The 72,089-nt window shown below is 35.5% G+C and overlaps 3 protein-coding genes and 1 pseudogene across 8 annotated transcripts; 2 read left to right on the plus strand and 2 right to left on the minus strand.

The window, feature by feature from the left end:
- The first annotated feature begins 2,857 nt into the window (after nt 1-2,857).
- Nucleotides 2,858-8,503, plus strand: LOC148195141 (sodium/calcium exchanger NCL-like). Its single transcript, XM_088094403.1, has 7 exons — nt 2,858-3,269; nt 4,812-4,997; nt 5,807-5,988; nt 6,220-6,365; nt 6,483-6,759; nt 6,831-7,139; nt 8,017-8,503. The coding sequence occupies exons 1-7, from the start codon at nt 2,882-2,884 to the stop codon at nt 8,263-8,265; spliced, it is 1,737 nt and encodes a 578-aa protein (XP_087950529.1). The 5' UTR covers nt 2,858-2,881; the 3' UTR covers nt 8,266-8,503.
- Nucleotides 8,504-26,458: 17,955 nt separating this feature from the next.
- LOC124829808 (uncharacterized) lies at nt 26,459-29,618 on the minus strand. The gene is made up of 5 exons (XM_088094136.1): nt 28,470-29,618; nt 28,140-28,253; nt 27,465-27,625; nt 27,218-27,386; nt 26,459-27,143 (listed from the first exon to the last, which is right to left on the minus strand). Exons 1-5 carry the CDS (start codon nt 29,094-29,096, stop codon nt 26,964-26,966), a joined length of 1,251 nt encoding a protein of 416 aa, XP_087950262.1. The 5' UTR covers nt 29,097-29,618; the 3' UTR covers nt 26,459-26,963.
- Nucleotides 29,619-44,790: 15,172 nt separating this feature from the next.
- Nucleotides 44,791-48,509, plus strand: LOC148195142 (protein IQ-DOMAIN 10-like). 6 transcript variants are annotated; one of them, XM_088094250.1, is made up of 6 exons: nt 44,791-44,950; nt 45,625-45,739; nt 46,310-46,480; nt 47,451-47,678; nt 47,796-47,909; nt 47,995-48,509. In XM_088094250.1, exons 2-6 carry the CDS (start codon nt 45,671-45,673, stop codon nt 48,292-48,294), a joined length of 882 nt encoding a protein of 293 aa, XP_087950376.1. In that variant the 5' UTR covers nt 44,791-44,950; nt 45,625-45,670; the 3' UTR covers nt 48,295-48,509. The 6 variants fall into 6 exon arrangements, with proteins under 6 accessions (XP_087950376.1, XP_087950379.1, XP_087950377.1 ...); XM_088094253.1 differs by having other exon boundaries at nt 46,316-46,480; XM_088094251.1 differs by lacking the exon at nt 44,791-44,950 and adding an exon at nt 44,964-45,058.
- A 1,463-nt stretch (nt 48,510-49,972) lies between these two features.
- Nucleotides 49,973-52,212, minus strand: LOC124829805 (transcription factor TCP4 pseudogene; annotated as a pseudogene).
- Nucleotides 52,213-72,089: the final 19,877 nt, after the last annotated feature.

Raw genomic sequence — 72,089 nt, forward strand, 5'->3', positions numbered from 1 at the left:
AAATCAACTTAAAAGGGTTTTTAATATTTGAAAATATGGTTTACCTAAATTAATTTAATTTAAATAAATTAACAGTAAATTTAACTATTACAAAATCATTATATGGTGGGGATACTGATTTTATTTCTAACTCATTACGTGTCACCTTAAAATGATAGCAATTTTGAAGGTGATTTCTTTCGTGTCTCTGTCTCTACCGACCAAAAGAAAGAAAACTCTGCTTGAAATTGAAATAAAACATTCTTAATTATTTCGAGCACTTTTACAAAAGTTGTACTTCCATATTTTTGTTTGTTTATATGAGTTTATTAGATATAAACCAAAGATATAAAATATTTTAAAATATTAATGAACAAAAGAAAATCTTAAATTAACTTTAAAGTGATTATCAGAAAAATTAACTAACATTCGTGTATGTTTAACCAAAAATACTAATTTGAAGTAATTAAAAAATTATTAAAATCTCATTGTCACTTTTTGGTAAGCATTAAATAAAGGTTTAATACCTCTTTTGGTTCCTCTCGAAAGGAAGCAAATGTTCAATTGGGTCCTACCTTTTTTTAGAAGTTCAATGTGATCCTAATTTTTGTAAAAAGTGTGCAATCAAGTCCTTTTTGGAAACGGCGTTGATTTTTTAACGGAGCAACTGACAGGGTGGACTGAAGTTAGCTACGTGGGTGTGTGAGGGTAATACGTGGCTATGTAAGGGTGATACGTGGCTGTGTGAGGGTACTTTTCTCTTCATCTTCATGTTCATGGCAATCTTAAGGTACTTTTCTTCTTCTTCTTTATCTTCCCTTTCATCATCTCTCACCCCTGTCTCTTCCCTCCCATGCTGTTTCTTCCTCTTCAGTGTTCCCACAGACCAAACCTTTACCGCTGTCCCTCTTTCTTGACTCATCTGGGATCACTGTCACCATTTATACTCAGGGTATGCTATAAAGTTTCAGTCTTTCTATTGGGACCCCTTTTCTTCTTTCAATTGGAATATTCTTTCGACCTTTGATTGATTGTCACCTCTGGAGCAGCCAAAGGCCCAGTTTTTCTCTTCCTGTTGGATTTTTGGGCTCCTGGATCAGATTTCCTGAAGGGTTTCTCTCTGATCTGTTCGGAGGCACATATGTTTGTTTGAGGTTTTTGTGGCTTTGGTAAACTTTGGAGCATTTCCAGTTTCTGGAGACGAGGATCGTGCCTCTTTGGAGGCTTGCTAGATTGGAAAAAAGGATCGATTAGTGAACATTACAAGATGTTTTTATCTGATTTTAAACCCTTTTATAATTTCTATGGGGTTTTTGTCTTCTTTTGTTTGATGTAATTTGGAGGGTACTTGGTTTTTGAGAGTAGGGTTTCTGACTTTTTCCCCACATGAAAAAGTACTTGGTTTTTGAGGATTCTGGTTAGTTTTATGTAGTACTCATATTATTGTTAAGCAGAGTAGGGTTCTTCCTAGTAGTGGGGAGACTGATGTTGTTCAAAAGGTTGTTTGTATTAGGATGATGGTATGCTGAAAGCTTCTTCCTCTATGTTATGGATTTGGTTGATTGTCTTTTTGGACTGGTGAATCCAATGGGTCTGCACCCTTTGCCATTGTTTTGAAAACAAGTGCAGATATGGTGTTCTGTTAACTCCTGCGGGTTTTCTCTTTAAGATGGCCGTGAACAATCACTGTTTTGTGGAATGGAAAGAGCAGTTTGTTTCACAAGAGCGTGGTAATCGTGTGGTTCACTATTAAGGATGCTGTTGGAGAATCTATCACAGCCACGTATCACCCTCACACAGCCACGTATTACCCTCACACAACCACGTAGCTAACTTCAGTCCACCCTGTCAGCTGCTCCGTTAAAAAATCAACGCCGTTTCCAAGAAGGACTTAATTGCACACTTTTTACAAAAGTTAGGATCACATTGAATTTCTAAAAAAAAGTAAGACCCAATTGAACATTTGCCCCCTTTCGAAAGACCAAAAGAGGTATTAAACCTTAAATAAACTACTTAATGATCTTTTGCCATTTCAGCTTCAACAATTAAATTACGGTCACGAGAAACTGTGGGTTCATTTGATTCCTCCGTGGACAAAACAACAACTGTAGCACTGTTTTCCTCTCTCTTTCTCTTTCTCTGACTTCTATGTATATCTTTTCTATAAGGTTTAATAGCCAATTTAGTCCCCACTTTGGTTGAAAAATCTCAATTTAGTCCCTCGTTATAAAAGTGTTTTACATTAGTCCTAACTTTTAAAATAATGGGTCAGATTGGTCCCTTTCGTTAAATATAAGTTAACGAAATTAATGGATGATGATGTGACACAGCTTAAAGCTGATGTGTTAGATTGGTCCCTCGTTAGCTTTAAGTTGTGTCACATCATCATCCATTAATTTTGTTAACTTATATCTAACAGAAAGGACCAATCTGACCCACTATTTTAAAAGTTAGGACTAATTCAAAACACTTTTATAATGAGGGACTAAATTGAGATTTTTCAACCAAAGTGAGGACTAAATTGGCTATTAAATCTTTCTATAACTGCGCGTACCCAACGTGTCTGCAACCGGAAACACGGGATTAAATGCACCTTCCTGAAATGTACTCAATCGTCAAATATCTTTTTGCATATTCTTACAAAATTAGATAGAATTTGAATGAATATACTCCAGTTTGATTAGTAAAATTTGATTTAATTTGAAATAAAGGCTTAACAGAGAGCAGATAGATGGATAAATAATTGGAAATTCTACTAGTAATTATAGATTAAAGTGTTGATTTTTTCTTATTTAAAATAAAATTAGTGTAATATTTAAATTTTGACTTTATGGCAGCACAACTGACACATATATATATTTAGTGATTTGGTAGTTAGTGACGCTACATACCACCACTACCAATGACCATGGCTGCCTCTCTCAGTTCCCACCGGTCCATCTTCCTCATCCTGTGGATCGTAATCCTGTGCGGTCACGCTCATGCCCGCTTCTTCTCCCGTGATCCGCTTTCTGATGGCGTCTCCGCTAACACCTGGGAAGGCCTCCTCCGCCTCCCGTCGGCGATCACGGCCGAGTCCTCCTGCGAGCAGACCTACGGCTTCCTACCGTGCACCACCACCGTCATCGGTAACCTGTTCCTCATCATCGTCTATGGCTTCCTCATGTTCAAGGCTGCCACGTTCCTATCCGGCGGAAGCGAGCTCCTGCTCGAGATCTTGGGCCCCGGCATTGTTGGCGGCCTCTTTCTCCCTATCCTCGGTGCACTTCCTGATGCCATGCTCATCCTCGGTAAGTAACTCTTACTCTCTGTTTTGCTTTTAACGGCGACAGAACTTGGATTCAATACTTACTTTACGGCTTGCTCTCCGATTAGAATTTGAGTTATGTATTGGAATCTGTGAAATAGACCTTACATTAAACAGTTATGTAGAATATGTAGATGAGATTTGGATTTTGTTTAAATAACTTTTCCAAATAAGTTTTCGCTTTTTAGTGATTCGTGGAAGGTCAGTGGTGTGAGCTTTTTTCATTTTATCTTTACTTTATGATGCTGGAAAGGAATGTTTGTCTTAGCTTAGCTTGTAGTGCCGGAATGAGATTTTGTTGAAGTAATGAGAGATGTATGGAATGGACTAGGGTGTGTTTGGATAGGCCTTGCCTGGAGGATGGTTTGGGTTGTTCTGATTCTCTTTGTTTAATTGGATTTTTGTTTGTTCAAGTGGTTCACGTCGCTATCGTGTGCCTGTTTAAGGTTGTCCGCTGCCACACAGAAGGATCGAAAATCCTGGACCTTATTCTCAGCCCCCAAATATCTTCTTCATCTTTTTTTTTTTTTTTTTTTTTTTTTTTTTTTTTTTTTACTTTTTCTCTTTTGAGTTTTTTTTTAATCGGCGTAGAGAATATGGCTTGAATTTGATTGATTATTCAGTTGGATTCTTTGTTGTAATTTTTTTTTCCGGATTCTCCCTCCCAAGTTCTTCAGCCTTTGCTCTTTGTGATGTCTTTTTGATTTTAGATTCTTTTTGGTTGTGTTGACTTTTCAACCGCTTTTCTTTGCTTTTGGTGCTTAATTTTCGTGGTGTGAACCCCCACAGGTATGGAATGCATCTTTTGCAGCGCTTATATGTCTTTGTTGCTGCCTTTTTTTCCCACTTCAATGTAGTTTCAATTTCTTTTTATGGTGTTTGGTGGACGAATAAATGTATTTTTGAGCCTGGGTGGCCCATCAAAGAGCAGATGCATAAGAGTGTTAAAAAACCGTCAGTGCTTGAGAATCTGATTTCTTTTTATGGTGTTTGGTGGACGAATAAATGTATTTTTGAGCCTGGGTGGCCCATCAAAGAGCAGATGCATAAGAGTGTAAAAAAACCGTCAGTGCTTGAGAATCTGGTAGAAGTTAATCTTGACCATATACACATATATAGTATAGATGGTCAATGGTAAATATGTTTTATTTAAATATAACTTTGACTATTCTCTTTTATTGTTTGGTTAAGACTAACCGCTCTCACCTCTCAGTACCAGCGATTGCTGATATGGGACGGATTTTGTAGAATTTCTAGATTTACTGTTCAATTCTTAACAGCCAAATGGAGGCCAAAATTGGATAATTTAGCTGACTAGTAGTAATGTAGTGTTTAGGATCATCTCTTATGCTTCCTTAATAATCAAAATTTCACTGCTATGTATGTAATCTTTTGTAACATCATATTTGCTTTGGATCTTTTTCACTTCCATTGGAATTTCTTTGTCTCACTTATGCTTATGTAGTGCTGTTATTTGTCCATTTCCACCCCCCCCTAATATATATTTCTTGTTTTCTTTTTCTAGTGTCTGGGCTTTCAGGTAGTAAAGAAACTGCTCAAAGTCAGGTATCTGTTGGAATGGGACTGCTAGCTGGTTCCACTGTGCTGCTTCTTACTATAATATGGGGGACCTGTGTTATTGTTGGCAAGTGTGACATCGAGAATTCAATTGCTATTGATTCACGAGACACAAGAGGATTTAATTTAACTGGTATGCCATTTGAAACTGTTCTTTATTTAAATTTAAAAATTAAGTTAGGTCAACCAACTTCCTCTTTACCCAAGCATGAAGATTATGGTGTTTCCTCTCCTTTCTTGTCATCAAGCAATCAACCTTCTGGAGTTTCCCTGTAAAACATTCCCTATATTTTGTGTCAATGTAAGCGGAATATTGATTTCTTAACTAATGACTTTTAAAAGTGTCATGAGCTAACTATCACAGAAGCTTTGGCTTTAGCATTTCTAACATCTTTTTGCATGCCCTCGCTTACAATATATCTTTAGGCTTGAACAGTGAACAGCCCATATGGCCTACTACTTTTTGCTTAATTTCAACATTATTTTGTTTAGAAGAATGATTGTTGCAAGGATCAAAATGTAGACCTCTTGGTCTTAGAAAATCTTATACAGTATCATAAACTAACTATCTGAGAGCTTAAGTTTAAATGAAACTGATGAATGATTTTTTACTGTTATAACATCACGTACAAGAAGAAATAATTGGAAGATGGTTCACTTGGTAATTCACGCGAGTATCTTTCTTCAACCCTTATTGTGGATTAAGGATTATATAATGCATTCAAACCACTGAATGTGTGCATTGATTATTATTGTTGTAACATGAGTTTGGGACTTTGAGAAGAGGGCTGGTTAAAGATATATTGTGAATTTATGATTCTTGATTTTCTTATTTGTTTCCAAACCATGATGATTGTATATATGCAGTTGAGCTGTGCTGTTTAAATGTCTGGCATGTTTGATTCATTTGGATCTTTAACCTACTAAAATCTCCCGGTGCAGGTTCTGGTGTTAGTACTGATATCTGGACAAGTTATGCAGCACGGATTATGGTTATATCTGTCCTTCCATTTCTGATCGTTCAATTACCACAAATTCTTAATTCAACATCCGGAAGGCACTTGGCTGTTTTGATAGCCCTCATTGTGTCACTCTGTTTATTGGCTGCTTATTGTCTTTACCAGGTAATTTTCTTTTACAGTGCACTAGTGTTTACTGTAATATATTTTTTCTTTTCTTCGTCAGCCAGCACAGTTTTTATATACCTCTGGATGATACACAATATTTTTTTTTGTTGGATGTGATCCTACAGTTAGCACTTTCAGTGATATACTGGATGAATATTTGACCTGTTTTGAACCTGGCCATTGTTTTTGCATCTTATAGAAAATTAAGAAAAAGAAAAAATGGTGCAGATTTTCCAGCCCTGGATACAAAAGAGGAAACTTGAATATATTAAACACAAGCATGTTATACTAGGATTTTTGAGACATTTGAAGAAACGTGCGTTGGGAAGGCTGCTGAAAGATAATGGAGAACCTGATAAAGAAGTCATTGAAAAGTAAGGCTTTCTCTCCTTTTTGCTTGGACTTAAAAGTATGTTACTTTGAAAGAAGTTTGTTGCATTTCTCATAATCTGATGCTTTTGGTTGTCAATGACTTAATGGAATATATATAGATTGTTTAGAACCATTGATGAAGATCAAGATGGCAGTCTTACTCATAGTGAATTGAAAGCACTGGTTGTTGGAATTCAGTTTGAGGAGATTGACCTGGATCATGATGATGCTGTAAAAAGGATCATGAATGATTTTGATACTTCTGGCAACGAACTAGTTGATGAAGTAGAATTTGTTAATGGTGTCAGTAGATGGCTTCAAAGGGCCCAGCGTGCTCGAGTTGCATCTGGTGATGCTGGTCCACACACAATGAAGTTTTTAAGTGATTTTCACACAGTAAGTTATGCAATCCTCAACTTCACAAATTTTGTTTTGGCACTTAAGACTGACAGGTGTTTCGTGCACAGGAAACGAAAAGGGAACATGATTTGCTGGACGTGGGAGATCAGAGTAATGAAGAAGCAGAGGGCATTGAGAATGCTAAATGGACATCCATCAAAGCAGTTCTGCTTCTGCTACTGGGTACTATTATTGCTGCTGCATTTGCTGATCCTCTTGTTGATGTCGTGGATAACTTTTCTGAGGCTACAAGTATTCCTGCTTTCTTCATTTCCTTCATTGCTCTGCCTTTAGCAACCAATTCAAGTGAAGCAGTGTCGGCAATAATTTTTGCCAGTCGTGATAAGAGGCAAACTGCTTCATTAACTTTTTCTGAGGTTTGTTTTCTTGTTTCATACTCTTTCTCTTTCAGGCATTAGTATGCAAACGTTGAATATGACCTATAAACTATAAAGCATTTGAATATCTTTTCACTCAATTATGTCATTTGCCACATGATCTGTTCATTCAGGACTTAGCTAAACAAAAGGGGAGAATAACTGACCGTGACTTATTCAAGATTATATTTTATGGTTAATGTAATCAATTCTCTCTGTAATTGATTTATTTTGTGGTTATTCAAATAACAGAAGTCCTTTCGTGGTTGGAGTTTTGGATAAATATGATGCTGAATGGGGTCCCTTTGATGTTCTCGTTTCCAAAACATTAATATATCTTTTAATTGAAAAATTATTTTGGAGGGGACAAGGTGGAGAGGATAATAGAAAGATGAGTTTATGTTCAGAATGTATCTAAAGTTGCCCCTTCCTGTGGATACATTGATTCCTTCTTAGCAAAGAGCTATGGTCTTGAAATTCTAGGGTTGGAGAAATAAGAATATCGCAAGTCTTGAATCATTGTTTTAGCTCTTTGAATGACGAATGAGAGGTGATCATAATGGTGACTCTAATTGTTGGCAGCATCATCATTATTGTATATTTTTATGGCTGCTATATATTTTCTTAGTAATTAATTTAATGATTGCTGCTTGCCTTGACTTTTAAAGTGACTTGTATCACTTTGGGATTAAAGTATTTAAGGGTTTGGTTCTGAACTTGACGTTGTGTTTGGATTTCTTTGGTAGTGGTGTTCATCCATGCATACTTTTCTTTCAACGATGTACGCGACTAAGGCTGGCTGATTTATAAGCTTTACCAATTATTGTAATTAATTTCCTTGAGGTGATTTAAAACATGATTTCTATTGTTTTTGCAGCTATATGGTGCAGTGACAATGAATAATGTGCTTTGCCTATCAGTATTCTTGGCCTTGGTTTATGTGAGGGGATTGACGTGGGACTTCTCTTCGGAGGTGTTAGTCATTTTGGTGGTCTGCCTTGTGGTGGGTGTCTTTGCCAGCTTCCGCACTGTCTTCCCTCTATGGACATCTATACTGGCTATCCTTCTTTACCCGTTCTCCCTGGCATTGGTGTATGTTCTTGATTATGTATTTGGTTGGTCGTAGACCAAATACTGTTTCATATGTTAGTGCCTTTTGGGTGTGTATGATTTTTATAGCTTGTTTATGAATACGTTGTTGGTGACTTCCATCAATGGTGTGGATTTGACATCGAATTTGTGGCTACAATTTTGACTAATTCGTCCAATTAGACAAAATATAGCACAAATAAACATTATAGATTGAAATCACCGTATCCAACTGTTTTGAGTTCTCATCATTCAGAAAAATGCGTTTTCCATGCTATCAGTCCCATTTAAATGATTTTATGGGCCACATTTAAGTTCTGAGGGGAATAAAATAGGTTAAGGTGAGTTCCATGATCTATTGGTCTTAGTTATATAATGGATAAGGTGGGCCGGATATGGAAAGTGATAGTTAAAGGGGGGAGTTCGAGCTTTTAGTAAGAGGTAGTTTCTTTCTGCATCCTACCAAATCTCTCTCTGCACCCCGTTATTCTGATTTTTTCAGACGAACTCACTAACGCTATGTTCTCTTGCGTTGAATTTACTGTTGACGCAGATTGGTGAGCGATGATTTTAAAATTTTACGTGTTCATTTGAAGTGAATTGCGCGGATCGAATTGAAGGAAATTACGGGATTTCTCTACTGTTCAGCTACTCGCAAATGTGAAGCGATTTGGAGGGATGAAATACATTTTGTTTGAAATGCCCCCTGTGGTTAAAACTAATTCCAGATGAATATACGCTTAAAATAACTATCCAACTGCATATTTTTAAAATACACAACTTTCATTGTGCATTCACGAGTTGAAGAAAGCTCGCGTTGGAAGAGGAGAAAGAAGAGAAAAGAAGATGAGGTTGCTGGAAGATGAAGAAAGAAGTCATTGATGAAGATTTTTGGATTGTTTGAAGCTGGAGAAGATGATGAAGAAGAAGAAAGCGGAGCTGTATTCGGTTACATTAAACTTGTATCCGATTCCAGGCGTCGTGGCTCTGCACCACCAAGTCCTCTCTCGCTCTCCCGTATTGATAGGGTACCAAAGGCTCTATTCTCATAATCTCGTAAACTACCGATTTCACCAGACTCATCTTCTCCAATGCCCCCACAGTGACCCCACCCTCCTCCTTCACCATCCGCCTTATCTCGCTCCTGAGATCTGTGTGAAGCTTCTCGTCGCACAATCCCACCCACTTCACCAGCATCGGGAACTGGTTCTTCAAGCCACCGTAGGAGTTGAAGCACGCCATGAAAACCACGTTGTGGCATGCTTCGTCTCGCCCGAGCCCAACTTTCTCTGCTCGTCTAACAGTGTCGTCGCGGAGGTTCTGAAGGACGGAGGGAGGGGAAACGTGGGAATGATAAAGTCTTCTACATAGTTGAAGATTTTCGGAAGGCCAAGAGTTCCAAGTTAATAGCCATCAAATGTAATTGAAATATATCCATGCGCCTCAACCTAATCATTAAAATAAATTCACATCTAACATTGCATAATAATAATGAAATAAATGGATTCTTATAAACATCTTAATTAATAAAGTATAATTCAAATTCAAATTATCTCATAATTATCAAAATTTATAAATAAATAAAATTACATCCATTAAATATATATATATAACTTTATAATGTGATTATTACAAACAAATAATACGTTTAAAAATAAATTCATTTTACTAAATTATAATTTTTTTACTTTTTAAAAATTAATTTTAATAATTATTTTTAATCTTTTACTCTTTATAAATATTTTTACAATTAAATATAACATTAATAATTATCATTTTATATTACTTTAATAACTAGGGGCATTTTGGTAATCTTTAATTTCTACCAATTAAACTAATTTTTTAAATCTGGCACATCAATCAAATCCTACACTAATTCTCACAAACTTTACTTTCTAATCTACTCTCAATTACCCACAAATCCACTCAAAAAAATAACAAAAAAATTACCCTCAAATATACTCAAATCCATTCAAATCATCTCCTCCAAATCATCTCCCCCAAATCACTACAAAAGAACAAAGCCTAAATCAACTCCGGAAATACTTTTTGGAAAACACTCACCAAACGCTCACCTACTCCTATTTAAGATGAAATTATTCAGAATAGAGTGCAGAAAGAAACTGTTATTATTTTGAATATAATATTGCAAAATGTATTTTAACGTTGATACATTCCGCAAGTCTCGTGTGATGCGATGCCAACGTTAAATTTTTTAATGTGCAACGTTCAAAGTGTTGCTGCATGGTCAAAACCACTTCCGCAAGGCACAGGATTTTTCCCATTGGCATTGGGCCTTAAGCCAATCTTCGTTGATTTCCTACTCTATAAATAGTGGCTTTGTTCATTCCAAACACAAACTTTCACACCCTTCTCTTTTTCTCATTCTCTTATTATCCTTTTGTTTTCTCTCCTTTCTTTTATTTCTTAAAAATATTCAGGGTTTACTTTTATTCTCTTTTTAAGAGATCCTTGCTAGTTCTGAGATCTTCAGAATTTTTGAAAAGTTCTTGTTGTATCCTTGGAGCTTGCACAATACACCGCAGATAAGTCCTTAAGGATAATGATCTACACGTCTCAAGAAGTCTTTTGTTCGTGATCTTTATTTTATTATTGTCAGCTTCTACAACAATCTTAAGGACTTATGGCTGACGACAACAACTCAATCTCGGAGAATCAGAATATTGTTTTCGGAACTCATACGGTCTTCGCGAAACCTTTCCCGGATGTATCAAAAATTCAAGTCTTCTTCGGTCAGAATTTCTGGCGCTGGCAAGAACGCGTGTCAACCCTCTTAGACATGTATGGAGTCGCTTTTGCTCCTTCATCTTCAAAACCCGACTCCAGTCTCCCTCCAAATTCAAAACAAGTTAAAGATTGGGTTCATGCAAACAAGGTATGCCGTCATACTTTACTTAGTGCACTCTCTAACGATTTGTTCGATGTGCACTATTCCTACAAGGAAGCGAAAAACATTTGGGATTCGTTGATTCTCAAATACACTACTGAAGATATAGTCAGACAAAGATTCATCATTGGGAATTACTATCGCTGGGAAATGGTTGAAGACAAGGACATCAAGTCGCAAATTAATGAGTACCACAAGCTACTCGAAGATATCAAAGCGGATAGCCTTCTTCTACCAGATGAATTTGTTTCAGAGCTTCTGATCGAGAAATTGCCGCCTTCTTGGACTGATTACAAGCAACAACTAAAACACAGGCACAAGCAAATGTCACTTTCAGAGCTGATCACTCACATAATTATTGGAGATACCAACAGGAAAGAATGTGCTACTGTGAGGGCCAAAGCATTGCCTGCAAAAGCAAACATGGTAGAAGACAAACCTGCTCCAAAAAGGTACAAACACAAACCTGATCACAATAAGAAAAATAATTTTCGAAAATATCGCCCCAACGCATCTAACCCCACCTTTAAGAAGAAAGGAAATTGCTTCAGATGTGAGAAGCCGGGCCATCATGCACCATAGTGCAGGCGCAGAGTAAGAAACGAAAATCCTCCTAAGGCCAATATAGTCGAAGGAGATGACATTATTGCTGCGGTTGTTTCTCAAGTAAATCTGATGACAAATGTGAGCAAATGGGTGGTAGACTCTGGTGCTACCAGGCATATCTGTGCAAACAGAAGTGCCTTTACCTCTTACACTAGTGTAGGGGATGGAGAAGAACACGTCTACCTCGGTGATTCCAAGACCACTCCTGTTCTGGGAAAAGGGAAGGTTCTTCTCAAACTCACATCTGGAAAGACTCTGGCCTTGAGTGATGTGCTACATGTGCTATCAATCAAAGTTAATTTAATCTCTGTAGCACTACTGGGAAAAGTGGGGGTTAAAGTGTCATTCGAGTCTGACAAGATTGTAATGACAAAAAAAATAATGTTTTTGTGGGGAAGGGATATTGTGATCAAGGTCTCTTTGTACTTAACATTTCTGAAAATATTAATGAATAATCTTCTTCTGCTTATATTATTGATTCATATGATATATAGCATGCTAGATTAGGACATCTGAATTCTTCCTATGTTATGAAATTAAAACAATTAGGATTAATTAATATGCATGATAAACATAGTAGTAAATGTGATATATGTGTAGAATCTAAAATAACAAAGAAAATCTGTTTTTTTGTAGAACGTCAAATTCAACTGTTAGGTTAATTCATACTGATCTAGCTTATTTAAAACAAATCATGTCTAGAGGAGGTAAAAATTATTTTGTGACCTTTATAGACGATTATTCTAGATACACTAAAGTGTACTTAATCAAACATAAAGATGAAGCCTTTATGTGTTTTTAACCTATAAAGCAGAAGTAGAAAATCAATTAAATAAGAAAATTAAAAGGATTAGATCAGATAGAGGTGGTGAATATGTTTTGTTTAATGACTTTTGTGTTAAAGAGGGTATCATCCATGAAGTAACCCCACCATATTCACCTGAGTCTAATGGAGTAGCTGAGAGAAAGAATAGAACTCTTAAGGAGATGATGAATGCTATGCTTATTAGTTCTAGTGCACCTGATAACCTTTGGGCAGAAGCCTTGCTTACTGCGTGTTTTTTACAAAATAGAATACCTCATAAGAAAACTGGTAAAACTCCCTATGAGCTGTGGAGATGTTATCAACCTAACCTTAAATATCTAAGAGTGTGGGGGTGTCTAGCTAAGGTGATGTTACCCGATCCTAAGAAAAGGAAAATAGGCTCTAAAACCTCTGACTGTATGTTCTTCAGCTATGCTGAACATAGTGCTGCCTATAGGTTTCTAGTTCTTAAAAGTGATATACTTGAAAGAAATTCTATAATGGAGACGAACAATGCTGATTTTTTTGAACATTTTTTTCCTTTAAAGGTTAGTAAGATGTCTCAACCTATAGATAATAATAGTGATGCCTTATTTGAGGAATTAAGAAGTAAAAGACAAAGGAAGGAAACTTCTTTTGGTAATGATTTCTATACCTATCTAGTTGATAATGATCCAAGTAACTTTGTAGAAGTCATTAGTGCTCCTGATGCAAAACAGTGGGATAAAGCCATTAAAACTGAAATTGAATCAATTCAGAAAAATAATACTTGGACCTTGGTAGATTTGCCTAAAGGAGAAAAACCCATTGGTTGTAAGTGGATCTTTAAGAAAAAGTATTATCCTGATGGATCAATAGAGAAGTATAAGGCAAGATTAGTAGCAAAAGGTTTTACTCAAAAACCCAACATAGATTATTTTGATACCTTTGTCCCTGTGACTAGGATTTTCTCCATTCGAGTGTTGTTAGCTCTAACAGCTATCCATAAACTAGTGATACATCATATGGATGTTAAAACTGCCTTTTTTGAATGGTGATTTAAAGGAAGAAATTTATATCACTCAACCGGAAGGGTGTGTTGTACTTGGTCAAGAGAATAAAGTTTATAAACTTTTAAAATGTTTGTATGGGTTGAAACAAGCACCAAAACAGTGGCATGAAAAACTAGATGATGTATTGCTATGTGAAGGTTTTTCACCTAATGATGCTGATAAATGTGTGTACTCTAACTCTGAAAAATTGTGATTGTGTCATTATATGTTTATATGTGGATGACATGTTAATTTTTAGTACATGCAATGAGATTGTCATTAGAACTAAATTGTTTTTAGGATCAAATTTTGAAATGAAAGACATGGGTGAAAACTTCTTAAGAAGTTTGGGTATATTGATTTCAAACCCGTGAGTACCCCTTATGATGCTAACTCTAAATTAATGAAAAATAGAGGAGAATAATTATCTCAGCCTCAGTACGAGATAATTGGGAGCTTACTACACTTGATGAGCTTTTCTAGACCTGATATTGCTTATGTAATAGGTAGACTGAGTAGGTACACTCAATGTCCTAATCAAGAACATTAAGATGCACTTTCCAAGCTTATGAGATACTTAAGAGGTTCAATGGATTATGTCATTGAATATAGTGGATTTCCCGCTGTACTAAAAGGGTACAATGATGCTAACTGGATCTTTGATTCAGATGAGACAAAATCCACTAGTGGTTATGTATTGCAAGATCAACAATGGAATCTGAGTTTGTCGCTCTTGAGATGGCTGGTAGTGAGGCTGAGTGGTTGAAAAACTTCTTAGCAAACTGATAACAGTTGAAAAACTGTTATTTTCATGCTTAAAATTGACACAAAAAGCAACCTTTACACTTAGAAACTAGCTTGAAATCATGCTTTTATCCATATTTTCAGAAATAAGAGAGCTGGACAGGTTTATGCTTGATTTCAGTGTTTTTGTGCAGATTTTAAGGTGAATTTAGTGAAAGAAGTGAAGAAGGAGAGAGATGGAATCAGAAAAGTCAACCAGAAACCAGAAAAGTCAACCAGTCAACTAGAAAAGTCAACCAGTCAACCAAAAAGTCAACCAGTCAACCAGAATACGAAAAAAGTCAACCATTCGAGTTTTGGGCCAGTTTTCTGCAATTTTATGATTTGTTTGGGCTTGGACCCGTTTTCTATTATTTTTATGTCCTATTTAAAGACCTATATGTCTTAGGGTTTGGTATCTTTGGCAGAAACGAAGCAAACACTCTCTCTTCCACCCCTTGGGGTAGATTGGGAGATGGTGACAGCTCTCCTCTTCTCTTTCTCGGGTTTTTCTATCTCTTTCATTCTTTCATTATTGTTCATCTAGGTTCACAATGAATATGGTGAACTAAACCTTGTATGTTTGTTGGGAAATCAATGTAATCTTTTGAAGCTCTCATATATGGAATTTGTGCTTGCATCTTAATCTAAGACTTATGCTTTCTTTCATCATTAGTTAGGGTTTTTCCTCTTTGCTCAATGCTTGCTTTGTTTAACTCATTCAATGCATGATTATTTGTTTTGTCGATACGGGAACGTACGGGGAAGTCTAGATCCGGGGAATTTCTCCCAATAGTATATTGGTTGCCTTAAGCTCCTGTGCTAAAAAAACTAATTATTAGGAATGCTAGGAATCGTATGAACTCGTAATTAGGGAGAAGCCTTCTTGAAAGGTAATTTAGAGAGTGGCATTAACAATGATGACTTGAATGTTGAATTCCTAAAATATATGAGAGTGGATAAGATGAAATTGACCCCCAACAACATATTCATCAATATATTTCATTGAAAGTGTCTGTCTTTTGTTTTAGCCATTGATCAACCTCATGCATACATGTTTATTTTCGTCTTTTGCATAGTAAAATCCAATTATTTTGTTCTTAAGTCTTAGCTAATCAACAAATCACATAACTAAACTAGGCTGTGAGTCCTTTGGGAGAACGATACTTGGTCTTATCGAGTTTATTACTTGAAACGATTCGGTCATACTTGCCGATTGTTAAACAAGTTTGTGACATCATATTTTGGTGATCATAAATTTGTCCATCACAAACATTCCGCTAGGAATGAAACCAACCCCATCGGTGTCAATACATTGTGATTGCCAATCGACAATAACTATAGCTAAAAACAAGAATTACAATGGAAAGAATAGACATATCCAATTGAGACACAATTTGGTGAAGCAACTGCTAAAGAGTGAATCTAGCAGATCCTCTAACAAAACCCTTGGGAAGAAATATGATTTTAGAAACATCGAGGGGAATGAGACTTAAGCCACTAGCAAACAAACAAGTGATGGTAACCCAACCTTTGTGATTGGAGATCCCATGAATAAGGTTCATATGGGTAAAAACAAGTCACTTGTTAGTTCTGATAGCACTAATTTGATTTTAAATCAAATATGTCCATTCCTATGGTGTGTGTGAAAGTGCTAGAGACTACATTATTAAGAGGTTAAATTTTGTAATTAAACAAAGTTTTTATTGATCTTCATATCCCTTATGGGTGGTGTATGATTTGCAGCATACACTTGATGAAATCACGTATATGAGTGTCAAGTAGGGTCGCTTGCATGAGATCTTGGCATGATCTCTAGAGCACTTATGAATACCAGGCACGCGCATGGCCTAGTAAGCGCATCACAGCGATAACAGCAAGGATTGTGGGGGTGTGATTCATCAAAATAGACCACACTTAGTCTTTTGCACTCCTGGGCAAAATCAAGACACAAATCAGGGAATAGTTCAAAGGACTTTTAGGGAGGTGACACAAACTCAGCATACAGAAAACAAAGACTTAAGAAGGACAGAAACAAAATTACACAGTTCTCCAGGAATCTGGACCAAGAAAAGAAGTAGACAATATCCAACACAGAATCAATCAGAGAAAGCAGATACTCATGAAATCATCCAAGCAATTCAGTACAAGGAAAACAGTCAATCAGTTCAAGAGATGAATCAAAAGCAACAGAGCCTCACAGATGCACACAATTAGTGTTTCTTTCAAGTGTTTAAGGTAAATCAATGTCACTCAATGCACTCAAGAAAGCAAACAACAACAGACTTGGCAAGCCTCTAATATCAACACTCAAAAACATATGCATGTTCAAATCAAAAGGTCTTTTCATGGTTGTAATGGGGCCAAGGACAAGGCAGGATATATCTGGATAAGAAGCTACAAACCATAAGGAACAGAGGAGCAATGGGGAACAAGTGTAAACACATTCAAACACACCCACAACCTCTAATTCCATCCTCTTCTTGACTCCATTATTCACAATTATTCACAATTTTTTTTTCACTATTTTTTCTCTGTCTCTTTTCTTTTCTCTCTGTTTAGGACACAACTGAAAGAGACAAGATACACAACATATTTACGAAACAAAACAAGAAGAGGAACTAACTAGCCAATTCATCAGAATCCCCAAGAAGACCACACTTGTTCCCAAAACACTTCCAAAGCTCCAAAATTCCCTAAGGTTAAGTTAAACATGGTTTTTCACTTAGGGCTAGTGTATGAGCTTCAAAACAAAGAAATGGGGAAAGTACAGGCTCAAAAGGGGTTATCAAAGGATTAGAACAAGGTAAGCTTATTTGGCTAGAGAGGCTCAAGAACAAAACTGCCTTTATCACTTCCAAACATGCATATCAATCAAGAATTATCAACAAGAGTCAAGCCAAGGCATATGTGCAAGCAATCAAGAGACATATCACACACAAGAAAGAACATCAAGTGGCTCAAATCTCACACAGGGTAATTCTGTCACAATCAATTCAACTCTCAACAATCATAATCATCTTCCAAGCAGAGAAAAGCAAGGATTTCCAACCAATAAGTATCAGTGAAGTGAAGGTCAAGTCTACAACCTAAACAAAGTCCAGAAATCAAGAGAAACATGTAAAACTGTACACAAAACAAAACAAAAACTACCTAGAAAAGAAAAAATTTAACACGAAAAACAAAAACTAACAAAGAAAAATCAGAATCTCCCCCAATAGACCACACTTAAACTACACAGTGTCCTCAATGTGTCATAAGCATAAGATCAGAAATCACAACAGTCAACATATCATGGACAAGTGCAATAAAAGTAGGGAAAGGGGGAGAAGAGAGAAAGAAAACTCCCCTGGTCATGGTGGCAATTGCCAATTTTGGACTATCAAGGAGATGTCTTCCACCACAGGATTCAGCAAACAAGTTTTGAGGAGGAACAACTTCATCAGTACTGCCATATCATCCACAACGAGATGTTTCTTCTTTCTTTTCCCAGTAAACTGTTCCATCAGTAGCTTTCCTTCCATTGGCAGTTGTTCAGTGTGTGACACCGGAATGGAGATCTTTGGCTCAGTGGAAGAAGTAGCAGTACACTCGCCTTCATTAATCATGATTTCCTTAATGTCAGCACCTGTATTCTCATTTAATTCTACAGCATGGTCATCAAACTCACAATTAATAGCATCTGTTATACGCTTAGAATCTGTCTGTAACACATAATCAATTTCAATACAGATCGGGCAAGAACCAGATTCACAATCACATTCAAAGTTCTCAGAGAACTGTGTCAGATCAAAGTTCAGTCCTAACTCTATAGAGTTATCAGATTGCACAGTTTCCACCTCAAAATCAATAGTGATATATGCATCATCAACAGAATCAAAGGTCAGTTCAAGGCTATTATCATTCAAAATTTCATCACGGCAATCATGTCCATTCAAAACAACCCTTATACCAATGGGTTCAATGGCTGATACTGAATCAAAAATTTTAGAATGGTCAATCAAATCTGTATCAGTATCAGTCATGAATCCTATAGAATCAGTGTGCATCAAATCACAGGCATTTGAATGCATAAGCAAATCAGGTAAAGTGTCCGGAATCTCAAGTTCAGAATAAACCTGTTTTTGCTCATTGAAAATTTTCTTACCAATCTCCAAGTCATCAGCTGCATCCTCAAGGCTATCATTTAAATCAAGGTCAGTGCAAGGATAGTGAACATCAGGTATGTCAATGTGCTCTACAGGGAATAATGAATCCACAACATGAGTGTGCATATGTGTATCAATATCAGAATCCAGAACAGGCTTAAATGGTTCAAGTTTTACCAATTCAAAAACATTAAAATTTACTTGAACCTCAGATACATGAGTAGGGATTTCAAGTTTACAGTAAACCTGCTCAGGTTTTTCATTTACTACCTCACTTGGATTTTGACCCGCCAGCTTGCAGAGCAACTTCTTTGCCTCTGTTGGAGTTCTGTCCATCAAAGATCCACTAGCAGCTACATCCACTAATATCCTTTCATTGTCCAGGAGCCCTTCATAAAAGTAAATCAAGAGCAAATTCTCTGAAATTTGGTGGTTTGGACAGGCTGTGCAGAGCCTGTTAAACCTCTCCCAATAATCTGCCAGGCTTTCTTCTTGAAATTGCTCAATGGTAGTGATCTCCCTCCTAATGCTGATTACCTTTTCTACTGGAAAGAACTTGTTGAGGAATCTCTGTTGTGTTTCTTGCCAACTATCAAAAGGATACTGGTATAGGAACCAGTCTCTTGCTGAACCTTGAAGGGACATTGGAAACACTTTCATCAACACTGTCTCCTTTGAAACACCAGGAGGCCTCATCGAGAAACACACCAAACAAAACTCCTTGAGGTGCCTGTATGGATCTTCATGTGCCAACCCATGGAATTTGGGAAGACTCTTGATCAGATCATATATCCAGTCTTGAGAATCTGTCATCTCCTCCATTGTAGTGCAAAACCTGTCTCAGACCTGGACTTCCACTTCAAACAAAGATTTAAACCAAACATATAGAAACATAACATGGGGGAAAACCATTATTTACATAATTTGAAACTTCTAGAAACAACAACTAAATGCACAAAATACAAAAAATGATAAAATTCTAAAAACACAAAAATCGATAAAAGAAGTAAACCCAAACAAGACTAACTAAACATCCTAAAACACATCACACAACACAACACTAACACAACAAAAGACCTAAGACTGAACCGTTGGTCCCCGGCAGCGGCGCCATTTTGATGCGGGCTGTTGCGGCCCGTCAAATTTGATGTGCATTAAAGAATGCAGTACAGTGCTAAGAAGTGACTCCTAGGTCGTCTCTCAAGGACCAAATGTGGTTCGAGTCTTAGGTCAAACACGTAGTGGGGGGTTTGTGAAAAGTTTGTGAATGCGGATGAACTAAATTAAAACTTGAAAATCGAACACAACCGAATATAATTGACGGTATCCAAGTGCATAAAAACACTAAACTGAACACAGCAACAGATAAATATCCCAACACAATTTCATGCTATTCAATGCAACACTTAAACTAGAACATTAAATGCATAATGTTGTCATCTATCCCACACATTCACCACCAAAAAGAAGAAAAGCATTTCAACCCATAATGTAAAATATTTTAAGGCAAAAGAAATGAAAGACAGTAAAACTTCTCTACTATTAACTGTGACCGATTCATCTACCAAAAGAAATTAGTAATTACAAATGCTTTAAAGAGAGAAACCACTCTTGGCCGTGACATCATTATTGGCAAAGCAAAGTCAAAACAATTTGTATTCTTCTTCATTCCATCAACTTCCAACTTCTACAATATTTTAATCACACATGGTCCACTCTTTTTTGCAAAAGGAATTTAAAGCAATTAAATTTGAAGCTATCAACGTGCACTACTACTCCTTCTAGTCATGTCTTCCCAAAGAAATAAAGAAGTGCATTATTTGGCCATGGGCCACTTCTTCCACATGTTATTTGGTCTCTTCCTCTTCATTCACGTAAAGCCTCCCCATTTGAAAGATGTTTTTAAAATGAAAATGCAACTTTTGAAAGCTTTTGTTATTTATCAAACTAAGAAACCAAATTCGGTACTGCACCTCTACTTCACGGTTTTCTTCATGCTTAAAAAGGTAAACAAGGTAGAAATTGGTAAAAGAAAGATGCTGCTGATCTACATATGCATTACCTAAAATAAAAGCAAACAAGACAAAGTATATGGATTGCAAAAAAAAAATGGAAAGAAGCATCCAAACTAGTAGGACCGTCCACTCTCTTTGTACAAATTGAAATATGATTGCTGGAATGAAAGTCATATGCAGACATACTAAATGAATTAAAAGCATCACACACTTCTACTACATGGACAACTCTCTTCCGTGAAAAACCGAACTGGAAGATGCAATTAGAATCCAACAAAGGGAATAAACATCACTCATTCATTCATCATGAAAATGTTTCCAGTTCTCTCAAAGAACATAATATTCAAAGTACAAAGAAACAAAGCAAAGTAAAAAGAAACAAACTGTCTGCCTCTTGGCCATGTGCCTCCTTACAGAACGTGAATTTCTAGTGTCTCAATAATCAAGCAAGCTTGCTTCCTTCATTCTCCATCCATGCTGGTATATCTCCTTGTCTATTCTCCATGTGTAGAATCATGGAAGTGCAATAATACCCAGAGCTCCCCCCCCCCTTCTTAAACTAATAAAAAAAAAACTTCTTTTTAAGTGGCGGCTGGAGCCCTCCAAGTGTGCACAATTCCCAGACCTCAGGGCTTCTTCACGTAGGCTCCCCCTTTAGCTTGGTGGACCGTGAGTTGCTTGGACGTTGCTTCTTCGTGCACCTCCAAACTACTGGAAAATGCTGTCCGTCACACCCTTGCTTGCTGGACCAAGGCCGCGTGGCAGCTGCTTTTGGTCTTCACCCCGTGAGCGTGCACCTCCCCAAGCTACTGGATGCACCCTGCTTTCCTTGCTGGACCGTGTACCTCCATTTGCTGCCCGTCACCCTATGCTCCAATACTCACACCACTTCCAAGCTGCTGGACCTGCTTTACTGTTTGTCACCCCTACTGGGCAGCTTCTCTCCTAGACGTGCTGGACCTGCAACCAAGCTGCTGGATGCGGACGTGGCTGCTTTTTTTCTTTGCTATTCAATAAAGCTAAGCTGTTGTATTCCTTGTTTAAGAGTGTTGGGAGGTTTTAGCACTGTCCAATTATCAATTCCTAGCCACCACAAGTACCCAACAGCAAGCAAATGCAAACAAATTAGAAATCACTCAAACAATAAGCATTGGACTGACATAGGGGAGTAAAAAAAATACTGGGAACAGCACAGAACGAATTTAAACAAAATAAAAACTATACGTGAAAATAAACATCCATACGAAACTATGAAAAAAAATTGCATGGAAAACGGATAAGAATTGAACTCAAACGAGGACACACAAGTTGACACAACATTCACGCAGCACTGTGCGAAAATTGAAATGACTGAGATGCATTGGGCTCAATTGCCATTTCTCATTTAACCTTCATATGTCCCAAATTGTATCTCCAAATTTTCCTTGTAAAATAATTAGCTCAGATAATTCAAATTAGTTAAAATAAGAATTTCCGATCAAATTTAGCACAATTAGGAAAAATAGGATAATACTGTACATTCAAGCACAATTCCTTGATTAAATCCAATACAATAAACTAAGTGAAATCAATAAAATATTGATTCATCAGGGTGTACTGTGATTGATAAACCTCTAACACACTCAAGTGTCTTTGGTTCATATAGCTTGCTATACCAACTATACTGTGTGTTAAGTTTCTTGATCTAAGACTGGTTCATATATAGCTTGCTATACGAGCTCTGATGCATTACATCTTGTGAAACCCAAAATAATTTCTTTTCTCTTTCATTTTTATATATCTTTTGCAATATGTGGGGGATTGTTATTATTTTGAATATAATATTGCAAAGTATATTTTAACGTTGATACATTTCGCAAGTCTCGTGTGATGTGGTTGCCAACGTTAAATTTTATAATGTGCAACGTTCAAATTGTTGCTGCATGGAAAAAACCACTTCCGCAAGGCACAGGATTTTTCCCATTGGCTTTGGGCCTTAAGCCAATCTTCGTTGATTTCCTACTCTATAAATAGAGTGACTTTGTTCATTCCAAACACAGACTTTCACACTCTTCTCTTTTTCTCATTCTCTTATTATCCTTTTGTTTTCTCTCCTTTATTTTATTTCTTAAAAATATTCCGGGTTTATTTTTATTCTCTTTTTAAGAGATCCTTGCTAGTTCTGAGATCTTCAGAAATTCTGAAAAGTTCCTGTTGTATCTTGGGGGGCTTGCGCAATACACCGCGGATAAATCCTCAAGATTAGTGATCTACACGCCTCAGGAAGTCTTTTGTTCGTGATCTTTATTTTATTATTGTCAGCTTCTACAACAGAAATTGCCTTAAGTTGAGCTTAAGTATGACTCAGCATGAAGTTCGAACTTTTGGTAATAGAGTTTGGGGTTTGTTAGATATAATTTGGAGTGGAGTTTGAACTATAAGTAATCAAGTTCGGGATTCATTAGATATATTCTACTATATTACCTAGTCCAACCATGTCCAAAAGGGTATTTGCATACTATATTACCTAAGACATTCATACTTAACAAACAAACAACTAGTCTAAAACAACATTTAAAGGCTAAAATTTTAAAACAGAAATCAAAGTGTAGTAAATTTAAAGTGCAAAAAAATTTAAAAAGAACTTTTGTTTTTATTGGTTAATGTTGGCGGGGGACTTCTTTATTGCTTTCCTACATCAAGGGATACAAAGGTTCTTTCAAAGTCAAAGAATTCATCAAACTCTTGTCGTCTTCCTTTTGTTGCGGTTGCCTCGTCATTGCTATAAGGTTGTTCACTTCCTTCTTTTTTGTAAATTTTCAAATACTTCAATTTACCCTCCTTAGATTCACCAACTTTAGTATTGATGTCTTTTTATTCTTGTGGTTTTCCTTTTGAGGTTCCAATATCAACATTGGTGCCTCCTGAATTTTTTGAACCACCAACATCGTGTTGTTGCTAGAATTGTGTTGTACTTGAGGCTCATGCTCTGTTTATGTTGATGTTGTTGTTGTGGCTTTGTTGCTGCACTTGATATTGCACCTCCAATCCCCTCTTCTTCAAAAGAATTGTTCCCAAGCCAAGTTGTGAACATTATGAATTTCTTAGGGTTCATGTATTGAAAGGGTTGATTGAGTTGTTATTTTTAAACAAAGTTGAATAGGATGATTTGTAAGACCATCTGAGTCCAATGGTTTGCTACCAATTATTGTTGCACGTATGAAAGACGTGACTCAATGCATTGTAGGGATTCTTCTTGTTTCTTGAACTGTTGGTATTGGAATTATGCTCTAGCGCGGATTGAGGTTCTAGCATTAGACCTTGCACATTATCCAACTCATTTGTGCAGTTAGCTTGAATGTATGCCTTGTTGATTGACAACCTCATCTTCTTTGGATGAGGCGGAATATCCACCCCTTACATTTTTCATAATTTAGTGAGGCTTGAGAAGGCTATTAGTTTTGCTGTCTGCTGGATGTGGGTTCTAAGATTGCTATCTTGAAAATTCCACATCCAATAAATAACCTAGCATGATGTAGTAAATCATTTGTGCTTGCATTATATGAGGCTTGATACATGCGAATTGGGGGTCACATTTACAAAGAGAAAAGTCATCCAAATTTATGTGATTATTCTCACGTTGGCTCTTTGTATCCATTGAGGCTACCATATCTTGTCCAACTCAAATGTTTTATCCTTGTACGCGTAGTAGGACTGTGAGCCTTTCAGAAGTCATATCTTTCATTAGATTTTGGAATTCTCTTTTTTCTTCCTCTGATGTTGCTCCAACTCTTAAGAGTTCCCTTATAGTGTCCTATCATATTGAACTAACTCTCTTTCCTCTAACCCAACATGCTCTCCTTTTTCATGTTTCTATTTTAAAGTGTAGGCATTTGCATAAAACTCCCTCACAATGAGTTCATTGTAAGAGTTCTTTGGTTTGATCAACTTGTGTCATCTTCTTTATTTAATGACTCTAGTGAATTCCTGAAATATAAAGCTTCAAATGGGTGAATTGTTAGTGAGAGAGTTGTAGGAATGTTGTATCATAGTTTGTCTAGGTGAATGATATTGATATCACATTCTAGGTGAATGATATTGATATCACACTAAAAAATGGATGAGAATGCAAGGAACAAGTAATGAGGTTTGATCATCATAAGTTATTCAAGGTAAAAATTAAATTTATATAATCCATAATTATATAAAATGCTCACAAAGAGCAAACTTGATTTTATTTTACAATTAATATATATTTTTATTGCATTAGATATTCATCCTTTGTTAGACTAAATTATGTAAGGCTTATAAATTCCACATTAATTCTTAGTAAGTAGTTTTTCAATATCCATTAACAATTAATTAATTCTTAGTAAGTTATTTTTAATATCTAATGATAATTAATTTTCTCACTTATATTTATGCATTATTGCTTTTGATCATGAGAATATGAACAATTCACCTATTCTCTTAATTTTCTATATTACCATATAAAAGTTCAATCTCTTTAAAAAAATATAAAAAGAAACTCAAAATTATACTAAGTGAGACTAGAAAATGTGCATATTTTATTAGACGGTTACAATGATCCATATAACATGTATCGAGGTGAGAATATGGGTTATAAAATCCATAAAAAGATCTCCTCGTACTTTTGCTAGAAGGGGACCCTTTAGTTTTGTTTGATAAAGTTCTTAACATCTTTCGTCCAACCCGACCAATACAAATACACAAATTATGAGATTAAGTTTGACACTTGAAAGGCCAGCTGCTGGAGAAGAATGAAATTCATGTAAGGATGCATTGGAATACCTCTTGGTGGGAAGGATGAACACCTCTTCTGCTAGAATAACAGCTTCAGTCTTGCACTTCTTGAAACAATCATGAAATGAGTCAAATTTAATCAAACCCACTTCTGGTTAAAATCAGATTAAATCAAATTTTTGTTCAACTTTCTTTTCATATAAATTTTAGGATTAAATATATTCTTATTTTCTAAAATTGCATCCAAAATTGGAAATTTTCTATTTTAAATTTTGTTATATTTTAATCTCTAAACTTTAAAAATAAATATAAATATAGTTTTTTTAATTCTAAAACAATAATTTTTTTTACATATTAAACAATATTTTAAATTGAGCTAGAACATGTCAAACATATAAACTGTTCAAACACAATCCAAAATAAGTTTAATACATAAAAAAGTTTCACACTTTGAATTATGTAATTTTTAAAGTTTAATAATCAAACTATATAAAAGTTTTTATTGTTTAAAAAACGAATTTCAAATTTACATCTTAGTTCACCACTAAAAACATTTATTCCTAAAAGTTATTCTCATACATGTATAATTGACTTCTAGTTTTCTTACATATTGATTGATCAAATATTTGAACATGAGATGCTTTGAAGTGAAATATTTAGATCTGGAGGGATTGAGGTATGAATCAATGAAAGATAATTGAATAAACTCTAAATTTCATTCAAAATATAGTAAAATATCTAAACTTCATGGTAACGTGGGAGTTCATTTGATTATTCAATTAGATAATAATCCTGTAAATATCCCCTCCTGAGTCAATCTATTAATTTGATCATGGACGTATAACCATTACTTTGCTCAATTGACAAAATACCTACGAGTTTGTAAACTCTGGTTTAAAATGATTTAAAAATAACTAATTGACTAAAGTATGATATTTTAAAATTAGTTGAATAAGAAAACTAATTTTCTCCAGTCAAACACCCTTGGTTCTCGGAGTATATTCTAGTATCCACCACAGTTCTGAAACAAGTCCTAAAATATTTACTTATAAGAATTAATAATGTGAATAGTTTTTTAATTTTAAATCTTTGTAAGATACATTCACACAACATCTAACGTACATGATTTTTTTTCTTTCACAATTTTCTTATCAGATCATTCATAAAACCTAATGAGACAATCAAACAAAATCAGTCCAAAGTCTGTCTGAATTGACACCCAGTAGCACTTGTGTCATTGTTGTGCCATATTTAGAACCATAATGGAAGCAGGAATTTTGGAATCAGAAGGAAACAAAACAGAACAATGCACAATCAAATCTCTCCACAACCCACATGCACAAGTTTGCTACCACTCCAATTCCTGACTAATCCAATAAGCAAGCAAGAAAGGAATCACTAAGAAAAAAGAAAAACAAACAAATGCATAGCCTCAGTTCCCAAAGGCATGCTACTAGAGTTTGGCTTCATCAAAAGCCCTTAGATATTGCTACTCAAAACAAACAAATCAACATCTGTTGTTCTCTTTTTCCACTCTTACTTCTCACATGGCCAAAATTTCGAGTCCCTTTCATACTCATCCCTACATGTGCACATTCAGGAGTATCTACCACTAGTAAAACAAAACTAGAAGAAAAAAGACAAAAGATGAGTATGCAAGTTTCACGGTGAGGAACAACAAGCCAAGAACTTCTATTCATAGTTTCAAATTAAGATCAACATTTTCTCCCACTTCATGACCATTCTGAATCCTGGCTGCTGTATGTCCAATCTGTTCCTCCTTTGGTTCTGGATGGAAGAAGCCATACAGTGGTTGCTTTTGTTGATTGAACAGCCTGTACACTGGCGGAGCAGGGATTTGTTCTTCTACATTTCCCTTTACCAAGTGAAATACAAGAATGAATCATGAAATACCAAAATGGAGAATAGAAACTCAAGTTCAGGACATACCTGGTTTTGACATGCTACGAGAGTTGAAGATGGCGTGGACTTTGGAGGTTGATAAGAAGTAGGAGATGGAGGAGCCAATGTGAGAAAGTCTCCATTGAAACTCTCATTCTCTTCACTTCTTTTCTTTGAGTTTGGCTTAGAGTTGGATGCTGAAGCGAGTGTGACTTCTCTGCAGATGGTACAGAAACACATTCTATGAGAAGACAAGAACTACAACATAAGGGTCAAAAGGTTAACCTGAAACTACCTGGAAGTTGAATTGCCAGCCTCAAAGTTAAATTCGCTACCGTTTCCACACGAAGTTTTTACATTTGTTCTTGTTTCAGCAAAGGGTGGCATATTATAATTGAAAGCAGGGGCATGGGGAAAATTCAAGGAGAAAGGGTATGGCCTTTTTGTTCCAACTGTCTGCATTAAGTTTCAAACACCAATATTGAATCACATAAACTGAAAATGTTCTAAGGATAGTCTGTTCCATCAAAACGTACAAGTTCTTACATGATTATGATCTGACTATTCAACTGAACAAGCTGAGAAATTCATGCATATAAAGTAGGAATTGTTTACTAGTACTCTAATGGGTAATTCATGCACTTTTCTCTTCCATCTGCTTTTTCCACCACATCCACTACATTCTACAATCTTCTATTGTAAACCACATTCTTCACATCTAATAACCGATTCATGATTATAGTGCTATGAACCAACCTCCACCTTCCTAAGGGTCCAATGAATCTTCCTGAACCCATGTCCTATCACGCAAAAAAGTTCATGTGTCCTTGCAAGAGACCATCGCATCCATGTGCAGCCACCACAGAAGATACCACAAAGCTTTTCCAGCATCTCATCGATAACATATATATATATAGTAGATACCAAACTGAAATACTCAAATTACTTTAAGAGCACAAATTGCACATACCTTATCAGTTGGTCTCACAGGCACACTACTGTCATTATTATTGCTTTGGTTTGAAGGGGGCTCTATTGAGAAATAAGGCATGGGTGTTGATGAAGTTCCTGATGAGACATTCACCTACATGTTAAATATACCAATTATGTTTTATTACCAGGGAAGAGAATGTGATGAACATATGAGATAATGAAAACCACATCATATAAATTAAAAAGAGAGACACCGAGCTACATATTCAATAAACCAATCAATCCTTTTATTCCATGGGAAGAAAATGTGATGAATACATGGAAAATGAAACTCCCATGATACGAACTAAAAAAGAAAATGTCTTACCACTGATGAAGAAGATTGGTGTTGATATTGTGGTGTTCTCTGAGCCAAATTGGGCATAGGCCAAATGGAGTTGGATTCAAAAGGCAAACTTAGCAGAATTGGCAATCCTGAGTCATCCACTCCAAATTTGTTCTTCTCAGAATCATATTGATAGGAACTCCACCACTTGGGAACATTCTCGTGTCCAGGAACAACGGGCCAACCAGTTCCAAAGCCACCACTGTTTGTCAATGGAACATTGCTAGGAACTTTATCATTAATGGGTGGTTGCTGCTGCTGCTGCTGCTGCTGTTGCTGTTGCAATGACAAACGGGACCTAAATTCTGATGTTGGCTCACAAGTTAAAAGAGATGTGGAAGGTGATTGGTTGGAGTCATGAAAATTCTTAAGTGGGAGAGGCAGATATGATGGTTTGGTTGATGGTAAAGCAGTTTGAGATGGTGAAATTGGAGGTTCATCTCCCTTTTGTTGTTCTTCTAGTCTTATCTTTTCAAGTTGTGCCACACCAAGTCCCCTTTGTGGCACCTTTTTCTGCTTTGACTTCTTAGAAGATCTACCAAGGCTCCCCATGCCTATACCTTCACTGTTTCTCTGATCTTCCTGAGGCATTGTTGCATCATCTTCCATTTAATCCAAATCTATCTAATCTAAAGTATATGACAAAAACCAGTCTCCCAAAGTTTCAATCTTGCACCATCACTGTCTCCAAGACTAAATTTTTAAGCAAAACCAAGATACCCAATATCAAGATTCCAGAGAGAGAGAGAGAACAAAGTGTTTGATAATTGATAACTAAATCCCATCACTGTGATCTGAAAGCCAAATCAACGTGTACTTGAAGATTGCCTAAAAATTTGTGGAACAAACCGAGAAGGCAAGCCAAATATTCAGCAAAGACCACGAAGATGATGAGAGAGAAGGAATCTTAAAGATCACGGATTTTTCTGACTTGAAGTTGCTGGTTTGAGATTTATAGGAAGTAACTGAATCCCAAAAGAAAAGATGGAAAAGAAAAAGGCTATATTTTCTGAAAATTCAATCTAGAGTAACCATGAATCATAATATTCAATCACTCATTTATCTGCCAAATCCTCGCTCTACTAGTCTACCCTCCTTATTTTGTTCCTAGACCGACTCTCACGTTGTCTCAATATGACAGAGTTGTACTTGTAGTAATAGACGTTGTTTCTCTCTCCAAATAATGTTTTTGAGTTCTAAAAGTAGCTAAAAGACAGTTTTCGTAGAAACTGTCATCTTAGCTTGTTTGTTTGTTCTATTTCATTTCAAGTAGTGGACCCCTCAACCTTGTTAGCTTTTCTTGTCCCCACTGTTCATCGTTTTTATCTCTTATCAAATCAAATCCTATCATCACTGATATTATATTGACTTAATAACTCCAACAGAATCTCCTATAATACCTTTTTTCTATGGATCCTCTTGCTTTTATATTATAAATAGTAGAAATATATTTAATGTTTTATTCATATGCATTTATTTTCTTTTCGTTTGGTAAGAGAATTTTTAAGAAGATACTTTTAATATAGATTGCATGTATCTTCATTAATAATGGGTCAAATTTATTTATGCTTGTGCATTAAAAACAACATAATTGTGTATTTAAATTTGAAATTAAATCGGAACAATATTTGATGAGTGTATTTAAATATTCAATATGTTTTTAAAGAAGTTATAACACTTTTTAAAAAGAAAACAAGTTAAATATCTTTTCTTTCTCCATTCTTCTACTTATTAACTTTTTACTGTAAATATTTATTATGTTTTATATTTTAAATAAATATGAAGCAAGTAGTTGTGAAGACAAAAGAATGTGGATTTTGGATGAAACTTTCGAATGAGGGGGGGCATACTATAGAGGGAAAAAGGAAAAGAGTGAAAAACTTAGAAAAATATTAAATTTAATTTCAAACTAATTGGAAATAGCATGTTCTCTATCTTATGTGGAAAACAAGAGTAAGATACGTTTATTTTCATGCACATCTTCTTATTGAATGTATTGTAAGCAAGTTTTCATTTAAAAAAGAAAAAATCATTTAGCAGAGTCATATATAAGTCCCTTGAATTTTCATAGAGGGATTAGATCAACATGATTCTTAATTTGGTGAAACACACGTAAGGCATGTGCATAGGTTTTGAGTCTCGTAATGCATTCAATCGAGCAAATTATAGAGATAAAAATCACCATAAGCAAAGACATCACAATTTCCTATGGTGTCAAAGCGCCTACACTTAAATGACTTTATATGAAATGACTTAATTTGATATAATTTATTCTTTTATAAGTTAAACTACTCTTCTTTTTTTCCTAGTTTTTGTTAAAATAATTTAAGTACTTTTCTTTATTATTTTTTTCAATTAAGTTTTATATTTTAAAAATTTGATTCAATTAGATTATTTCTACCAACTATGTTAAGAACATCTCATGTGCCAATTTATATTTTTTTTTGTTTTTATTTATTTATTTATTTTCAAAACTTATTACTTATCATAATGTCATGTGTGTCGACACCACGTATTGGTGTCAAAGTTATTATTTTATATTCAATTTAATTACTATATTTTTTTTTACTAAATTAAATTCCATTTTTTAAAATAATAGAATATTTTCTCTCTTACAGCCAAAATTATTTTTTTATAAATATTATAATAATATTTTTCTTAAAACTAATATTTTTATTAAATATTTTTTAACTATTTTTAAACTAAATCTAAAAATATTAATGAATTCCATTTAAATAAATTACTTTTAATCTTATAGAAAATATGGATTAATAATATAATAGTTATAAATACTTACTCTTCTTATAAATGAAACTTAAATTTATTTTATAAATACAATAATATTTATAAATCATATTTATAGGTATTTTTATTAATTAAAATAAAATTTTATATGTCTAAAGCCAATTTAAACGTTTTTATTACAAGATATGAATATAAAAAAATTAGAATGATTGCATTATAGAGATCAATTATACAACAATTAGAAAGTTATACTATAAGGATAGTAGATAAAAATCAAAATATTAACTTCTATAATTAAATAAAGAAATAACTTATACATTAAAATTATTTAATACTATTGAACAACATTCTAATTTTTCTAATTTTAAAAATTATCAGTGTCAACCTATATCATTAAAGGAAATAGAAAATTATAATAAAAAAATATAAATGGTTTCTTATTGGTGTGTTGCAAATTAACCCATTAATCTAACTGGAATTCATTCAACACCAGTAGGCAAGTAAATCAGATTTAATTTAATCAATTTTTAAAAAAATTATATTTTTCCCATGTAATTCCGTTAAAATCTATAGAGCAAACTGACAAATTTAAACTGATTTCTAACATCCTACAATTATTAATGGATTTCCATTTTATTAAACAAAAACAATCATATATGGTTAGACTACTTCACAACAAGCAATAACATAAGTCAAATGTGTAACATCCCAAAAATATGACTGTAAATTATATTTAGGAGTACTTACATTTACAATATAATAGAACAGTTACAGGAAATAAAGCTAACTTATAGTTATCTTAAAATAACCATAAACTTAAAACTTTATAGAACCTTATACTGAAACAAACCATAAGAATCAACCGAACGATCATACAAGCAGTGTATTGCACCAAACGACTCTAACGAAAATCATCCTCTCCTGCCAACGCCTGCTCCAAAGAATCCTTATCACCTTCTGGTCACACCCATAGGGTGATCATTGCAATGACAACGACGACCGAACAAAAACCATGACAAGACAAAAAATAAGGGTAAGCTAGTGTAATTTAATTAACCATGTGAACATGCAATTCAGACACACATATAATACAATCATACATATATAGAAATCATACAATCATGTTATAACCGACCACTTTTACTCTGACTGTCCGGACTGTATGAATTGTGTAGCTACGACGTTTTTGCACCCGGATGGTGTAGTAGCTGGGATGCCCTCCACAGCTGTCACCGGGGTTAGTCCATTATACCTCGCCCAAGTTACACTTATGGACTAGGACCTCCTGTCATTCTCACACACGAGTTACTCCTATTTATGTGAGAATGAGTAATCACAAAATATCAGGATAAACGCCAGCTTAGAAATAACCACATTCATACTTTACAATTCCATAACCATCCATGAGATATTCCTCCTTGGAATTCTCTTTCTTATCCACATATCATACCATACTTCAATACCAACATACTTCCTCATCCATAACACATTCAAGTAAAATCAAACCGAACAGTAAAACAACCACCACCCTTGAGCATGACTGAACGTAAAAGATCAATATAACTTATGAACAAGACCGAACGGAAGAAACTCTCCCTACATACGAACATAACTGAACGGTCATTTAGAGAGTAAGACTCAAGCAGGAGTTGAACACTTGAACTTATACCGAACACTTATGATTTAAAACGAACACTATTGGCTTAGACCGAACGCCATTGGCTTAGGCCGAACACCATTGAAATAGGTCGAACACTTTTAGCTTAGGTCGCACTCTATTGGCTTATGCCGAATACTATTATCTTAAACCGAACACTGATGGCTTAATACAAGTACGATATTGAGCACTAGTATAAAAATGAGCGCTAATAAGAGATCACACAATCCAATAATACCGATAGCTAACACTATCATAAATGCTAGTACTATACCGAGCGCTAACACTAACATAAATGTTAGTATAAGATCGAGCACTAATACTAGCATACTGGTAGTATAAGATCGAGTGTTAACGAGAACGAGTGCTAGTACAAAACCGAGCACTATACCGAACGAGCACTAGTACAAGACCGAGCACTACTAAGAACGAGCGCTAGTACAAGACCGAGCACTACCAAGAACGAGAGCTAGTACAATATCGAGCACTACCAAGAACGAGTGCTAGTACAAGACCGAGCACTACTAAGAACGAGCGCTAATACAAGACCGAACGTTATCACTAGCATAACGACTAGTACACGACTGAGTGCTAACACAAGCATAACTGCTAGTACAAGACCGATCGTTACTAAGAGATCTCACCACCTACTAAGAACGATCGCTAATATAAAACCGATTATGTCTAGAAGATCGACCACTCACCTAAGACGGAGCGGTCATGCACGGGTAAGACTAAAAAGATCGAACCCACTTAACGACCGAGTAATAAACATGAACGAGCGGTCAACAGCGAACACTCAATTTCTACCTAATTCTGCAGATTTATGAACCAGCTAGATTTACCAAAACTAAATATTTTTCCCAAATTTCACCATCCCACATCCTCACAATTAACTCGACCATTAAACCAAAATATGCAGAATCCCAAACCTCACGAACATAGCATATAACAGTCCACACCAAGATCACCGAACATCAAATAATTCAATTTCACACAAATGCAAAATCATGAACAACATATTCATACATCAAAATCCAAACAATTAAATTAACTAGTTTCCCTTACCTCTTAACTAGACCGAAAGCTCACAGTTGCAGAAACTCGACCACCACCAGAAATCCTAGAAATCTATGGTTCACCGATTTATGAAAATAAACCAACCAAAAGACCAAAACTGTGATCAGAATTTAAGAGAAGAAGATTATAAACACATGCAACCAGAAACTTGGCTTGCATGTGCCAGAAAACAGAATTTCTAAGAAGAAGAAGAATTTACCAGCTCAAACAACCACTTGATCGGTTCGAAAGAAAGTTCTTGAACTCTAAGAAAGATCAATCACGGCCTAATTGATGATCATATGAACAAAAAGTAAGAATTTCTAGAGAGAAGGAGGAGAAAAGAGAAATCAGAAGGTTGGAGAGAGAGTTTGTGCATGCAGAGAATGAGACGACTTTTTGAGACTTTCATTTATATATGACTCTGAAAACTGAACGGTCCAATCCTGTAAATACATTTGTCTTCTCCAATTTTTAAAATTTTTCGATCCTTACAAAATGTAATTGTATAAATTTTTTCTTCGACTTTTCTTTTTCTTTTCAATAACTTAGGAAGGATATGACATGGCAAAAACAATATTGCCTTGATATATTGAACGTGGTTTTCCTTTTAAACGTTCTTCGATTTAAATTAATTTATATACGAGAAAAATTTAGTAGAAAAAAGTACTAATGTGATAAATTTTTATTTCATGCCATGTACATGGTTGTGTAAAGGATTACTCAGTGACATTTAAAGTAAATAGTATCAATGAATTGAATTTAAATCATGAAATAAGAGGAAATTATAGAAAACAAAATTGGTTGATTCAAATGGGTGTACAATCAGTTGTCTTAATTTCTTAATTTTAGAAAACTTTAGATCCCATGCATTGCATAGAAAGTGAAAGTTATGCAGAAAAAAAACAAATTAAGAAAAAAAAGGTGAGAAGTCAAAAAATTGTGTATGTGTATATACATCATATCTTACGCGGTAGTTTCAAAATCTGATTGAATCTCAATGTCATGCTAATGAGGAAACCTATCTCCACCCAACCTTTCTACTAGGGCCCACTTTTGTTCATATTCAATCACATTAATTATACCATTAAGGGCAAAAGAAAACATATTCAAATGAAAAGATAAAATAAAGTTCATATATCATATAAGGTGAGGAAGTCAAAATAATAACAAGTGAATTTAAGTTTAATTTATCTTAATTAGTAATTATGTGATTATCACTAAAAGAAAATAAAATTATGTAATTAAGAAAAAAAAACAATAAAGTAATAGGTGTGAACTGGTTGTATAAATTTGTTGAATTGATAGATATTAACACAAAAGTGATTTATTAAGTGTGTTTCATGACTCATAGGAAATATGTAAAAGATGACTAGCAACATATTTATAATTAATTGTTTAAAATTTACGTTTTATATCTGGTAAAAGATGTAAATATTTATATTTAAGTATGACGAGATTGTAACATAAACAAATATATATTTTTTATCTCTGGTCAAATGTCAATTTCAACATTTACTAGAGGATAAGAGATAAATTTCGAGTTTCATGAAACCCAAAAAGAGCATCCAATTGACATAGCAATGCACACAATAGGTTTTATGCATTTCCAACAAAAATCCATACCTAAGTGGAGCGACAATGATAGCGGTGTTTCTCCATTTCACTCCTAATATAAGTTTTCCTCCAAAAACCCAAAATCCCAAAACATCCAACAAGATGGGGACAACTCCTATTGAAACATAACTGACCTGGAGGGTTCGACAACTGTTTGAAACTCCAGGGATTAGTATAAATCAGCGTCTCTATAATTAATGGAGCAAGCAAAGGGAGATTCGAAGAGGATGAACAAATATTGGAGGATGAATGGTGATTGGTCTTTCACGCAGGTTGTGCTAGATTTAGAACCATCGCGTCCCATACACAATCCAGCATTACGAGTTTTCAACAACTGCATCTTTGATGGAAAAAGGACAAAACAATAGCAACTTAAGAAAGAGTAATAGTATAACGAAAATTCAATTTTCCTTTTTGCGAGAATTTGCGAGGTGGACAAAAAAAAAATAAAACAAAAATAGAATTTAAACCACAAAGAGACATCAATCATTTTTAACGTGGAAAACCCCTCAATGCAAAGGTAAAATCCATGAATCATTCAGACCAAAGAAAAATTCACTATGATCAATAATAGGGTATAAAAAAGTCTCCAATAAAATCACCAAATGATGTTTTCAATCAACTATGTTAAGTAAGTACAAATACTTACAAATGAGAACAAAGAAGAAGAAATTTAAAAAATAAAGTTGTTGATAGGAGGCTGTTTTCTCCTAAACTAGACCTCCGATTGATGATCCAAACGGTCAGAATGAAAAATCATATGCCTCAAACCCACTGTTCAAACCTCAGCCCGATCTAACGGTGAGCAACTTCACAACAACGAAAACACCACTGCAGAATTTGTGTTATGCGGGAAAAAATTTCTCTCTTCATTACTCTCTCACGTTTTTCCCTCTCTTCAAATGACTCTAATGTGTCCTACTGACACCTCTACACTAAAACAAAGTCAGACATAATGATTTACATTATTTGGGCCTATTAGACACATAGGAAGAGAGCCTAATAATCCAACAATCTTCTCCATAAAGACTTACCGAAACCAATAGAAATGTAAAGACCAGACATATCAAAATACAAAGAAATGATATATAGGGAGCTCTAATGAAGATTATATCACACCATTATGAACCAACAACGGCGCGCATAATGGAAGAGGAAGAAGGAAGATTTGGTGTGAATTAATTATTTGAAGAAGAAGAAGGAGAGAGCCACCCGCCTTTTAAAAAAAACTGATCAATTTTTATGTCAAGTGGTAAAAAACAAACGTAAATATATATTTAATGGTTAACAAAATACTAAAGGTATGTCTTCAAATCTAGGTTGAACCTACGACCTGTATAAAAGACTCAAAACAATAAATGTAAAACATTTATGTATTTTTTTTAAAAAAAAACTAATTAATTTTTACGTCAGGTGGTCAAAGACAAACATAAATTTATGTTTGTTAATTAAGAAAAGACATAAATTTATGTTCCAGAATCTACATCAAACCTATGATAGATATAAGAGGCTCAAAAGGATAAATGTAAAAAACTTGTTTTGTGGTAGATAGAAGATGATTGTCCAAAATCATGGTGATTGAGTGAAGAGATTGGGTCATGAACAAAAAGAGCCACCGTAGTGTGTGAGGCTCAACATTTTGTCTTTTATGTGAGGAACTTAAGATTTTGTTGGATACAAAATATATATGGGTTTCGTCAGCCATCTATGATCAGATTCTTTGTTGCCTTAATTTTCACGTAATAGTGGCTATGTTTGGTTGATTTTTGCACCTACCATATATTGCACCTTACTTGAACTTAGATATTTTATGCAATATGTAGCCATTTAATTTTTAACAATTGCACTCGTGATCGTAAATTTACAATGAAATATTGGTTTCTCACACCTTTTTGTTTCCTCGTATATTTAAGGCTTAATTACCTACTTAGTCCCCATGTTAGGAGGTAATTTTCTGTTTAGTACCCAGTTTTAAAAATGTAGGCATTTGATACCTATGTTTTGAAATTTGTATCAATTCAATCCTATCCAGTTAACGGCGTTATAATTGATGCGAGAAATTAAGGACGTTAATGATAGCCTGGGTGGAATAGCTATCAAATGTTTGAATGCATATATTTTTAAAATTTTCAATATAGAAACTAATTAAGGTGATTATTTATTGATGGATATATTGAGAAAGTCAGATAGATAGATAATAGTAATAAAATTTAAGTTCATCTTATATAAAGAATTAACATAATTTTCAATTTAAAATTTTGATATTACTTTAATTTAAAATTTTAAGATAATGAATTTATTGAATTTGTTTATTTAAATTCTTTGTTAAAAATACTTTTAATATAAAAACCATATTATATTTGTATTACCCGGTCATCAAAACTAGAGGTGTCAAATGAGCCCCTTTAATAAGATTTGGCCCTAGCCCATGTGGGTTGGGGCCAAAAAAGCCCACAGGGCCAAAAAAAACTCTTTATTAAAAAAGCCCACAGGGCTAAAAGCCCCTAAAGCCCTATAGGCCAGGGCCAGCCCATGGGCTTTCCTTTTTACAAAATTTAACGTCCAGAAACATAATATTATCATACAAGTAATCACAAATCATGTGTATTTTTTATCCAGCTTTCATTTTATCTTTGTTAGTAATAACTTATAACTATAATTGATTCATGTGTAATTATATTTTTTTACCAATAAAATTAATTTTCTACTTCATAACTGTTTCTATATTAATTAGTTTAATAATAATGCTTTTATACAATTATTCCTTAATTTCCAAATTTTGTTTTGATAATTTTTTCATCTTAATTTTGGTTTGTAAATTTGACGGTTCAGAGATATCCACATAAAATAGGTTTAAAAGTTAAAAAATTTAATTTAATTTGTAAAATTTTGATAGACTAACGAATTTATTTATAGATGGTAATCTATTTTGTCACTAGTTTAAATCAATATCATTCGATTAAGATTTGTGATCAAAATTACATTATTTTTAATTGGTGTGAACATGTTAAAATTTTGACTTAATAACTTTTTAACTTTTTTAATTTTCCAAATTTAATAAAATTAATATTTATTATTTACAAAGCTATATAATTCTTTTAAAAAAAAATTTATGAAACGTATAATTTAGTCATTTACATCAATTTATATATTTTTATGTCTTTTTCATATATTTTATATTATATTAATTTGTCTTTTTTATTAGTTTCTTGTTAAGAGACATTGATGTAATTTATTTATTATTATAATTATTATAATTTTTATTTATTTTATATGTTAATAATTAAATACAATAATAATTTTAATTTTAGTATTATAAATTATAACATTATATTTATTTAAAAATATTGTATCTATTATTTAATTATTTTTTATTACAATCGACTCAATTATGATAAATAATTCAATAAAAACGATCTTTGTTGGATAAAGATAAGTATGATTTTAAAATATTAATTTAATCTAAAAGGTTAGAAAAAAAAATCTGATTTTATAACCACTAGGATTACATCTAGATCTTGTATACTAACATATATGATATTTATAAGAATTTTGTCTAACAAGGATTTTCACTAAAAAGTTAGTTCTTTTATTACGTGAAATTAATTTTAAACTTTACAAAGTTTTGTGGTTTAATTTTTTAATGTATATATATCTATACAAAACATTCAACAAAAGAATTTTATATGTTAAACTATAAAAAATAAAAATTTTACACCGATATTAAAAATTCATCCAATCAGTAGATTTGAATTTAAAATCTATTCATAATTAATATTTCAAATATTTATATAAATATCAGAATTCGATTATTGAAAAATCGAATTTTCAACTGTGTTACTTTTATAATTTCTGTTTTGAAACTTTTTTCATTTTCTTTTAAATAAAAATAATAATAATAATTTTTTTTAACTTTTCAAAATAATAAAATTATATATTTAAAATGTACTTATAATTAAAAAATTATTTTAAATAAGTTTTTATAAAATCAATATTTATACATTTATATTTAATTAAAAAGATATTAAATATCATGTAAATTTTGAAAATTATTGAACTTGTAAAGTAAATAAAAGAAATAACTAAAAAAACATTAAAAGTGAATTAATTTAGTTTGGGGGCTAGCCCCATCCTAACCCTACCCCAGCCCACTTTATGTGGGGCTTTAGGGGTTGGGGTTTTTAAAAAACCCCCTATTAAGTGGGCTAGAAAATTGGGGCTTGATTTTGGAAGGGGTTAGGGTCAACCCATGGGCTAGGGGCTCAAATGACACCTCTAATCAAAACTAATTATCTATAATGAGGGATTCAAAGATTTAAGAAACCTAAAACAAATTTAAGAATGATTTAAAATATGTTTTTCAAGTTTTTTTTATGTCAAACTATTTATTAAGTTGTCATAATTAGTTTCATTTAATTTTCACATTGTTTTCCATTCTAACTCGTTTTTATTATTTATTTTATTATATATTTCATCTTTATTATCCATAAAAAGCTAAACTTAACCTAGTTAATATAGATCTATAATTCAATCTAAGCCAAAATTCTAACTTCTTATCAAAATATATATTAAAAACTCTCAAAACTCATAAAAAGTATTTAAAAACAAAACCAGCAAAAAAGAAATGCATTTCTGATCCCAATACAAATTCAATAAATATAATAAAAATAACAACACAAAAAGAAAGAAAAAGACACTAACTAGAAATGAGATAAAAAAAATTGATACATAAATAACATGAGATTCCAGAAATAGAATATGACAAAACCCTAAAGAAACACTCTAAAATAAAAAAAAATAAAAATAAAGAGAGACAAGAAGTGAGATCACTAAATACGAAATCAAAATTCATCATAACATAATAAAGATAATTATTGAAATTTTGTTTAACCAATTATATATAATTTTTAATACAAATAAACATTAACGCATACTTTTTAATTAATTTTTATTCTCAAACATCAAGTTATAATTAATTTAAAGAAATATATGAGTACTAAAATAATTGTTTTTGAAATATTTTTTATAAATAATTTTGTAATTAATTTAATAAAAATATATTAGTACTAACAAAATTTTAAGGCCTTTTTTTTTCTTAAACATTTTTTTAATTAATTTAATAGACAAATATTAGTACTAAAGAAAAGTTTTGAAACTTAAAAAGAGTGTTTTATCTGCTTCACTATTGAGCCATCCTATCAACCACTAGTGGATCTTGCAGAAATATTCACTAGGAAAATAAATAACATCAATCTAATTTCTCTCACACACAGAACTTGTCTCCATTAATATGATCCCTTCAGAATTCAAGTCCATTACCACCCATTCACTAACACAGGAAACTCACACAACATCACTCACACCATTTCTATCTCCAACCACCTTCATCTTCCATCATTCACCCAACTAACAGATCTGTACACTCATCACACCTTCATTCTTTACTCAACTTCATCTTCTCTCACAAAGACCCAAAATTCAAATATCTTTAGCATCTTTCATCTACTCCTCCATCACTTATCATCACACACGCAGCACAGGGGTTCCTTCTCATCCTCGCCTTAATCCATCGTTTCCTCAAACAGCCATCAACACCTTCAACTATACACTAGTGCAAAATGGCCTTATACATCTCCTATTCAACATCTGTTCAAACAAAAACTAACATAAAAAATATCGGTTGCCTTTTTGTAAATAAAATGAAGAGTATGACGTCAGACACTAAGAAGACCAACGTCATATCACATTTAGAAATTTTTTTTTATAGGAGACCAATATCACATGATTTTTAAACTATTTAAAAAAGTAAACTAGAAGTCATGTTTTCGAAGAGTTTGACGTCGAATAGTTAGGAGATATCCACGTCATATCACTTTTATATGTTTATTTGGATGGGACAATATCATATGTTTTTCAAACATTAAAAAATCCAGGTGGAAGAAAATGTTCTAGAAGAGCTTGACGTCAAAATCCAAGATCGATGTCATCTCTTTAGACATCAGATTTTAGTAGATCCGACGTCTAACAATGTTTTAAACATTAAAAGAACCTAGTTAAGCATAACCTTTTATCTACCATTAGACGTCAGATTCTAGGAGGACTGACATCATATCTAATTAGACGTCACATTGTAGTATGGTTGATGTCTGATGGTGTTTAAAACATTAAAAAATACAATGTAAAAGTCATTTTCAAGCGATGGTGCAAGTACACTAAATATTGAATAAATATTTCATATACGTGATTACAAGTTTTGATATGTCTTGATTTGCATGTGATTTTCACTATTATGTTTTCCGTTATTTTATTTAACTTGGCCAAATTGTTTAGGGATTTGATAAACTTTGTTTGGAGAAGTTTTTTTCTCACAACTTTTTTTCTTGTTTTTGTTAACATGTTTGTTTGATTTAAATTTGTAGAATATTTATACTATCAAATTTAGTTTGATTGGATGTTTAATTAATTATTAAGTGATTGATTAAATAATTTTTTAGTTTATATGTTGATTAATTTTTGATTTATTAGATGTTGTATTTTTATATAATTTTAGTTTTTCTGATATTTATTATAATTTTATTTAAAAATGGAGCGAATGTTAGTTCCCGTTTGAGATTTAGTACAAATGATTAAATTTTTAATCCTTTGTATTAAATCTCAAATTGTTCGATCAAACAATTTTTAAACATTATTTTTCATAATTCGTTATAATGTGTACATTAAAGTTTATGAATAAATTTGATAGAGTTTTAGTTGAGACCATTTTGTGTTATTCTCTAGATGCATACTTGATTGTGGTTATGAGTGATCACTTTCATTTCATGTTCTTCAAAGACCAATGCAAAATGTTGCCAAAATTTTATCAAATTTATGATAGGGTTCTTTTTATGTGTTAACAAATTATGAAAAATGTTTTTTTTAATGGATAGGGTCTCACCATGTGAGAGTTAAAAAAAACAAAGATTGATAGAGTTTGTTATAAACATAGTATGGATTGAAGTTGGATGTATGAACGCCACATCGATGAAGAGTATGAAAATTGAGTTTTTGAGTTCTTGCAATATGCTCAAGAACATGCAATCTTTGTGAACGAGACATATTTTTGTCATTCTGTTCATTGTCTTAATCAAATATGTTAGGATTTGGACAAAGTGAGTGATTATTATCATCTATTCATCATCTTTGGTATAGTGAGGAGTTATATAGTTTGTACTTGGCATGTAGAAGTATTACACAAGCCTATAACGTCACGAGAAATAAATTAGTGGACGAATGAATGAATGATCATTTATAAGACATGATACGTGTTGTTGGTCAAGAAATCTAATTAATATATGAGAAAATAGTAAGCACAAACCCTAAACACAAAACCATAGATAATATGAAGTGATTTATGATTAAACTTGACTATGTGGTGCATGAGTTAATTGAGAAACTGACTCAAGGTTCATTGGTTGGCCATGGTCAGGACGACATACTCACAACGGCCATTGGAAAGCCAGAGCACCCACTTAACATTACCATTGGTTGACCACAAAGGTAATGTTTCTTCCACTTAACAAAAATGTCCATTGATTGATGACTTTATGTATGATTTCCTTTCATTTTAACCGATTAATTTCGTGCATAGATACCATTTGGAGCACCGTTGAGTTCTCTTCGGCGACCACCAAAGGTAATGTTTCTTCCACTTAACATAAATGTTTGTTGATTAATAACTTTATGTATGATTTCCTTTCATTTTAACCGATTAGTTTCATGCATAAACACCATTTGGAGCACCATTGAGTTTTCTTTTTTCTCTCTTCAGCAGTGGTTGTCTTCTCCTCACCCTCACAGTGGCACTTGTCTACTGCCTCACCTTCACGGTTAGTTTCAGTTTTTATTTTTTATGTGTATTGGTTGTTACTACTTCTAAAATTCTGAAAATTTTTGTGGTGTATTCTTGTGTTGTATATTGATTTTTCATGGTTTCAGTGGAAGAAAATATTGACAAAAAATTAAAAAAAAAACCCATAAAATGACGTTTGTTGTTCTTACAACAGAAGTCAATTAACGTCTGTTATAAATGTAACAAACATTAATTGACGTCGGACATAGAGCAATATCCAACGCCAATTTGCTTTGTGTGACGTCAGATTGTTCTATGTCCAACGTCAAATAAAGTCTATTAATGTCAAATTTTTCGAATTTGGCGTCCATTTAACGTCTCCCGATATGACGTCGACTGCAAATTCGATGTGATAGGCCGAAAACACCAACGTTATATAGTGTTTTTGTACTAGTGACGAGCGAGGACACAAGTGACACCACAAGCAAGAGTATGAGATTGCAAGAATGAATGAAGAAGATGAATCACAAGAACAAAAGCAGCGTAAGAGAATCGTAAGAGAGGAACCAAGAAGATGAGCTTCATCACTGACCCTAAAACAAAAAACCTGGTTTGGTGAGTCTTAAAAAAGATTTCATTTTACGTTTTAAAAATTTCTTCACGAACTCACCAAATTAGAAGCAAGCTTGTGATTTTAGACTAACCTATCGATTCCACCACTGATTATACCGATCCTATGTCAAATCCAAGTATGAATTAACTAAAAAACACTGAGTTAACTCGTAAACTCAACCGAGTTAATGAGCAAACTCAACCGAGTTAATGAGTTAACTCACTAGTTCCATAACCATGTATACAACTTGTATATTCAACCTTTATGCTTTTGGTTGAGTACACGAAAAGAGAAATATTCATTTCTAAGTTTGGCCTTCGTATCTCTCTCGTTCATCTCTATGATTATGTAATACAAATACATAAATATCAAGGAGTTTGAGACATTAAAGCTAATACGAATATTATTTTTAATATAAATATACATACATATCAAAGACGATATATTTATTATGCACGACAAAATCAAGAAAATCGTATATTTCAATTCATCAAACGACTTTCGTGGCTCGTAAAAGTTATTGTGAAAAAGCTTCCATGTCACTTCCATAGTAATAATGCGTAATTTTCTTTAAAATAGACATTAGACATTAGAAAAAAAGTAATTTTAGTTTGTTGTCTAATGAACAGAGTGACACACCAATCTTTTCCTAGAACTTGATTAAATTTTGTTTCAATGATTTAATTATGGTATTTCATTTTCAGAAACACAACTGGACATGACTACTACCTTCCCTCACCTTTCTCTAGACTCCTAAACTTCCAAAGAGATCAAACATCTGCTTCATCGTGGTTGGGTTGTCACACACTCTTATGCAACTCTTTCTCTCTCTTTTAATGTGCTGTATTCCAATGTACCACGTCTCTTATCATTACAACCCACCACCACTCTTCATCCTCTTCAAGCAAACCCATTCTGTGCCTCTCTTTTCTTCTCTCAACCTGGTATGTGTCCCTTCCCATTTACATTCTTTATCTCCGCACTTCTAGGCTCTTGCTTGGTTCATCAAAACTTTATGCTTGTTGGGTTTGGTTGTCTGTTGCCTTGACATTGTAATGATTCTGTTGTCTGTTGTCCCACTTCCTTTCATTCGCAATATATAATGATGTCTGTTCATAGTTGATTGAGGTGTGTGGTTTCAGTACGTTCTGGCTTTTGAAATTGAAGGAAACCAAAATCTGTATGACATGACTTGAAAAATATAATTTGGATAGGTTTTAGTATATACTGCTGTTATAGCATACTTAGTGTTAGAAGAGGCACAATGTGAGCTTTATAAGATGGTGCTATAGTTTTTGGCTTATTCGAAGACTAGTACCTTATGTTACAATAGTATGAACAGAGAAATTTCTTTTGTAAGTTTTATACAAAGAAAACCACGTAACAAAGTGAAATAGGAAGAAAAGGGAGGGTGGGGTATAAGATTGTCACATGAGAAATTTCCTGGTAGCCCTTGCCCTTCTAGGAAATTTGACTGGTCTTTTACATTACTTTTCTAAATGATAAATCTTTAAAGAATCTATGATCTTCTGTGCAGTCTCCTCGTTCACAAAACTATGGCTTATTTATTTATCCATGAGATTTACGAAAATTTGTTCGAACATTACTTGTTATGCAGATTTGCAGTTGGCTGTTTCCTGTTCTTAATTCCTTGAGAAAAAGGAATGGGTGCGAAGAAATGGTTTATGATAATAGTCAAATTGAAGAAATCGAAGAAATCCAAACAAGAAAAGGTTATTTCTAGTGTTTTTTTTTTCCTATCAGCAAATACTAATATATATAAAGAGAAGAACAAGAATTTGATACAAGAAGTGCCATATACAGAATACAAGCAAACATTGTCATAACAGAAGATTCCTAGCACCTAAGACAACAATTTTTCATATTCCCCACCAAAAGATCAACCCTTTTACTGTTATTCCAAATACTACCCAGTATCCGCTATACAAGCCAAACTGTTTTGCTTTCATCCCTTCCTATCAAGAGACACTGATTAGTCCGAGACCTCTAAAATCTGTAACTCAGCCAAGTTAAACCCTAAGCATGAGACACCCTAAACATTTTGACAGTTTGGAGAGCATTACTCTGGTTCTCGTTAGATATTCTTTCAGCATTAACATTACTTGGGAAGATTTGAATATTTTTGAGTTTTACTTATTCCCTTTGACTTGTACTATTTCATTGGCTTTTTAAGTAAACCATATAATTTTAAGAAAATGATTATAGTTGAGGAGAAATTCAAAGCTGATAATTTGATATACAATCCACTGCCGGTGTTTGTTCTCTTGTCACTTTCTGAATAGGTACAGTCTACTGATGAAAATTCAGATGAATGTTCAAACGTGAAGCAAAGTGGTCGTGAAGAGTCAAGTGGCATTCCCAATGAAGGTTTGATGATGGATCGGACAGTTCCATCAAGACTGATGGACGATGTGGCAGCTACTAGGATTCAAAATGCATTCCGTTCATTTATGGTACAATATATGTGTCGTGTGCTTATTCCGGCATATGTTTATCACAATTTTCATTGTGAAGTAAGCGGAGACATTTAGTAATTTGCTAAATAAAGCAATTAACTGAAAACAAAAGGTCTAAATTCATAATGCATCTATCTCACTGATATCCAAGTGTTCACACATTGCGTTGCTTTACAATGATCTGTTTTCAATCTCCTTGATGATAAACCAAGTTTGCAAAGGTTAGAAGATTTTGCTTCATTTTCCCCTTGTTGCTGTAAAAATAATAGTAATATCTTTAAGTAATGCCTTCTAAACTTGGAATCATAGATATGTTGCTAGCCAACAGCTAACTCTTTTTTTAAATGGTGCCTTCTAAACTTACCAATGTGATGTGTGGTGCAATTTCGATTCACCTACTGCATAAAATGTAGTACATTATCAATGAAACTTGTGATGTCTTTCTTAAAAAACTGAAAGTGGAAATATTTAAACTTAATGACAGTATTGTTATGTTCCAATTTCTGCAGAATATAATTTATTTTGTAATAACTTTATAACTGATTTTATATTTTACTCGTGCCTTTTTCGTTTCTTCTCCTTCTCAATTTTTACTGCTGAAAAGAATCAAATGAATGCTCTGCTCCGGAACCGGAAGGGGTCCTAGGGATATGATGACATTATCTGCTACTCTTTTGCAGCCTTTTACAACAGTACTTGGAAACTCATTTACTTGAGTCAACTACTGGCATCACGACTCTTGTTTTCTTTCATCTGTTATTTATACCCAATTGCTTACTACAAATAATGTCTGTATTAAGAATGGGTTTTTTCCTACTGGTTATGAGCTTCACTTTAGATGCCCCAAAATGGCGGCAAATAATGCTTCTACAATTATTTAAAGATAGATACTTCTCAAATCTTAAGCAAATTATGACGCTGACTTAGTAGTGAAAATAGATAACTTCCTCCCTACCCTCCCATGCAGGCAAGAAGAACATTACATCATCTAAGGGGAGCAGTGAAATTCGAAGCTTTAATTCAAGATCACCTAGCCAGAGAGCAAACAGCAACCGCACTGAACTATATACATTCATGGAGCAGAATACAAGAACAAATTAGAGCTCGAAGAATCTGTATGATAACAGAAGCCAGAATTAAGAAAAAGAAATTGGAAAACCAGTTAAAACTTGAGGCTAAGATTCAGGAGCTTGAGGTAGCTTAGCCTGTGATTACCTGATTTCAATTGTTGCCAAAGTGTTACTATTATCATTATAAAGGTCAATTTTGATATCCTTTCAATATTTAATAAAACATGCCTTTTTTATGTCAGGTGGAGTGGTGCAGTGGTTCTGAAACCATGGAAGAGATACTTTGCAGGTTACATCAGCGAGAGGAAGCAGCAATTAAACGAGAACGAGCCATGGCATATGCCTTTTCCCATCAGGTACAAAACTTGTTTTGCCCGCTTCATCCATAGCATACTGAAAGAAAATCAATATTTGACTTCTTATATGAACGTGACATTGCAGTGGAGGCCAAACTGTAGCCAGTATTTTGGTCAGGCTTCTTATAGCCTTGGTAAAGAAAGTTGGGGTTGGAGCTGGACAGAGCGTTGGGTCGCGGCACGTCCTTGGGAAGTACAGGTTCGAGTTCAGCCCTCCAAAACAAAGAAACTTAATGGCCATGATCAAAAAATCAAATTCAACAAGATGAACTACAGTGAAAGCAAAGCAGCCTTGGCGAAACCTTCCCTGTTAAACGGGAGGGAAACTGGAAAAGGAAAGGAAAACAGTACTTCAGGGCAGTCAAAGAACATCGTTACCAAATAGCCCATACTAATTTGATGGTTTATGGTTTCTTCTTGTTCTTTTGGGGATTTTTTTTCCATATTTGGCTTGGCGAGAATCTACCAATTGGTGTGTACTATTTACACTAGGAACTTCACTTATCTGCTATGGCATGGTGTATATGACTATGAACGTGAATTCCCTAGTCTTAGTTGAAACTTGAGAATGGTATTATTATCCCTTTCATTTTCAAATCTTTACCACGAGTACATTTATATTTTACATATTGGAACTGCAAAGAAGCAGGGAAATTAAATGAAATATCCTCCTGAGGTGAATGATTTCAAATAGACAAAATGTGACAGTGGATGGTCGGTCTCTTTACGGTTAAACCGTCATTAATTATTGCCACATTTTGCATATATGGTAGCCCAGAGTTGTGTGCTGCTTAATGACCAATTCAACTTTTTGGAGTAATGTTATTTATCAACCGACTAGCAGCACCAACAACCAAAAACAATTACTACGATCTCAATAGAGGCCAATGGTTTTTCTGTTTCCTCGTTACATTATCCCCTTGACAAACAAAATTTCCAGCTGGATACTAGAAAATGTTATTTTGAGGCACTGAGTTTCACGGGGTAGGGGACCAAGAACAGACGGACAAGAACTACACTCTGGTGGCACTGACGAGTGAATTCTCCCATAATTGAGCTTCGTTGTGCTCATCTCTATAGACATCTTCCACTCGCCACTTGTTATACCTACTAGGATCTATCTACAAAGCTCATTGGTTACGGAGTATGGACTACGACGTACTGATTCCCCAACCACTTAATCTCACCTCACTGCATCAAGGCTGAGAAGTTGATAAAAAAATGAAAACGATATTTTGGTTCCAATAGGGTAGATCATATTCCAAATCCAATGGCAAAAACTAAACCACTGTACCAGAAGCTGGAGCTTCCTTTTGGAGAATACTTGAGCATTAACTGAGTAAGTGGGTAAGCCGATATCAAGATGAATTGAGTTGTTTCCCTTCTTTTTTACACCACACAATCAACCCTTGTGTCACTATCACGAATTATCATATTGTTAAACTGGCGAAAGAGGAACAAAAATAAGACATGGGAAAGGAAAAGCAAAAAACCATACTGAATTTAGGAAAATTGCCCTTTTAACAAGCTGGGAATCAACTCACACGCAACTCCTTTCTTTTGTAAAACAGTTTCTACTGTTCATAGACAACGACTTATCAGCCAAATGCTCCCAAAATTCAAGCACGAAAGAGATAGATCATTGATATAATAAATCAGTAGAATGAATCGTCTTTAATTCTTTTGTCAGTATGAGGAAGCTACAGAAGGATGGACGGTCGCACAAGAAAGCAGTAAAAAGGTAACAACACACTCATTTCTATCACAGCAAAGAGAACCAACCTCTTTCATCTCTTTGACAACCCATTGGCGAATCGGGCATTTTGCAAACGATAAGAAAATACCCGTCTCTTTCCTTCTATCGAAACAAGACAGTAACAACCGACTCAAAGCTTTAGCACACACTAGTAATTATCCATACGTTGGCTTATTTGGAATTTGCCCTGTTTTGCAATGGAGATAAAACCTCATCCTGAGACTGGCTCTGCACTAAGTTGGAAATACAAGGAAAATGGAGCAAACTAGGCAGTGAATAAGTAACAGTAGTAACAGCTGCGTCCACGTTTTCAAACCAAAACTAAGAAACTAGATATTCAAGTACAAACACGGTCACTACAAATTGCAACAAAACATCAAACATTCAATCCAACACACAACAATACCGAAACCTAAAAGTCTCCCTGATGAAACATGACATACATAATAATGATGATGATAATAAAAAACTTATCATAACAATCAGGAGAATTTAAAAACCTGGAAATTCAACCCCAGATTTTCTTCATTCCACAAGCATACTCCACTGAACCGAACCATTCATTCCGAATCCGAATCCTTCGCTTCCTCGCTGCAGAAATAGACCACACAAGTAGGGTTTCGGAGTCAGCAACTGAAGGAACGAAGTCCGCAATCGGCGGTTCAGCGGCGAGAATCGGAGGAAGCAGAGGACGGCTTATCGGACACGCCGTCGTGCTCCTCTTCACCCTGAATTCGTGCCGGCACGCGGAATCCCGAGAAGCCCCCGGGCGCAAATGCCGAAGAAGGAGATGACTGATACACCAACGCCGCCGCAGCCGCCGGTGACAAGTAGTGATGCCGATGATAATGATCGGCGGCGGCCACGAACGACGGCGCGTCAATCCACGCACGAACGGACGGGGTGTTACTGGACTGAAGGGGTCCCCTCTGAGAAAAATACTGGCCTTGACCATTCCCATTACCATAGCCAAAAACCACCGCCGGCGGCGCAACAGTCGCCGGCCCCGGAAAAGGCGAGGGAGCGTTAACCACGAACCCTCCTCCACCTCCACCACCATGAGTATCATTAGTAGCATTCCCACTGTTGTTCCACGCTCCCATATTATCAAACCCGGCTCCAGCGAAAAGCACGTGCTCGTTTTGGTTATGGTGGAGCATAATCGGGTCCTGCAAGGACTGAAGCGAGAGACGCAAATCCTGGCTGCTCGTCCTCGAAAGCAAATCCGGTGGGTAGCTTTGGAACTGAATCAACGACGACGTCGTTGTGGGAAAGAACGATCTTATAGCGTCGTTATCCAAGGGAAGATAACTCGAACCTCCTCCTCCTCCTCCTCCTCCTCCACCACCATCATCGTTCTCAAGGTTCTCGTTGAACTGGTTCAGAATTTCAGCATCAGGGTTTGTGCTAGTGTTTGTGGTTGAGTTCGGGTTATTAGGGTTTGTTTTGTCTGATTCGTCGTCGTTTAGGTGGTTTGCTGTCGGAAGGGTGGGTTTCCAGGGAGGGAGATGCGCGAGTTGGTCGATGGCGTCCTTGGCTTTGTTGATGAGCCAGTCCACGGCCTTACTGGGCCGGTCGTAGCCCAACCGATCCTGCACGTCGTAGAATTGAATTGCGGTGTGGGCCGATAGCCTCACCCGCCGGTCGCGCGGCCCTTTGGCAGTGCACACTTTGCTGTGGCGATCCTTCCGCCCCGTGGACCGCACAATGTGTCCCCCTTCAACTTCCACTATCTCCCCTCCTCCTCCTCCTCCACCTCCTCTCACCATCCCCTGCCTCCACGACGTCGTTCCTGCATGCTCCACCGAACCAGCAAAAGCCCGTTTCCGTTGCCGCTGTTGAAAGTAACCCCGTTGTTGCTGCTCTGCCGTGGTTGTCGTCTTTGTCTGATGATGATGATGATTCGTTTGAGGATCCAGAGTCAGACAGTTTTGTTTGGTGTTGGCCTGTGTGTCTCCCTCTTGCAGACTTTAACAGAGGATAGCGGGTTTGGCTAGTGAAAGGTGGAGAGTGGAAGCGTGCCATTCAATATTTCGAGTTCCATGCCAGAGTAGATGATGAGAGAGTGTAGAGAAGAGAAGAGAAGTGAATAAGATGTTTGAGAATGAATGTTTAAGATGTAATGTAATGAGCAGTGTTGTTGTACTACATTACACATACCATGACACCACCACCCACCAACCCATCCAAAACTCATTCAATCACCAAAACTCCCTCTCTTCCTCCCTCTTTCTTCCACTTTTCACCCTTCTTTTTTTATTTTATATTCACCATTTTTACTTCCCAGTCACATCCTCAAACCGTTGGTTACATTTCACACACATTTCTACCCACTGTCTCGATGCCCCCCCTTTCCAAGACTACTCCTTTACATCATCCCACCACACCTTTCGAAAGGGACACCCTCTCTCTCTCTTTCTCTCTCCCTCTCTCACTTTATTGCTTAGCTTAAAAGAAACAACATTCTATCGTCTCATTTCCTTCTTCTCCCAACTCAACCCAACCCTTTTTCTTTTCTCTCTGGACTGAGGGTTACTGTTCTACATGGCATCTCAAGGGGCCTCCTTTTTCTTTCTTTTCGGAACAACATCGTTTGTCTTCGTTTTTCCATGCTTGTCCTTTTCCCCCATCAAAACACCCCAAATTACTAACTAACCAACATCCTCTTTCTTTCTTTTTTTTCTTTTTTTTTTAACTTACTGCTTCTTACGCATTTCAAAATTATCTACCATCCTTCACCTAATTTCCTTTTAATGCTATTTTAGTTCCTCTAATTTAACGTTCTTTTCTCAACAAAATATTTATTCCTTCACTTTCCATCACTCCGTTATGACAATTTAAAAAGTAGCAACACATTCTCATCACACACGAATAATATGACATCTTTATTCATATTAAGTGTTGTTGTATGACATTATTCTCTGATAATATGCATCACAACGTCACCATGATCTTATCTTTCTGCTCGAATAGATTTGATAATAATGTTTTTAAAATTTTGTATGTTAGAGGTTAAAATTGCGTGCAATTACTTTCTTAAATTATTACTTTAATATTAATATATTTGTATCATACATATATTTAATTTTTAATAAGCATACTAAGGTCGACATAAGTAACAAATCTAAAAAAGATACTACTTTAAAATTGCTCATCTAATTTGAGTAGGATATTTTACACTTATGCCATGTTTACCACGAACAATTTATTATTGAAACATGAAAGAGAATCGAAGAAAGAGAAGGCAAAGAGGGAGAGATGCCCTGAGGTAAGGAAAAAGTACAAACTTTTACCTCTATATATATATATATATATATATATATATATATATATATATTTTGAAGAATCAACTTTAACAAAATAAATTTAATTTTCACTCACTTTACAAACTCTCCACTTTTTTCTTGAATTCTTTTTTTTTCCTTTTCACCCTCACCACATAAAGATACGATATAGCAATAGGGTGAAAATAAGATTCTTCACGGTAGTTAAATCTTGATTTTAAATAAATTAGGCAGAACAATTTTCACCATTATTGATGTTTATAATGTGTAATTAAGTGAAAAGACAAAATTAAAGAATGCGCGATCTAATAGTTATGGTATAATATGTTTTTCTAGAATATGAAGAGTTGTAATTACTAGGCTATATAACTGAAACTTCGTGATGAAAGTGGGAGATTTTCAAATGGGTTATTCACACTATATTTAATGATATAGGCTCCATTGTTATAAAGCAGTTATTTTTGTTTGTTTTGCACATAGTTTGTTATAGACCATTTGTACTAGTTATAATCTATCTGATATAAAAAGAGACGTAGAGACATAATTATAAATAACATAACATTTTTTATTTAAGTTGTAGTTATAATATATATAGAAAGTAAATGTAGTAACATTTTTGTAATAAATAAAAGAATTTTTTATACCAGTCTAATTATAACTAATATACAGAGTGAATAAGGTGACATTTTTGTAATAAAAAAACTTTCTATACTAGTTTTAATTATAATTGGTATAAAAATAGTTTCTTTTATATATATATATATATATATATATATATATATATATATATATATATATATTTACTTATTTATTTATTTATAAACACAAACTACACTCAAACCCTAAATCTTTAGGTAGAACCACACACTTCAGTTGTGAATCCTTTTTTCCCCGGTCAGGCCACCTTCGTTCAACCACGCCACTAGGAGGTCACCATCGCGATGCTGACATCAGTGACTATCTCTTCCAACAGGAGTTCTTCTTCTCACAATAAGGCTCAATTTTTTGTCATTTCTCCTTTGCACTTGCTACCTGATAACGATTGAAAATACCGTTATTTGATACTTAATTTTGATATTAAAAACACACTTTATGACTTAGAAACTAGCTTGAAATCATGCTTTTGGCTTTAGTTATGAGAATAAGAGAGTTGAAGGTGGAATTATTGGTTTTACGCTTGGTTTTCCTTGTTTTAACAAGAACTAGGATGGTTTGGAAGAAGAGTTGAAGTATCAAGGAGCTGAAACTCAGGAAAAGCTGGAATATCATCAGAGAGAAGGACCGTAGGTGGCGCCTGAGGGCCCTTTTGGAGGCCCTCAGTGCTGAAGTCTTGCCTTGGCGCCTGAGCGCCCTTTTTGTGCTGCTGAGCGCCAGTTAGTATCGCAGCTCACGCCTGGGCGCCCTTCCAAGGGCGCTGAGCGCAGATGCTTTCGCAGTCACGCCTGGGCGCCCTAAGTTGGGGTGCTAAGCGCCAATCTCGTGGGCTTGGACTTTTTTTGTGCTCTATTTCAGGATTTGGACATCCTAGGCTTGGTATCTTTTGACATAAGATGCGTAGAAACACTCTCTTGGAGGCGAATTAGGAGGCAGAAGCTCCTATCTTCAACTTTTAGGGTTTTTCTATCTCATTCTTTTCCAATATTCATCTAGTTTCACCATGTCTATGGTGAACTAAACATCAATTGTTGTTGGGGAAACAATGTAATCCTTTGAAACTCATGTATTGAATTGATTCTTATTTTAAATGCTTTGTTCATTAGTTTTTAGGGTTTTTCCTCTATACTCTATGCTTGCTTTGTTTAACTCATTCATAGCATGATAATTGATTTTGTCGATATGGACACGTGTAGGGAAATCTAGATCTAGGGAATCTCTCCCAAAAACAGTATTGCCTAGACATATGGATATGAGGGTTGGTTGCGTTTAAGCTTTTGTGCGTTTATAATGCAGAATTAATAGCTAGGGAGACAAGACATTGTAAACTAGTAATTAAGGATGGGCTTTATTCGTCGAGACATCGGGTTTAAAGTAAATTAGAAAGTGACATTAATATTAATGAAGAAGACGATTTCATAAATACATGAGAGTGGATAAGATAAGTCTAACCCCCAACAACATAATCATTCCATATTTTACAAACCAATCACTTGTGCATTCTTATTGTCAATTGATCAACACTGGCATTCATATTTAATTTCTGCATTTTAAACCAAAAGATTTTGTTCTCAAGTCGTATTTAATCAAGAAATCACATAACTGTTTAGGTTGTGAGTCTCTTGGGAAACAATACTTGGTCTTACCATGTTTATTACTTGATACGATTCGTTACACTTGCCAATGTCTTAACAAGTTTTTGGCGCCGTTGCCGGGGACTCGTGGTTTAACTATTTTATTTGTGTGATTATTGATTAGCTTTGATTTGATTTTTTTTATTTTGTTTTGTTTTGTTTTAAAAGTGCTTTTTAGGGTTTTATTTTCTTGTGTATGCAGGATACAATTAGAATTAGAAGCAAGAAAATCAAGAGAATTATTCCCTTCTCTAGAGACACTTTTACAACCTTCATCACAAAGATCTGACCAGAGAATTGAAGAGATGACTAGTGAAAATAATGGCAGGCACACTTTGGCAGATTACACAACAATAGTTGACCCTCATCATTGTAATAACATTGTAAGGCCGAGGGTCAATGTTGCAAACATGGAAGTAAAGCCTGCGTTGATACAATTGGTGAAGAGCAACCAATTTAATGGATTGTCTCGTGAAAATCCATATGAGCATCTAACAACTTTCAATGAGACTTGCAACATTGTAAAGATCAATGGAGTGTCGGATGATGCTATAAAGCTTAGTTTGTTTCCTTTCTCATTGGGAGGCAATGCTAAGTTATGGTTGAATTCTTTCTCGGAAGATAACTTTACCGAATGGGAAGATGTGGTTCCAAAGTTTTTGAAAAAATAGTTTCCACAATCTAAAATCAACAAAGGTAAACATGAAATTTCTTCTTTCAGGCAGGGCATGGAGGAGACGTTAGGTCAAGCGTGGGGTAGATATAAAAGCTTGTTGAGAAAGACGCCCACACATGGCTTTGACGAAGCAACGATAGTCATTCTTTTCCTTGGAGGTCTTGGCTCACAAACCAAATTGATGCTAGATGCCTCAGCTAGAGGTAATATCAAGTGCAAGACTCCAAAGGAAGCTTATGAATTAATTGACAATATGACTACAAATGACAATGAGATGCATAGTGAAAGAGGAGCTTCACCTCAGCAAAAGGGACACAAAAACTCTCTCTAGTGCCACAAGAGATACATAGTGTTTCACTAGTTTAGTGACAGCAGTAACAATTGCAACAACAACTTAATGTATCTGAGAAGATCAGAAAGCTTAACCTTCAAACAATTTATGAAAATGAGCTTATCTTATTATAAAAATACGGAGGCTGCATTCAAAAGTATGGAGATGCAAATTGAGCGATTGATAAAAAAGATGGAGGTTTTTGAGAAGGATGCGAAGGGTAATCTTAGGGAAGAGTGTAAGACCATTGTTACTGGAAGTGGTAGAGTGCTAGAAGAGAAAAAAATAGAGAGAAAAGAGAAAGAAAATATGAGTGAAGAAGAAGAAACTGGGTGGAAAAAAAGAAGGGAAGAAGAAAGTGAGAGAAAAGAAAAAGAGAGAATTGAGGAAGAAAAAAAAGAAAGAAGAGAAAGACGAGAGGAAAAAAAAAACATTTTGAAAAACCCCTTCCTTATCCAAAGACTTATTCAAAGAAGGAGAAAGAAAAACAGTTTGAGCGGTTCATGAAAATTTTTAAGAAACTGGAGATCACCACACCTTTTTCTGAAGCATTGCAACAAATGCCTTCGTATACAAAGTTTTTGAAAGAGTTCCTCACGTAGAAAATAAAATATATTGAAAAAGAAGCCATTGCAGTGCAAGGAGATTGCACTGCAAGAAGATTGTAGTGCAATCATACAAAAATTATTACATCCTAAATTTAAAGATCCAAGAAGCTTCAAGATTCCATGTACTATAGGAGAGATGTCCCTTAAGGAAAAAGTACAAACTTTTACCTCTCTCTCTCTCTCTCTCTCTCTCTCTATATATATATATATATATATATATATAGGGTAATATGTTTTTAGTCCCTAAACTATTGGTCGTTTCTGGTTTTTGTCCCTGTTTCAAAGTAAGGTACAATTTGGTCCTCATTCTTTTCGAAACGTTCGTTTTAGTCCTCGAAAACTAAACACGGTTTAAAAATTTGGTCCTCATTTAGCAACAAATGAGGACTAAAACCAAAATTCCGAGGACTAAAACGAACGTTTCGAAAAGAATGAGGACCAAATTGTACCTTACTTTGAAAGAGTGACGAAAACCAGAAACGGCCAATAGTTTAGGGACTAAAAACATATTTAACCCTATATATATATATATATATTATATTATATATATATATATTATATATATATATATATATAACATTTTAATTATACGTATAATTTATTATATTAAGATATATAATTAATTATGTGTCGCAATATAATAAATTATAGATGTAATTATAATATATTATCTTCAATTAATATGTGCCAATTTTTTTGTAAAATATTTAATACATAAATATGTAATTTTATAATTTTAAATTATTTAATACCACACAATTTAAAATTATATATATATATATATATATATATATATATATATATATATAGTCAACACCAGGTCAAACTAGGTTAAAAGGTGTTGGGCCACAATTGGACCAGCATTTAAGTTATTGGATAAAATATCTGATTAAAGATATTCAAAAAGTTGTTTATGAGCAATTGACCGAATTTTAAGGGTTAAGGTAAGTCTGTTTATATTTTATTAGCCTTGTGATAACCTATAAATACAGGGCCAAGGCTAAAAGCCAGGTACGTTCCAGTTACGTTCTATCCACACTAGATAATATTTTATAGGGTTTAATAGGTTCAGAGGTCCTTATATTTGTGGGTTCGTTTCAATTGGGTCCTCCAATTTTGAAAGTGATCAATTTGGTCCCTAATTTAACAAAATTGAGTCAATAATACCCTTTCCGTTAAATGTAATGGACGACGTTAACTTTTTAAACATGTAGCATGTTGAGGCATCCTTTTATTTGCAGGTTGCACAGTTTTATTTGAAGGATGCTTCAACATACCACATGTTTAAAACGTTAATGTCGTCCATTGCATTTAACTGAAAGGGTATTATTGACTCAATTTTGTTAAATTAGGGACCAAATTGATCACTTTCAAAATTGGAGGACCCAATTGAAACGAACCCACAAATATAGGGACCTCCGAACCTATTAAACCTATTTTATAGTGATAATAAAATCACTTTCTTCAAAGCTAAGGCTCCATAACCTACGCCTAACTTGAGCTTCGGAGTGCCTTCATAGGTACCTCCCCCCCTCTGTTGGTGAAAGTGGACGAGCGGTATAAACTGAAGGAGCGCGAATGACTTCCAGAAAGATGAGCGAGCGATATCAATTAAGGAGAAGCGAGCATCCCGGACATCTAGAAGCAGCAAAAATACATCAGCAAGGTCCGTATCTCGGTCTCGAATATCTATACCAAATCAATATATATATATATATATATATATATATATATATATATATATATATATATATATATATATATAAGAATCAACTTTAACAAAATAAATTTAATTTTCACTCACTTTACAAACTCTCCACTTTTTTCTTCAATTCTTTTCTTTCCTTTTCACCCTTACCACATAAAGATACGATATAGCAATAGGGTGAAAATAAGATTCTTCACGGTAGAAGGTTTACTATATTTCTTATATATTATGATTTGATAGTTAAATTAGATAATAAAAATAACTTATTTCTCATATCTATAAAATTCTTTAGTAGGCAAATCTTCATTTTAAATAAATTAGGAAGAACAATTTTCACCATTATTGATGTTTATAATGTGTAAATAAGTGAAAAGACAAAATTAATGAATGCGCTATCTAATACTTATGGTATAGTATGTTTTTCTAGTATATGAAGAATTGTAATTATTAGGCTATACACTACAAAAATCTTCAATTTTAGTTGGGGTTGTTTTTAACCTTACTGGGAGTTTTAACCCTTGAAAAATACGTTTCCAGGGGTTAAAGGAACCATTGGGAAAACCACCGTCACAAAGTTACCAGCGGTTTTCTGCCAATTTTCAAGGGTTTTGGGAACCGTTGGATCTAACTGGGGTTTCTTAAAACCGCCCCTATTACCAGGGGTTTCTGGGAAACCACCGGCACCCACTGGGTTCTACGAACTGTCCCTTTTCCAGGGATTTCTAGAGAACCGCTAGAACTAACCGGGGTTCGCCAGAAGTAGTTGGGTTCGAAAATTTTTCGGGGTTTTATCCAAAACCGCCAGAAATGCATACAAATCTTTTGTTTTGGGTTGAAATTGGAGAATTTCTTAATTCTGATGCATTAGATACCTATGTAGCAGTGTAGTAGTTTATGCTAATAAAATCAAATGAATTAATAAGTAATCTGGAATGCTTCTTTGTAAATTTTGGATAATCTCCTTTTGTTAATGGATCCATAAACTTTCAATGGAACAAATAAATTATCTTATATTCATACTTTATTACTAACTATATATAGCATTATCAATAGTGCAGTAAACATCTAAAGGTATCAGGATGCATTATACTTCTGCTTACTATGAATTTTACCTTTTTTGTTTCTTTTCAACATAGATTTTTCACGCACCTTAGTTCCCACACACCAGAATGAAAGTAAGAACTTTATAGCACACCATTTTAATTGTATAATATCAGTTTTGAGGATAACGATATATAGAGAAGTACTTTACCATCCGAAAGTAGTCTCTCGATCAAGTTTGTTTTCAGAGAGTGGCACACTCAAATTAAAATTCAATGTTATTCCATTTTGAATTCTCTGCACAGTTTTGCTATAAAAAAAATTAAAGACAAAGATGTTCAATACTAAAAATTAAATACAAATATGTCTAAGGTTCTTCTTCTTCATTACATCCATCGTTTGACACACTTCCTTTATCGGATACCTACAATATAACATAATAGTTAGTCGATTATATATTTAAAAAAAGATCATACAAATAAATTTAGCAATTATTACCGATGATGATTGAAATGTAGCAAGCTGTAAAGGCAATTGGCCCGGATAATTTTGCAACAATAATGATATCACTGCCTCATTTCATTGACTTGTGTTGTCAATGAAGATAACTTTAAAAGATGAAATTATTTAAAAAGTAAGAAAAATGATATCTAAGAAGTTGATCATAAAAAGAACAAACCAAGTAATTGGTAAAATATTCATTAACCTGAGTTTGTAATTCAACATTAGAAGCAGAAGTTGAAGATGATCCACCATGAGAACGAGCATGGACTCCAAAGACTTTAGATGGGCAAGGATCCAAACCTAAACCACGAATGCGTCCACAATGCTCTTTGATTCCTAAAGCATGAGCCAATGAATCTGAATTGGACATTTCTTTTGATTGAGTCGATGATATTCTAGATTCATATGCTTCAATTTTTTCCTACATACAACATTTAATAAAATAGTGAAACCATCTAAATCAGATAAAACAATTCACCCAATTTCATTATCAGTAGATATACAATTATCAATGTACAAACAATTTGATTCTTGTCCAAACAGAAACAACACTAGATTAAAGAGTTGCGATTCTAATTTCCAGAACCAGATTTCAAAGGGCTATTTTTACTACACTATCAGAAGACTTTTACTTCAATTTTCTTTGGTTCAAGTATTTAGTTTATGAACTGATATGATAACAATGGTTTAATAATGAAAGAGTACCAAAATTGTTTATTCCACAGCTATAACATTGTTTTAATCCATCACTTAAATGTGCACGAATTAGAAGAAAAATTGAAGAGAGCAAAAGTTGGTTCGGTTGAGAGAATAAGTGAGACAAAGGTTAGCTTCATCCTTCACGTTTAATACATGAATAAAAGACAAAGGTTTAACTAATTATATTCATCCTTCACTTTTGACCAGTATAATACTTCCTATAACTCACCATAAGCACAAAGTTCTAATAACCACACACTTCCATGCTACAACTTAGGTACATGATAACACACAAGCTAGTTTAGGCTTTGACCATCAATTTCCTATCTTATGTTCATATAAACCATTTATACAGTTCACATAATAACATACATTCGACACTTAACATAGTTTTAGAGTTTAAAGATGAGTTCATGCAATACCAGACATACATCATGAAGTTATCTATACTATTAAACCAATACTCATAAGCATTACTAATCATATTAACTCATTTGCTTCACAGTTGAAACAGACTCAATATTTAAGAATGCAATTTTCAATGGCACAACGTCAATCAATGCGAAACCCAACTCATAATTACATCTATAAATTTCATATTTGCTGCACTAAACTATTATACATCTGTAGCAGGAATAAAACTTACTCCAATTTCTCTTGCCTCATCACTAACAAAAGCTCTATTGGTCTTCTTATGGGTAGCTATCCAGAATTTTCCTCTGATAACTTTGTATCAACACTCTCTTTCCAATGAAAATGGACGAATGCATAGTAAGTATGTCATAAATATAATGAGAAATAGAAAGCTGAAGAATAATAACACTTCACCATTTCTTCCCTTTTCCTTGCAATGCTCTCGACCCCCCTGTGTGAGCAAGAGTTTGCTTTGTCCATTTATGCTTATTTTTTTGGGCAATCTCCTGACATTGTCATATAAAAAGTTATTAATTTATAACATAATTTTAAGAAAAAAAAATTTAGGTTTACCTTTGTTCTTTCATCAAGCCGGTAGTCAACAAAAGAATCCCAATGATCTTTATCTATTCCTTTTGGAGCCATAACAATCAATTCATCTCTAGTACGTGTGCCATAATCTCTTTGTTGCCACAATTCTTGTCGAGAATCTCTCTGTTTCGGTTATTTGGGGCTAAGTCACCAAACTCCTCCACAATTTGTCTTCTAGCCGTCCGGTCTCTTTCCAAGCTTTGTTGTCCACTCTTCTGTTCGGGAGGAACCTGTCAAAGATTCTCTGATGCCAAAGTCAGTACAGGAACCGTTCGGCGATTCAATGAAATAGTAATGATTGTGTAGTAAATGCAACCTATCTACCACTCACCTCTGACCTGTATTTATAGTTTTCGCCATGGGCTTGGGATTAGTGAAGAGTTAGTCACGACCCAATTTCAGCCCAATGGCTCTAATCACCATTTACCTTAATCCTAGTCTTAATGATCCAGGTTACCGACCGGCCGGCCTTACACCGCCGCCCAGACGGTATACCGTCATTACTCATTCGAGGAGGCTGATGAATGGTCGGGTCACACAATGTGTGGTGAGTGCTGATGCCAGCCGTCCGGTCAATGCTATCAGAGGAATAAAAAGATTGAAGAAACACCGGCCGTTATACTGCTCTCTGACCGCCCGGTGCATATGGGACACTCTCCATTTATGATTAAGTGCTTTGAAGACGTAGTTGATTTGAATATCATAATTGATTGCAAACTTTGTCTTCAAAACAGATTTTAATCAAAATTAACAACAATTACATAATAAATCAATTGTGAATGCTTATTTGTAATGGTATTATGAATTTACATTACTTACTTGAATGGTATTTTGAATTATATCTTCTTTGTAAGTTTTAGGAGTCTCACTTGAAACATAATATAAAAGCTATTGATGCATAGATAGATTGGGTTGTGAAAAGAATGCATCTGACTTGAAATATAAGATTCAAGTCAAATTTATTTACAAAGTGTTTCGGTGTAAATGTTGTCCGGTGTGTCTTTGTTGCTTCTAGATATCCGGGACGCTTGCTTTTCCTCAATTGTTGGCGTTCATGCTCCAAAGGAGGGGGAGGTACCTGCGAAGATACTCCGACGCTCAAGTCAGATTGAGTTATGGAGCCTCAGCTCTAAGAAAGTGATTATATTATCACTGTAAAATATTATCTAGAGTTCCTCTGGCATAAGTAGAACGTAGAGGGGACGTACCTGGTGTTTTTCCCTGTCATTGTATTTATAGGCCAATAAAAATAACCTTACCTAAAAATCTGGTTAGTTACTCATAAATATCTTAACCGCTCAAAATATCTAAGATATTTTATCTAATAAATATCCTACGATACATGCCCCCCAAGTCCGAGTTAACCGTTCTGTTTTATGGAGGGGTAACTATAGGACTTATGAGTTTGAGGGAGGTTGTAGTCGCAGTGTTAGGGAGCGTGTTTACGGTCGTTGCTCATTTGTGGACTGAACGTTTTAACCACTGAGGCCAAGGATGATCGAGCGGTGAGGTCGGATGACCAAAAACCTGTGAGTTTGAAGGGCCGAGTGCTGGAATGCTTGTAGTCATGGATGACCGAACGGTAGAGGTCGAGTGACATGTGAGGCCGAATGCTGAACACTTGAGGTCACGGAAAGGTGAACAATTGAGGCCGAAGGTTTGAGGACAAATGACCGAACGTCAGTAAGACCTAATGGTCGAACGATTGAAGCCAAGCGGACGAACGTCATTGAGGCCGAATGTTTGAGTACAAATGACCGAACGTCAGTAAGTCCTAATGGCCGAATGACTGAAGCAAAGCGGACGAACGTCATTGAGGCCTAAGGTTTGAGGACAAATGACCGAACGTTAGTAAGACCTAATGGCCGAACGCTTGAAGCCAAGCAGACGAACGTCATTGAGGCCGAATGGTCGAACATCAGTGGCGTCGAACGGTCGAATGCTTGAGCGCTCGTGGCCATGGATGGTCGAGCGGTTGAAACCAAAGGGCAAATGCTTTTGAGGTCGAACGGCAGAATGCTTGGATGCTCGTTGACATGGATTGTCGAGCGGTTGAAATCAAAGGGCGAATACCCTGGAGACCGAACGGCCGACTATTTGAACGCTCGTGGATTGTTAAGCGGATGAAATCAAAGGGCGAATGCTTTTGAGGTCAAACGGCAGAATGCTTGGATGCTCGTTGACATGGATTGTCGAGCGGTTGAAATCAAAGGGCGAATACTCTAGAGACCGAACGGCCGACTATTTGAACGCTCGTGGATTGTCGAGCGGATGAAATCAAAGGGCGAATGCTTTTGAGGTCGAAGGGCAGAATGCTTGGACGCTCGTTGACATGGATTGTCGAGCGGTTGAAATCAAAGGGCGAATACCCTGGAGACCGAACGACCGACTATTTGAACGCTCGTGGATTGTCGAGCGGATGAAATCAAAGGGCGGATACCTTTGAGGCCGAACGACCGACTGTTTGAACGCTCGTGGACATGGATTGTCGAGCGGATGAAATCAAAGGGCGGATACCTTTGAAGCCGAACGGCCGACTGTTTGAACGCTCGTGGACATGGATTGTCGAGCGGTTGATGTTCTGGGTGTTCTAGGGCGAACATCTACCAGGTCTAGGAGTGTTTTCCCGGTTTTGAGTGCTTCAGTATGGACGAATCTCTGGTGTCCGCCTATGCATGTAAGATGTGCTTATCTGCGCTGTAGAATTAGAGAAAAAGAGTAGCGAGACAAACCAATGCATTTACAAGGTTTGGAAAATTAATAAAAAACAGATTATGTTGTAAGGTCGATCGGTTTAGATAGTAGATAGCTCGGTCTTCGGTTGACCGTCTATTGTGACCTGCGTAAAATACATAATATATAAAATACAGGTGAGACCGTTCAATCGAGATTTAAACCTGGCGGTCGAACGTCAGTAGGATCGAATGGTGGAGCGGTCGTGTCGATGGATGGTCGAGCGGTAAAGGCCGAAAGGCCGAAATTCAATGAGGCTGAGTGGCCGAAAGCAGGAACGTTCGAGGTTGAATGTTTGAACACATGAGACCGAATGGCAGAACGGTTGAATGTTTGAACACATGAGACCATGTGTGGCCGAGCGCTAGAGACCGAACATCAATGATGAGCGAAGTGCCGAACGCTTTAGGCTGAACGGCCGCGAGAACGAATGCTGGAACGTGTGAGACGCAAATGGCCGAACGATTGAGGCAAAAAGATGGAGGCCAAGCGGCCGAACGTCATTGAGTCCGAATGACCGAATTCTGAAACGCTTCATGCTGAAATTGCCGAACGTCAATGAGAGCTTATTGGCCGAACGGTTGAGGCCAAGACGCCGAACGTCATTGAGGACCAATGGGCGAGCATCAGTTTAGTCGAATGGCCGAACTCTGAAACGCTTCATGCTGAAATTGCCGAACGTCAATGAGAGCTTATTGGCCGAACGGTTGAGGCCAAGACGCCGAACGTCATTGAGGACCAATGGGCGAGCATCAGTTTAGTCGAATGACAGAACGCTGGTGGAGCCGAGTGGCCGAATGTTGGAGTATTTGAGGACGAAGAACCGACAATATGTGAGGCCGGACGGACGAGTGGTGGAACGCTTGTGGCCATGGAATGGTCGTGAGGCCCGGTCAGAAGGGTGAGCGACCAAGGATGTCAATCTTGGGTGCGTAGCCACTCGGTTCTGCCATTCGTAAATTACAGAAAATTAGGCCTAAGCCCATTAAAGTGCCGCTCAGCGGTAAGTGCGTGTCACGTTTCTTCCCCTCAGCGGCCATTTTGCCCCTCAGCGGTCCTCCCGTGAGCTCCTGAGTGCCGCTCAGCGGTAAACTGCCGCTGAGCGGTGACTTCGGCTTCTCCTTTTGCACTTTTTTATGTCTTTTCTGATTCCATATCTCTCCTTCTTCACTTCTTTCACCAAATTCACCTTAAAACCTGCACAAAAACACTGAAATCAAGGATAAAACTGTCCAGCTCTCTTATTTATGAAAATATGAAGAAAAGCATGATTTGAAGCTAGTTTCTAAGTATAAAGGTTGCTTTTAGTATCAATTTTAAGCATGAAAATAACAATTTTTCAACTGTTATCACAACCCCAAACTTAGAACTTTGCTTGTCCTCAAGCAAACAAGATGTAACTCCATCTTCAACCAATTCATATGATGGTTCACTTCATTCAAAAATCTTCTTTTCAAGTTAAGTAAAAACATCAATCAAACTTATGATCAAGATTTCAATCAAGATGTGCACATGCTTTAGTGTTTCACAAAATCAGTTAATACCCAACAAATGCTCTTTTTCATGAATGACCAATCAATTAAGCATGGATGTTCATGTGCTAATGGAATATTTCCTCACTAGGTAAAGTATTTCACTCAACACACAAGTGTATAAAAGGTGATCACTCATTCACTCTACTATCACAATGTCACATGAATCAACTTTGCCTTTCGTTTTACCACAATCAAAAACATTCACAAGCATGCATCATCACAAGGACTTTTCAATGGCTTATAATGTGGCTGGACTAACAAGAAAATTGGTTTTTCTGGATCACAAAATCCTTGAGTTAAGAGAATCATAACAACACAATCATCTTATTCATTCCCAACTTTCTTTTGCCTTTGCATTGAGCTTTGCTTCTTTTTCTTTTCTTTTCTTTTTCTTTGCATATTCTTACTTTTTAGCTCTTAGCTCAATGCTTTTCCTTTTTCATGTTTTCCCAACAACCCCAAACTTCAACATTTAACAATATCACACAAGATCTTCTACTTAACTCAAGGTAAAGATTTTCAATCAAGGGTTTCAGTGTATGTTCAAGGCTAAGGGTTCAAAAGGATAGAACACAAAGTGTTCCCTTTTAGTGGGCTAATTTTACGAATTTGGCCAATAAAAAGGTTTCCAACAAACGGCCTTGATCATATGATGCAAAACAAGCAATTGATTCAATCATAAAAAACCTGGGCAAAATCATTCATGCTTTCAAAGTAATAGCATTCAACAATAACAACTCTGGAGCTCAAAACCTCACATATAAGCTCATTCACATTTGACATACACATCCTGCTTAATTTCACAATCACAATCATGATATCCTGCATTTGTTCACAAAGCTTGTGAATTACCTGTATAAGCATTTTAATGTGCACATCATCTCAACATCAATTAATCATAAGCATCATTCAGATGCATCATCATCATCAACTTCATCTTCTTCCATCTCTTTAGCTGAAGCTTCAGCTGCTCCATCTCCTCCTCCATGTACTGGTTCTTCTGGCCAAGCTACCACATTATGGAATTCATCCATAGTCCACCTGTGGGCTGGAGGTGTATCATACATCCCCACAATCATCTCAGCAGTAGCCACCTGCCCTTTGTGAATGGACTGCAACTGAGCACCTATAATAGACATATACATATCCCTCATCTGGAATGGTTCTGCTTCATGTGCATCAGCAGATGTCTGGCTCTGTGCTGGCCCTCTCTCTCTACGAGCCCGGCGTGGTGGAACTGGCTGAGCTGCATCCTCACCTCCACAGTACTGTCTGTAATAGGCCTCATCAATAGCTTTTCTTGGCCTCTCAAATGGTGGAGCAGAAATGTCCACCCCAGCTATCTTGCAAAGGTGCGTGATCAAAGAAGGATGTCCTAGTGGTGCTTTGTTGTTTGAAGTATTGGCGCACACACTAATCTCATCAGCTATCACCTGCCCAATATTAACATTCAAGTTTCTGATAGCACAGTAAATGAAGAATGCCCTACTGAGAGTAATATCTGACACATGTGAACATGGCTGAATGTTGGCATGAGAAAACGCCATCCAATACTTTGCAAGAGGAGTCAAATCCATCCTCCTAATGTTAACCACTAAGCCAGATCTATTCCTTTGGAAGTGTCCTCTACGTATACACAATACTCTCTCCACATCCTCATAATCAGCACCTTCCTCCATGCAAAGAGCAAACTGGCACTGCTCACCAGCCCATACAGTGTCCAGGAAATTATTAATAGAATCAGGATCATCCTTGCTTTAATTCTAAGAAAATGATGCTTTACTCAAATGAAAAATGAAAGTAAATCTTCATACTTCCTGGACATGACCGTGCTTCCCAAATTTTCATCATCGTTCATTCACCAAACCGTAACACATGCTGCACCGATTCTTCAATTGAAAAGCAAAAGTGGTGAATCTTTTTCATTCGATGAGAAACTCAAAAAGAACATTCCAGCCCCTTCCCTATTCATAACACATGCTCCTCTCATTCTCCTTATCCAAGAATCAAATCCCGTGAGCTGCTGTCCGCGTGCCTCACTTCTTCCAGGACATCCAGGTGTGTGCTCCAAGCCAAAAGAAACACTACACCGTGCTATGCTTTCCAAGTGTCCAACGTTGCCTCCTACGTTGCTTCACCAAGCTGCTCTTCCTCTACCTACTCTATGACGTGGTGTGCCTCTCCCAGCCAAGCCGTGACACCTACATCTCAACTCCATGCTCTTCTCCCAAACCGAGACATCTACCTTTCTCCAATTGAAATTAACAAAAACCCTCCAAATGAAATCAGCCCTCCTATTACTAAAATCCAAATGAATTACCGCTTCTCACTTGCTCCACGTTCCTCGCTGCAACCATTTCTCCAAAGCAAAGAAAATTTAATGTTAAAAGTGAATCAGCCATTACTCCTTCTCCCGTGCGCTACTTTTCTTTCCCTCTCGGTGGCTGCTCCAATACATCACCTTGCTGCACTCCAAAAGCAAGTGAATCAGCTGTGTGCTTCCTAATTAAATCCTCATTCTTCCAGCTACCATTCCCGTACGTTCCCTGCTGTGACAGCACCTCCTACCTAGCTTGCATTCCAGCCTTCAACCGTGTGCTTCTTCCTTTTTCATTTAATAAAAATTGTTCAAGAAAAAAAAAAAACCAAAAGAAGATGGCGGCTGCTGCCTCCTCTGCTTCTAATTTAAATCTCCGTAACAGCATCAAGCACAGTGCATACAAACCGAAAAAAATGAGAAGGCAATGAGAGTTTAGCCACAGGAACAAAACATTCTCTCCAATTCAAAACAGCGTCCAAGGTAGAAAAAAAAACGAAAATCAGTGTGGCCAGTGGCGGCTGGACAAGGGCCGTGTGTCCCTTTTTAATAAGGGTAGAGTCCACACAAAAAAATTAAAAACCCTAACCTAAAAGGCATATGTCCTACAAATGAATTTTTTTTTTTTTTTTTTTTTACAAAATTGCCCCTAAAAGGGTCCAAAACACCTAATTCTAATTAAGGACTTCTAGAAAACGAAATTACAACTTTAATTAGAATCTAAATGACTAAATGTTGAGCCTTTGAGTGTGTCACTCCATATCCCAATGCTCCAGATGATGTTTCCACAACTCCCCTGCAACCAGAAATGCACTTAATCAGCTCAGAAAACCCAAATTAGCACAATTACGAATTTCCGACCAAATTAAGCAGAATTAAGAAAAATAGGAAAATACTGGACATTTAAGCACAATTCCCTGATTAAATTTGGTACAATAAGCTAAGTGAAATTGAGAAAATATTGACTCATCAAAATAGACCACACTTAGTCTTTTGCACTCCTGGGCAAAATCAAGACGCAAATCAAGGAATAGTTCAGAGGACATCCAGGGAAATGACACAAACTTGGCACACGGAAAATAAAGACGAACAAGGAAAGAAACAGAATTACACAGTTCTCAAGGAATCTGGACCAAGAAAGGAAGTAGACAATATCCAACATAGAATAAATCAGAGAAAGCAGATACTCATGAAATCATCCAAGCAATTCAATACAAGGAAAGCAGTCAATCAGTTCAAGAGATGAATCAAAAGCAACAGAGCCTCACGGATGCACACAATCAGTGTTTCTCTCAAGTGTTTAAGGTAAATCAATGTCACTCAATGCACTCGAGAAAGCAATCACAAATAGACTTGGCAAGCCTCTAATATCAACACTCAAGCACATATGCATGTTCAAATCAAAAGGTCTTTTCATGGTTGTAATGGGGCCAAGGACAAGGGAGGATATATCTGGATAAGAAGCTACAAACCATAAGGAACAGAGGAGCAATGGGGAACAAGTGTAAACACATTCAAAACACCCACAACCTCTAATTCCATCCTCTTCTTGACTCCATTATTCACAATTATTCACATTTTTTTTTCTTCACTATTTTTCTGCTCTCTTTTTTTTTTCATCCTGTCTCTTTTCTTTTCTCTCTTTCCAAAACAAAACTGTAAAAGACAAGATACACATATATTTACCAAAACAAAACAAGAAGAGGAACCAACTAGCCAATTCATCAAAATCCCCAGGAAGACCACACTTGTTCCCAAAACACTTCCAAAGCTCACAAATTCCCTAAGGTTAAGTTAAACATGGTTTTTTTTTTTTACTTAGGGCTAGTGTATGAGCTTCAAAACAAAGAAATGGGGAAAGTACAGGCTCAAAAGGGTTATCAAAGGATCACAATAAGGTAGGCTTATTTGGCTAGAGTGGCTCAAGAACAAAATTGCCTTTATCACTTCCAAACATGCATATCAATCAAGAATTATCAACAAGAGTCAAGCCAAGGCATATGCGCAAGCAATCAAGAGATATATCACACACAAGAAAGAACATAAAGTGGCTCAAATCTCACACAGGGTAATTCTATCACAATCAATTCAACCTCTCAAACATCATGATTATCTTCCAAAGCAAAGAAAAGCAAGGATTTCAAGCCAAGTATCAGTGAAGTGAAGGTCAAGTCTACAACCTAAACAAAGTCCAGAAATCAAGAGAAACATGTAAAACTGTACACAAGACAAAACAAAAACTACCTAGGAAAGAAAAAATTTAACACGGAAAACAAAAACTAACAAAGAAAAATAAAAATCTCCCCCAATAGACCACACTTAAACTACACAGTGTCCTCAATGTGTCACAATCAGCAGATCAAACAATCAGAACAGTCATCAGATATCGACACAGTGCAATAAAAGTGAGGAAAAAGGGAGAAGAGAGAAGAAAACTCCCCTGATCATGGTGGCAGTTGCCAATTTTGGACTTGCAGGGAGATGTCTTCCACCATTGGATCCAGCCAGGAAGTTTTGAGGAAAAATTGCTTCATCCTCCATATTTGATCAAGCAGGGAAATGTCTTCCACAGCTGGATCTAAGAAGCAAGGATTTTTGATGAGCGGGTTCAGCTGGTGCCTATTGCTGTTGAAACTAGTGTGTATGTAAGCACCTTTTCCTTCCACTGTGGGTGCATGTTGGTCAAATTCATGTGTACCTCCTGCAACATGGTTAGTGCAATGTGGCTCCAAAGAAATGACGTGCAGAGGTATAACACCCAATCCCAATTTATCAGACTGAACCTCAGATATACTCTCAGAACATGAATCACTTTCAAATTTAGAAACAATATCCACAACATGCTCAGATTCATGTTCAATGCATGGATAAGAAGTATTCAGATAGGGTGGCAACAGTTGTTTCTCATCATGCAAAGAGGGACAATTAAGAACAGACTCATCAACAATATAATCATCAACACACCTATCAACATCATAATCATGCATAGCACAATCATCAACAGAATAATCAATTTGAGGTATGTTTACCTCCACTTCCCTAAAGATTGGAATAGTGGTGGAGGATGAGAATGGTCTACCTGGCTCAAAATTACTGCTTATACCTGCCTGGTCCTCAAAATCTTCATAAGTCTCCGCATGTGCAAGAGTAGGACCATTTGAAGGTGGGAAAGTATGTGGCGCAGTAGTAAGCTCATGACTCTTCTCCCCATCTTCTATGTTGATGCCACTATCATCATCATCTGGAATCTGAACAGTCTGAAATGGTAACTCTGAATCTTGAGACTGTTCCTCAGTGAGTTGAGTGGCCATCTGCCCTATCTGATCAGTCATACTCTGAATAGCAGCTCCTATTTCTTGTTGGAACTGCATGTTCTCTTGCCGAAACTGAAAGTTCTGCATGGTCATCTGCTCCAACAACTCCTGCAATGTAGGCTCAGAAGTAGAAGGCTGAGGAGCTATTTCGGCAGGAGCACTATACTGCTGACTCTCGTATTGCTGGACTGGTGGAGGCATAAAAGTACTCTGGAATGGTGGTTCTTGATATTGATGTTGTGGAGCATCATACCATCCCAAGGTAGGGTCATTCCATCCAAGACCGTTGCTGTAAGCATATTGCACAGGGGAAAATTTGCTCAGAAACTGATGCTCAAGATATCCCCAATCGGTAACGGATCTCAGAGGAAGAGAGTCTTT

This window comes from Vigna umbellata, chromosome 7 (assembly GCF_029865625.1).
Source record: "Vigna umbellata cultivar VRB3 chromosome 7, Vumbellata_1.0, whole genome shotgun sequence".
NCBI lineage: Eukaryota > Viridiplantae > Streptophyta > Magnoliopsida > Fabales > Fabaceae > Vigna > Vigna umbellata.

Excerpts from the sequence above, each read along its gene's own strand:
- LOC148195141 (XM_088094403.1), top strand. The coding sequence starts at position 2,882 with ATGACCATGGCTGCCTCTCTCAGTTCCCACCGGTCCATCTTCCTCATC. Across the intron at positions 4,998-5,806 it reads AAGAGGATTTAATTTAACTG|GTTCTGGTGTTAGTACTGAT; the intron begins GTATGCCATTTG and ends CTCCCGGTGCAG. Across the intron at positions 7,140-8,016 it reads CTTCATTAACTTTTTCTGAG|CTATATGGTGCAGTGACAAT; the intron begins GTTTGTTTTCTT and ends TTGTTTTTGCAG.
- LOC124829808 (XM_088094136.1), bottom strand. The coding sequence starts at position 29,096 with ATGGAAGATGATGCAACAATGCCTCAGGAAGATCAGAGAAACAGTGAA. Across the intron at positions 27,626-28,139 it reads CTGTGAGACCAACTGATAAG|ACAGTTGGAACAAAAAGGCC; the intron begins GTATGTGCAATT and ends AACTTAATGCAG. Across the intron at positions 27,144-27,217 it reads TCGTAGCATGTCAAAACCAG|GGAAATGTAGAAGAACAAAT; the intron begins GTATGTCCTGAA and ends CACTTGGTAAAG.
- LOC148195142 (XM_088094250.1), top strand. The coding sequence starts at position 45,671 with ATGGGTGCGAAGAAATGGTTTATGATAATAGTCAAATTGAAGAAATCG. Across the intron at positions 45,740-46,309 it reads AGAAATCCAAACAAGAAAAG|GTACAGTCTACTGATGAAAA; the intron begins GTTATTTCTAGT and ends CTTTCTGAATAG. Across the intron at positions 46,481-47,450 it reads ATGCATTCCGTTCATTTATG|GCAAGAAGAACATTACATCA; the intron begins GTACAATATATG and ends CCTCCCATGCAG.